We start from the raw sequence: 72,089 nt of genomic DNA, 5'->3' as shown, positions 1-72,089 counted from the left end.
CCTCTCAACTATTCCATCATTAAAATGCATACAACAGCACAGCATCCAAGTTGAACTCTTTTTTCTTTTGTTTGTCTCCTGTTCCAAGCAGTTTTCAAGTAACTTAGATTGACAATTCTTAACACAATATTGTCTCATTTGCTATTCCATCGAATAGTCTATGTTGATGTTCTCCTATTCATTAATTCAACTCCATCGTCCCCCTTTTTCTTAAAATCTTTGAGTAAATCTACCCAACTTTCCAAGCTCACGTCGTTCCCCCTCCCACCACTCTCCCTCTCACTTTCTCTCCTATCTACCTACTTTAATCTGTTTGACTTCCTTGATCATCCCTCCAGCTGTACCCTCCTTCATGCTACTTCTGTTCTCTCTTCTCTTTACTATCAAGTGTTTCTCTTGTCTTTAAATATCTATTTCAGAAACTCTGCCTTCACTCTCCTCACTCTGCAAATGAAAGACTCTTAGAAAGTCTGTGTCTATCTTTGGAAATTATTTTCTCCTTTAGAATTAATATAATCAAATTAAGATGACAAACATTTAGAGGAACTTGAGCTCTGAATGGTTATTCTAGTAGAATCATGGTGTTAGATCTTAAAATCATAGAAAATTAGAAGCTCTTTGATTCAGCCCTCCATATAATGAGGGGACGCCCATTTCTAAGACTATTATTTATCTTTCCTAATTACATATCTCCAGTGATGTGCAACGCACTACTCTGTGCCATATATATTTTTTTTGGGTATCTCTAACTGTTACATAACCCTTCTTATATCAAGCAAAAACATACCTCATTATCAGTAAGGACAAGCTAAGCCATATTACAATAAAAAGCAACCCTCAAATCTTAGTGGCTTAACCCATCAAATTCTTGCTTATTCAAAAGTTGCATATCTGGGTGATTCTTTAGGGACGCTCTCCTCCATGTAGTGACTCAGAAATACCTTCTATCTTCATTCCTCCACAAATACCTTGACAAGAGAAGGAAGAACTGAAGGATCAGATGCTAGTTCTTAATTCTTTAACCCAGAAGTAACACAGCTGGCATTTACTCCCAGAACTATTTATGTAGTTCCACTTAATTGAAAAGCAGCTGGGAAATGGGGAGAGTACATAGATATTCAGGGAGCAGTAAATATCGCCACCACAATTTGACCTTATGATCACCAAATATTCATTTATTCCCTTTAATCACTCAGCACAATCACCCCTTCCTCATGGAGGCAGCCTAAAATCCCATCCAGTTACTGAGCTGAGTTCAGTATCCAGGGTCTCTGGGTGATGAGGCATTGTATTTTCCTTATCATATCCAATCATGGATCCTTTTGTTAACCAAGAACTAAAAATACAAAGAAGCATGCCCTTCTTGCAGACTGCAAATCATATTCATTTTATTTCTTGCCTATATGGAATGGTGGGAGCTTGTGGTTGTTTTAATTCTTGAAAAGTCATAAGTTTAGTTAAGACAATGTACATTTTGTTTGATTAATACAAGTTTCTTAAAATCTTTTAGGTTTTCCATCTATCTCCTTCCAATCACTTGAATGTGATAGTAACCACAGTCACCTTTCTTTTCAAGATTTCCTCAAATTCTTATTTCATTGTGTTTTTATTCCAAAGATTCATTTCTTAATTTAATGGGGGCTCCCTTGAGGATGTCAGATTTTAAGCAAGGAACTGTCCTTCCTATTGGCATCCTTAGTGAATGCCTTTGACTATAGTCAGCACAGAGTTCATTGATAGTCTAGTAAGAATAAATGCAAGATCTAGTTCAAGTTTGATGTAGTCTACTCTACATGAATGATACCCAGGACACTCATACATGCTATCTACCCCAGACAGAGGATGATGCCTTGTTTCACTTATATTTGGGTGAAACTAAATAGTACAAGGTCCAGATCTCTGAGCCTAGGAAGAGGTAAACATTCCCCATGGCCCCATACCTTTGAAGAGGTTTTTATAACTTTCTAGGGGGAAAAAAGTGAACTATGAGGAAAGCAGAGGTGTGAGGAAGAGAGCATAGATTTGAGAGGCATTTAAAAGGTATGATCAACAGTACATAATGACTGATCTGTGTTATAGTAATACGGATTAAAAAGGGAATTTAGGGAGTTTCCATGTTAAGATGGCATATTGAACACGCATATCTAATTTCACTCTCTCCCAAAAATACAATAAAAACTATCAAGAAAATATATAAAAAATAGATGTAATTCTATAATATTTGGAAACTGGAAAGTAGAAAGACTGGAAAGAGGTAATTCACTAAACAGACTTGAGAAAGTAAGATTCTAGGACCATAAAGGAAGAACTGAGAACACTCCGATATGCATAGCAGAGTCTCTAGTGAAAATTACAATATCACTCTATTTGGAGTTTGCGGAAGGAGAAACAAAAGGGTGATGGAAGAGAGCTACATTGTCATTTACCAAACAGGAAGTCAAGAGATGGTGCCTAAAATGCATAAATTTAAAGATAGTGGTTTATCTAGAAATACGAAGATTTGTAAATTTCAGAAGCGCTAATTAAGAGTCATCGCCTCTGGGAAGGGATATTTCTTATGTCTATTAATACTGTTTGACTTTTAAAACTCTGGTCATATAATACTTTGAGAAAATAATTAAGTTACAAAGAAGTTTATGGTAAGTTTTCCTGATTTGCATCTTTTATAGATAATGAGAATTATTGGAAGTAGAAGGCATCCAAGAGAATAACAAAGGCCAAATCTATCCTTTGACAGATGACAAAATTAAGGCATGTTATGATTGTGTCTAATCTTTCAATTCTCCAAACATAGCCACTGTCAGGAATGCAGTCATTTGCATGTCTAAATTAGTTTCTACTCCAAATAAAAGTCCTAACCATCCTAGTAGGAAGGCAAGGATGTGGTCATGGCAATTCACATCAATGCGATGCTGACTTCTTAGCATTGTGTCAAAATGGTAGATTAAACATATTAAAAACAAAGCAGACAGCATTGTCTCAATGATTAGCCATGGTAACTGTCAGAAATTAGACTGAAATCTGGATGCAGGAAAGGAGAAATATTTATGTGTTTCAATGAGAGGCAAAGTGGAACACGCTGTGTATAGGCTGATGTGAAAGCATACTAATGGGAGTGACAGTAATGAGATTATATGTATTATAAGCACTGACAATTATACTCTCATTACTAAAATACACAAAGGGAATGGATACAATTAAGTAGCAGACACTATGGGACAGTGAACTTATTACACCATTTGCACCGTAGTCTATAAAAGTTTTCTGCTAGATTTTATGCTTTATGAGAGCAAAATTAAGCATTTCCTTTCCCATACCCCATAAAATTTTGGAAAACTAATCCTTGAAGAAGTTAGATTGGAAATGGACCTTCAGGAGTCATCTAGTTCTGGGGTTTTTCCACTGTGCTCCTTGGGAATTTTGAGTGCTGGGTAAAGGGGAAGGTGAGGAGTAGTCCAGGCTCCTTCAGCCTTCTTCAACCAGAGCAATGCTACCTTTATGTGTTTTATCAGTTAACCGTCCCTATAGTATTTTATATAACAACATGATTCTACTGAAACAAAAAAGTTTGGCATTCAGAAGTCTTTTTAAACTTGCTTATTTTTGAGATGAGGAGTCTGACCCCTCAAGAGTTTAAGTGTCTTGTTTAGGATCAAACTGAGCTGGAAGGAGAACCAAGTCCCTGACTCCTCAGCTCCTTCCATGACATTCCATTGCCATTTGTTCCATAACAAATGGGTTGTGACAAGAGCACACTTTGTCTGTGATGACCAACACTTGGAAGACTTCATTCAACATGGCATACTTCTCTAGTATTGCAGAAACTGCCAACGCAGATTAATTCCAAGACACCAGACGAGCATGGATGACTTTCCAGAGATGATGCCTGAATGGGCTAGGAAGGGCCATACATGCCAGACTGTGCTAATTCATTTTGTGTGACATGATCTACTCCGAGTGTAATGGCCTGCAGTAAAAATCAAAAGTACAAAAGCACTTATTAAGAACTTACTATATGCTAGTTACCGTACAAGCACTTTATGTACAGTACTTATGATTAATGCACTTAAAACTAGAGTGATGTATCATTCATTTGGAATGGCAACCACCAGTCAATGAAATATTCCTGTTTAGTTCATGAAAGACATGGCTTAATGTATGTGAAGAATTAAAAAAGAAAACAATTAAACTTAGGGGCAATTATTCCCTGAGAACTTGACTGAGTATGGCTTTTAGAAGCAGCAGCAATTTGGGGTGGTAGAAAAGGTGGATAATCAACTCATTTCGATTCAGAAATGACGTATGTCCCAGTTTTTTGCTGTCTATCACTAAAGCCAATATCTCTGCCTTGATGTGGGTTCCTGTGGATGAGATCACTCCTGCTTCCTTGCCTGCTGGTTTCCAATGGGAGGCACTAGCAGAAGATTGGCTGGCAGGAGGAGAGAGAGGTTGGGATACACTGCTTTAACAGTGCATCTCTATGAAGAGATAAGACCTTCCAAGACTATAGTTTCCCTGGGGTGGCAAAGTCTCCATGCTTGTATCTCTCACTTGACTTTATTAACGTGATTTCCTCCTGTGTACTGTCACCCAATGGCTTCCCAGTCTCAGCAGTGGGAACTCCTCTAGTCTATGGGTACCTCATTGTCCTTAACCCTGCCCTCACCTCTTTAAGTTCTCTCTTCTTTAAAATCTTTTCATTTGAACCATCCGGGATGAATTCTTTTTCAGAATGGTACTGACAGATGCAACATATGACTTTGAAGTCATAAGAATGGTTTTATTGTGTCACTCAATACTGACTTCGATGACAGAGTCTAGAGTGAAATTCCCACTGTGTGGTGAACCATAGCAAATCCACTGGCTTTCTAGAATGACCACTTAAAGAACAGGTCTCTTTGGATATATAAAATATAAATTCTGGTACATCTGTTAAAGTTTATTTTTTATTCAGCGTAATTTTTCACACAGAAAAAGTAAGATTGAAGAACATTTAGAGGTTTTGTATGATGTTTTATTTAGAAAATGCCTTTCGGTGTCTGAGCATGGAATGGCTTGCCACATTTTGTAATGGAAACTGTATTAGACTAAGGGCAGAGAATTGGGTTTCATTTCTAGCTGTCTGACTTTAGCACAGCCACATGACCTCTCTGATCCACTTTGTTTTCTTTTTTAAATCAGTGATAGGAGTCATGGGGCTGTCTCTCTCAGCCCCACAGTTTCTGTGTGATTGCACTTGTCTCTAAGTGCAAGAATGTGCATATTCATGTGTTTTCATGTTATTTGGCTTTGCGTTATGTTTGCAAACTGATTTCTAGGTGTAAATAGCAAGTTGCTCAAGCAGGGAGAAAAGGAAAAGCTGACCACCCTAGAATAGTAGCACACACTGTGAATTCTCTTGGAAAATAGTGGCAGGGGGCTCATGGCACATGTGCACATTCCCTTGTTTTGCAAGTCTTTGGGGCAGTGTTTAAATCATGCGGCATTCAGTGCCTCTGGTAGCTGCAGATGAGATACCAAAACAGGTTCCATGGTAGCTCATTTTCATACGTCCTCGGTGTTGAAGACAATCTGTTCCTCTTCCCTGCCCACCCCAGTTTCCCCTCCAGGCTCTGGGCTGTCCTCCCTCCCTTTGCAATTATTTCCCAGGCATGACTAGAGTGAGCTGCAGACTAAATTGCTCTCTTTTCTTACATCTTTGTAAGCGTCAGATGAGATCAGATTGAAACCAGGTTCTAGTCTCTGTGATGCTGATTCAAATCAAAATACCTGTTATGTGGGACCTGATGGGAAGTATATTTACTTTACTCTGTCCCCTAATGGTCTTGTCATCCTGTCCCCAAAGCAGGAATACAATGGGAGCTGGTGACTCAGAATCACTTTCCAGGTGGAATCCTTTCCCTTGGCTCTGCTTCTAGGTTGCTCTCCATGACCACCTCAGTGTTAAGAGGAGGAACGTGGGCCTTTTTTGTTCACCTGTGCTGATCACTTTAACGTCCGTTCATCTGTCTTTATACTGTATTTTGCCACCAGCTTCTTAGGAAATAATATTTTTCCTTTATAGAATATTAAAGTAAACTGAGCTATGTTGGGCCCTCTCTGAAATCCACAGGGTGTCTCTCTTTCTCTGGAAGAAACAAAAAAACACAAAAGGTTTACCTAAACCTTGTTCTTTTCCCTTTATTCTGTTTTCACACAAATACTGTTTTAATTACTTATTCTTTTTTAAAATAAACATACTTTTAGTTACTAGAAAAGCTTGTGAAATTCCCTCTTGTAAAGTCACTCAGAGACAAAGTTTTAACTTTCTCTCCTGATCACTTGAGGTCACGTTCCCGAGGGAGGTATAGACATAGGGTGATGGGACACGTCGGTGAGTGTGTTTGGGGGCTCCTGAGATCTGTAGTTTTAAGGCGATGAGAAAGTTGTCGGCTGTGTTTGACAGCCTTTGTCTCTCCTCTCATCCAGGGATGATCGCTCTTCCAGGAATGAGGGCGAAGGGTGTGTTGGGCATTTTCCCTGGTCTTTACTACAGACCAGCTTGTTTTGCAGAAAACAGGATGAAGCAACAGCTCTGCAGCAGTCTCTCTGCTTTCTTCTGCACGGGGCAGGCTCATTCCTAATAGGACCAAACGTCCACCAGAGTCACATCCCACCATTTGGAGGAGATAAGGAAGAAAGGGAAAGTGACAGCTGACAGCACTTGACAGCCCACCTGATGGCACTTGACAGGAGGACCAGGATGCATTTGACTTGACTATTCATTTGAAAGTAATCTAAGGCATAGGAAGTGGGGATTTAGGAGCACATAAGTTACTTTTCTGCCACCTGTGCTGAGGACAATCCTTACTGTCAGAAAATGCATCAAAACTGATTTTGAGCTAGCCAATAGGAAGCATGCTGGATCTTGGTCTCTACCCTCAGTCATTTCCCATCCCCTTAGGACTAAGACGACAACTGCCTTGCTGGTCCTCAGATGGGCAGCCATTTCATTTGTCTGCCCAGTATCCTTTTTAAATTTAAAAAGGAGCATCCAGTATCCTTTATAAAGTTAAGGGGAAAATATTTAAGTCTTGAAGGGACAGTCAATAGGATGCTCTCCCTCTCCTGTCCAAGCAGTCAACATGCCAACCAAGCTCTCATGGGAGTTTGATCCCTGATTGTGACTCAGAGAAGGAAAATGATTGATCTTGATTCTTCCCACTGGGCTGGCCTGAGGAAGTGCCCTGAAGTCCCACTTACCTGAATTTTCAGGGCTGCTTTGGATGAGGGCCTTCCAAAGCTTGTTCTTTCCACTTTCTCTTGGACGCTATGACCTACCTACCAAATATCCTTTCAATAAGTGATTTCTCTCCTTTTTTTAAGTTGCCCCAAGTCAATTTTTGTTGCTTCTTCTCCGCTTCCCAACCTTAATTGCTTTAATCTTCCTCTTTTTTCTTTTTTTTAGTTCCTTGCATATTGCTTTCAGAATAATCCCCCTACCCCACAGCTGATATATCCCTGCTAAACATCCTCAATGTTTTCAGTTCCTCAGTGATCTATGTCTGAATCCCTCAGCCTGGCTTTTAATGCTTTCCATGTGCTGTCTATACCTTCCTTCAAAGGAGACATGCTTAGAGAGTCGGATGATATGGGAAGTAATCAGAATAGGGACTAGAAAAATAATGCAGGGGAGCTGGTATTTGTGTCTCAGGTTTTTTTCCTCTAAAAACATGAACATAAAAATAATAAGATCTAATATCCTCTCTCTCTCTGACATTCTGTGCTTCAAATCTTGTCCCAACTTGATTATTCTTATTGTCATGCAATAGGAATATAGTACCTTGGGGCAGAGAGGAACACATATCTGCCTGTCAGTCTGTGGGCCTCCCACAATAAACATATTTGTCTATTGAAATCTGAGTAAGCACTATATACGTATGAAAAAGTACATTATGAAAATCAGTATGTGACCAGAGAGAGTACAAATACATTATATTACCCATGGGTACCATTTATTTTGCCATTTTCTAATTCTTTGGTAACTTCAAGCTTTCTGTCCAAATCCTATTTTCATTATCTCTCAGGGATTTTTCTCAGATGTTCCCAGTCTCAAGGTTTATGCCCCTTTCTCTCTTGTTTATCTGTGAGTAGTATGCTCTTACATTCCATTGACCCAAGACACGTTCAAGGAGTTAGTTGGTCCAATGGAGGAGGCCAGGAGAGATCCATTGCTTGCTTAGATGAGAAGCTGGTTTAAATGTCTGTGTCATGTGCTGTCAAACTGGTAACACTATTCTTCAAAAGAAACAGATGCTGATGTTTTGGTGTCCAACTTTGACTTCTTGTTCTAATGGCTGAGTGTCAGGTTTCATGTTAAAGCAATTTCTTTTCAGGTCTTATTTATGTCATTTGATCACTTTTTTTCTTCTTCTTTGTCTATTTAACTACCATCCCTGGATCTAGGAAATCATTTAAAAAGCATCTCTGCATTAAGGGAGTAAAAATGCATCAATTGGCTTTGAACTATTTTCATGAGAAACCTGTCAGTCACAATGATGGACAGAAAGCATGTTTCTCCCAAATAAGTTTCTGCCTCACTTTCACCTTGTCCTTTTCATTTTCTTCAACCCTCTGATGACTGGCCTTGGCTTTGATTTCTATAAAGGAATGACTCTACATTGTTTGCAATGGTCCCTCTTTCCTAGTCTCCACTCCATCTGAAAACATCTAAATATACTTCTTTTCAGGTTGTCAAGTTGTATGATCTATTAACTAAAAATATGAGTACTGGTTTTTCTTCCTTGGGTTGTTTGTGAATGAAGTGTGGTTTACATTTAAAGTTATGTCAACAGAGCTTGCTACTGAATAATCCATGACATCCAATGCCATCTAAGATATGTAAGCTTTCTACTTCCTTTTAGTAGACCTGTGAGGTCGTTGTGGTTCATTCATTTGTTCAGTAAACAAATATCTATTGAGTGTCTACTACATGTCAAATACTGCGATAGGCATTTCTGAGCACAGTAAGGAGCATTTTTTGCCCTCTTTGAACTTGATAGGGGAATGTTAATCATATAATCATGTGCTAGTAATCTATTCCTGTAGAAAAAATTACTTCCAAACCTAGAAGTTTAAAACAACAAAGATTTAATATCTTATTCAGTTTCTAAGGGTCAAGAAACTGGGAGTGGCTTAGCGGGTGGATCTAGTTCAGAGTCTCTTATGAGGTTATAGTCAAATCGTTGGCCAGAGATGCAGTCTCTGAAGAGTTGACTAGGACTGGAATACGAACTTCCAATCTCACTTATGTGATTGTGAACAGGAGGCTTCAGTTCCTCACCATGTGAGTCTCCCCAAAGGGCTGCTCATGATAACTCTTCCCCCAAAGCGAGTGATACGAGAGCGTGAAAGAGGGAGAAAGGCAGAGAGACACAGAGAGAGAGAGAGAAACCAATATAGAAGTGACAGTTTTTTAAAATCAAATCTTGCAAGTGACTTGTGCTGTATCCTGTTTGTCATACAAATCAGCCCTGGAACAATGAGTAGGGGGATACGCAGGGTGCCATTTCAAGGGGGCAGAGATCATTGGGTGCCATTTTGGAAGTGGGCTACCAAAAACCATATAAATAAGAGTAAGTCTAAAATACAATAAATGCTATAAAGGAGACGTATTTTTTTTTAATCAAGAGCAGAATAGGAGGATTTGACCTGTCAGATCAGGAAGGCTTCCCTAAAAAGATGAGAATTAAGCTGAAACTTGAGGGGTGAGCAGGTGTTAACCAGGAGAAGATGATAGGGAAGGATGATACAAACAGCGGACCTTGCATGTGCAAGGGCCCTCTGAAGAAAGAACATGGTGCTTTCAAGTGACTGAGAGGAAGCCAGAATGTAAGGAGTGGAGAGCAGAAAGAGGAGTGGTACTCGATAGGCTGGAGGGATAGGGCCATACTTCACGGAACACTTAGACTATGTTATCAATGTAGTCTTCATTCTAATTACTTCAGTGGAAAGGGCTTAAGCAGAGGAGTCACCTACTAAGACTGGATCCTTTTTTTTTGGTATTTGATTAATTTTTTTATTGTGGCAAAGTGTAACACGAAAGTTGCCATTTTAATCATTTTAAGCGTATAGTTCAGTGGCATTGATTATATTCACAATGTTGTGCAATCGCTATTCATTTCCAAAACTTTTTATTACCCCAAACAGAAAATCTGTACTCATTAAGCAATAGCTCCCCATCTGCTACTCCCTCTAGCCCCTATATTTAGAATAGGCAAATTTGTAAAAGCAGAATCCTATTTTAGATATTTCACATAAGTGGAATCATACAATATTTGTGCTTTGATGAATAGCTTTTTTCACGTAGCATGTTTTCAATACTCATCCATATTGTAACATGTATCAGAATTTCACTTCTCTTTATGGTTGAATAATATTTCACTGTATGGATGTACCACATTTTCTTTATTCAGTCATCTGTTGATGGACACTTGGGTTATATCTATCGTTTGGCTATTGTGAATAATGCTGCAATGAACTTTGGTGTACAAATATCTGTTTCAGACCCTGATTTCAGTTCTTTTTGGTATACACCTCGAAGTGGAATTGCTAGACCACATGGAAGTTCTACAGTGAGCTTTTTGAGAAATTGTCAAATTGTTTTTTTGCAGCAGCAAGGCTGGTTGGTTGCCTTTTGAAAAGCTTACTGTGGCTGCAGGGTGGAGACCTGATCAAAACATTTAATAGAAGGTGCTAGTAGATTCATGGGGAGGGTCAGATGGTTTTTGGTCAGATGGAATGGATCTTCTTGAATTTGGAATATGTATCACGAAACTTGAAATGTTGCGTGACTGAGAAGGCATGTATTGTGGTCAAAAGATCATTGAATATGGAATCTGTTGATATGCACTTGAGTCTTGGTGACTGGGTGATTCTCTGGCAGGCTAAGCTACTATTCTAGACCTTGACCTTCTTGAAGGAAGAAGCTCCTTACACTAATTCACCTTAGTCATTAGGGACCTATAGTAAGCAATGTGAATGGCTTTGGAGAAATTTAACCCTATTAGAAAAATAGCTTAAATACTCAGTACTCTGTAAGACACTAAAGTTCAAAGATTTTATGTGACCACGTGTAGCTCATAAGTTTTAGCTTTGTTACTGCATATTTCAATGTAATAGGGGCACTTGAATTTAAAGAAAAGTTCAAGAAGGTCTTTTGGGGAAAAACACACATACACTTCTACCTTACCTGACAGCTATCTTTTTTTGTGTGTTTTACTAATATGACAGGCAGTTGTAGTCATTTTACAAAATCTCTTTTTAAAAGGTGAGATAATTGTCATATATGTTTTTGAGTGAATACATACGTGAGTGAATGCAATAGTGGTAAAAAAAAAAAAAAAAAAAAAGGCCAGAGGTCATGGCTAATTTGGGAAGCTTCCTTTGTAAATTTGCTACAGGAATAAAGACGATGTTGCAATAAGAATCTTGGATTTTGGGAGAATGTTAGGAGGAACACTGTAGGAATTGCCTAGGATGCAGATAGGCCTTTTGTCTTCTCTCCCACCTGGATCATGTCAATAATAGTGCGCTGATTTAGCTCTCATGTAATTGTCCTACCATAAGGAAGGTGTATTTTTATTTAATGAGGATGAGATCACAGACTGTCTTATATTCTTTGTTTCTTCTTTCCTATTTGGACAAACATGGAAATAAACTTTGCATTTTCTGAATTGATTTATGTTCTTTTTGTACCAGAAGGCTTATACTTGTTCAGAATTCTGAATATACTCATGGTTGGGCTGTCTATAACCAGGACTATGAATTTTCAAAAGTTTTGCTCTGAATTTGGTCATTGACCCAACCCAGATACCAAAATCATGGTCTTACCTTCACTTGCTCTGTTTTCTAATCAGTACCTCGGCACAGGGTTGGGGGAGGGGAGGGCAAGCATGGGAGACACATTGCCAGGTAAGACAAGGAACCCATTCCTGTCTCTGAGAAAGGAGTAGCTACAGGAGTTTTCACTTCCCCAGGCCTAGGTTCATGTATCACAGGGATTTTGGACAATGACCTACAAATTTCCCATTTTAAACCCTGCATCACCCTAGCTCTACCTCCTTTTACTGGCTTTTGTAAGCCAAAGGAAGAAGAAAACCTTCTACCTTAAGGAAGAAATCATGTTGATGAAATGAAGGCACTTTGTCAGATTTGGGCATTTCTGAAGAAGCAGAGCCTCTCACCCAGGGGCACTTTGCAGGGATATTGTTGGCATAAACGCCATGTGGGCCCTCCCGAACTCTTTTTGTCATACAGTTTTACAAGGCAGGCTGGCCTTGGTAGGCTGTATCTGTGTGGTTGCATGCTTAGATCTCATAAAATTCCAGAGCCATTGACAGCATTGCCAGCACTTTTTCAGACTCAATGAAAAATGTAATGAAAGTTTATTAAAGTGTATAATCTAGATGTATATAGAAACTTCATATAGTAACTCTGTACATATATATTTGCAAAAAAGATATTTATTACCTAATGCCTATATGCTTTGTTTATGAATTACTAAAAACCTATCATTTTTATAATTAAAATGTCACTTTACACTAATATATGTCTATGTGGCTATATTTTCTGAAATGAGACTTGGCACGGATGATGTGACTGGTAAGAATATATTAGTAGAATGGGGTCCATAAGAGCAAATATGTGAAATCGTTCTGAAAAATCCAGGGCTTTTGAGCCCTGCCAGCTATGTATGTGAATGTTTTGTCAGTCTCAGTTTAAGTTTCAGGGAGATAAAGGCTGATTTACATCTTTTTTTGTCCATTGGTTAAATTGCCTGCGGAGAAAAACATTGTTACCTATCGCGTCTAGTTGTTGGAGTTAAAGATCCTCAGCTCCCAAGGGGGTCTTTAAAGCCTGCAAATCGCTAAGGGGCGTTGGAAGCTCTGAGCCACTCACAGAGCAGCCCTTTCACACCCTCCTTGCAATAATTCCAGATCCCAGATTTGACCTCAAGGTAAATTGTGTGAGAGCATCAATTACAGGGCCAGGGGACTAACTAACAGGAGGCAAATTGAGGTGAATCCTGGCGGCTCATGACTCATTCTGCAGCACAGGAGCACAATGAGATTCACAAAGAATAAAGTCTTGTAACTGAACAACCAAACTCCCTGTCAAGCACAACACAAAGGAAAGCACCAAAGATATTGCCAAAGGCATCAGCAAGTTTCCAGGGAATTGAGTACAAACTAGTAAATGCTCAGGGCTCTGAGGACTCAGTGCGCTGTGTGAAACAAGTTCAGGAGTCGTGGTTTATGAGCAAACCTCCTTTTCCCTCTAGGATAATGACTCTCAGAAGCCCTGACTAGAATTTTATTTCAGTTTGTCTCATTTTGCAAGTAACAGTCCAGAATGTTTGGGGCACTAATATGATTTCTGTTCCGTTTCACCAATAAATTTGAGTTTACAGTATTAGAAATCTTATTCAGAAAAAGTCTTTTATATGTTAAACCACATCACCTGTGTAGATTACTGATGGTACAAGCAAGCTGATTTTTAACATGTTTGAATATATTTAAATGTAAACATAAAACCATTAAAATTTTTTATACTTTTGTCCTTGTAACGGAAACTGGTATCTTTTTACTCAAAACCAAAAATTATTTTTTATAGAAAATTGTCATCAGCAAATAGAAATCAGCCAACATATACTTGGGAGTAGATGTCCTTCAAGAAGTAGAAAAGAGTTTCGTATGTGCATTAACATGTCATTTGAAATACCAGGTATTTTCTCTTTTGTTACTTTTACCTCCGTTATGACTGGAGATGGGCTTGGTACTCAGTCAGTTTTCATCCTGCTCGGCCTGCTATGGATGTCTCAGTGGGTGACTAGGGATGGGGCAAACAGGCTGAAGAAGACCTTTAGCATTGAGTACTAAGAAGAAAGGGAGGCACCCTGGGAGAGTGGAAAGAGCCTGTACATGAGTGGCTATTCTAGTTATCTATTATTGTATAACAAATCTCTTCAAAACTTAGTGGCTTAATGCAAACAACAATCGATTAGTTTGCTGACAAATCTGTGATTTGGGCAGGGCTCAGGGGAATGACTTGTGTCTGCTCAGACGGGATGACTTGAGTTGCTGGAGGCAACTCTCTCTCTTCGTGTTGTCTCAGGCCTTCTCCCCATCACCTTTCCATGTCGTCCCTCAGTATGGTAGCTTCAAGGCGGTTGGACATGGTAGCACAAATCTCCAAGCGTGAGTGTTCTAGAGAACAAAGTGGATGCTACAAGGCCTTTCATGATCCAGCCTTGGAAGTCACTCTGCATTTCTTCTGCTGAATCCAACAGGTTACTGCCAAAGCTGGAGACTAGTTAAAGGGGTAAGGACAGACTTTAATCACAGTCACTATGGCAATAGGGAAAAGAGTCTGTGTGAATTGAACTTGGATTTGTGGAAGTGAGTGTCTGTTTTGAAGAGAGAATGAGGGAATGGGGGTGGGGGGCCAGTGAGCAGGGTCTCAGTGGAGTCAGGGAAATGAAAAATTACAAAAAGCGGATGCAGGGGTTGGTCCATATGACACTCATCTGGGTTTGCTAACTGGGGCTTATGGAAGTTAGGCTCCTCTCCTCCCACAGAGGCTGGCAGACAAGGGTCGTAGCTTCAGGTAGGACATGACTGGAACAAACAGTAAATTGGTCTGGCAGCTGTGAGTTTTCTCAGGTGAGCACTTTAAGGCGGGTTAGGGTTATCCTAGGCATGTGATCTTGAGCTGTTATAAACCGTGTTAATGTTTTGTTCAATTCCTTATAGGCCAAGGTTGAGGCCTAGTCAAGAAGGGGCTCAGAGGAGCCTAACTAGAGATTGGTCAAGGAGAGAATCTTTGTCATTACACGGGGCCGGCTTTGATTCCTGTAGAAGGGGACTGCAGAAGGGTGTGACTAGCGGAGGTGAAGACTATTGGTGGACCACATTCAAGGCTACCACAGTAGTTAAAACAAGACTTCTGGAGCCAAACTGCCTGGGTTCAAAGCTGGCTCAGGCCTTTTAGAGCATGCTGACCTTAGATGGATTACTTCTTTTGCTGAGGCTTGGTTTCCTTGTCAGCAAAATGGGAGATAATTGTCATAGCTACCTCATGGAATGTAATGAGGATTAAATGGGATAAACAGTGTTTGGTACATAGTAAGTAAAGTGCTCAATAAAAGTTAGTTCTCACTATTATCGTTGTTATGATATTACTGATATGGTAATGTACATGATGATGTGAATTCTTAGGAACTAAAAGTTTTTTGGTTACAGAAGACCACAGAAAAATTGTAAGCGTCCTTGTCTTCCCTGGGTAGAATCCACATTCCTGTAGGTATGTATGTCCACTTCTGCCCTCTCATACATATCATACAGGAGAATATTAAGAGATGTTTCTGCCATAAAGTAAACTAGGGTGAAGTCATCCACCGTGCACAGATCTCAGGCCAGACCACAGCTGACACCCTACTGGCCCTATGCTTGAATGCAGAAAAGCTCATTTCATGTGAATGTGAAATTCACACCTGCGCACTTTGCAAAAACTGTCCAGCGTAAAGGTAAACATATTTTTCTGCTTTTCTTAGAGATTGACATTGTGTTTTGGGCATTTTATCTGTAGAATCCACTATTTAGTACAGGACAAATAATTATTGTGTATCATATCACATATCAAGCATAGTCAATGTTACTTCATAGAACAAGAACTGTGTGGAGTCTGTACTCTTGTCAACACATACTTAATATTGAGAACAATCTGATCTTAAGTGGATTCAGTTAATCAGAACTCAGCAACGCTCTGACCATAAACAAAGGTTCTTTGATTGCACCAGCTTTGACCACCCAGAGACTAAACCAAAATGACTACTGATGGGAAATTTTTAAGCACCATAGATCAATTTAAAATGTGAAATTTCTCACCTATGGTCAATGACATAACATAAACACACTGCAAAATCACCTCCAAGCTGGGGAAGAATGTATCTAGAGCAGAAAACACTGACATGTTTATGTCAAAAGTAGATGACTTTGATAAAACTGACTTGCTTTATGGATGCCTTTTGCCTAGAACCTTGCTGATTCTAGATCACTTCAGAAAATGAGGATTTAGGAAATCCAACTCTCAGTATCAAATAGCCTATGGAGAAATATTGTTGTTCTCTCCCACACACACATCCATGTCCAAAATACCCAATTTGTAAAGCACTTCAAGAGTTCACATTTACCCAAGGACATATGATAAAACTGAACAAACTGAGCTTCTAAAATATTGTCTCATACAATAGTTCATCATAATATTTGCATTTAACTTTATCAAGATACCTCTTCTTATTTAACAGGAATTATAAACTTGGTTTAGCATTAGTACTGATTGTCTTTACTTAAGTACACATTTTTTCCCATAGCCGAGGTGCAGAAGGCCTATCAAAGTTGTTAACGAAGTACATAAGTCCCAGAGGCACCCTGAGTTATAATAGACTTTGAAATAAGAAGTCGATGAATAATTCAGTGTTGTGGGTCCTTTAATGGTGGGATTATTTCCCTTAGCACTACACGATAAAAAATTTAGTGTGCTTTATCTTAGAGGTAGGCAGACTAATGGACTGCAATCCAATGTGGGCCATTGGATTTGTTCTAAGGCTTTTGTCAGTTCAAATGGAGAGAGAGGAAGAGGTTATGCTTCTTATTTTTGATAAATTGCACAAATAAGTTTGGTTGGAATGTACAACAATGTTGCTACTATTAATTTCTTTTAAAAATTAGGAAATATTCAATCTGGCGATTGTAATGAAAGATTAAAGTTTCCTGATACCCAGACTAAATGATTGATAGAACTACTCCAGAGGGGAGTCTGAATAATTGCTGTTCTGTGAACAGAAGGAGATTGCGGTCTTTGTCATGCATAGTGATGCAGTTTTCATAGGCCATCGTTCCTGCTTGGAGTATTCCTTTTCTTGAAGTTGTTTATTTGGACTGATCTCAGGGGTCTGTCAGCTGGGTATCGTGGGAGCAACTATGGGCTTGACTTGCATAACAAATGTCAGAGTCCTTTCTCAAGGCGCAGGTTGGAAGTAGATTCCCATTTGGCAGAATAAGACTTGCTCCAGGACAGATGCTCTTTAACTTGCCAGAAACATAAGCTTTTTTTATTTATTTTGAGCTGGAGAGTTCCCCTGAGATCCCAAGGCCCTTGAGATACACTGAAGCAGAGCTTTGAATGGGGATGAATGTGGTTATCAGTTTTGGACCTAGGAGTGGAGATCAGCTTTTGAATTTTTTTTTTTTTTTGCATTACAAATATAATTTCAATATACTAGCCCATGTCATCAGAAAAGATTACATTTCCTGTGTATACAAAAATAATGTTATCTTGGGTCTCTATTCATATGATAGTTGACAATGAACACTTCTTAGAGTGTCCCCTGCTACAAATACTTCTGGGAGGCCCCAGTGGGGTATCCCATATATGCCTACAGACCAGTTTGTTTTAGAGCACTTAGCTATGTCTGCTTTGTTCTTTCTCTCTTGGTCTAGTTGATCTTTTGCCCAGGATGTAACTGCTTCTAATCAGACCTCTACTATCAAAGTCAAGGATCATGTCTACAGATCTAAAACATTCATTCTTGGGGTGTGTATTAGTCATGACAGCGACACTGTGCTGCAGTAACAAATAACCCCCTAAGTCTCAATGGCTTAAGACAACAAATGTTTACTTATCTTTCACACAACAGTCTGATTTGTGCTAGGTGGCTTTCCTTGGTAGCTTTCTTCTAAATGGTGACTCAGGGATCCAGAGATTTTCCATATTGTGAGGTTGCCATCTGAAACAAGTGGCTTCAGTGGCTACCACAGAAGGACAGGGGAGTTTTATGTCCAGGAGTTAAAGTGGGTGTACATCATTTCTGCCCACATGCCTTTCCCCAGAACCCAGTTACATGGCTCCAACTTAACTGCAAGGGAGGCTGTGGAAATGTAGTCTTCCTGGGTGTCCAGGAAGAGAAAAATGAAACATGATTAGCTAAATATATAACTCAGGGTCTACCACAGGGAACCAGTTATTTCTTAGTTCTAGGCAGAAGTGGGGAGAATGCAGCCTACCGTGTGCCTCCCCGCATGCCATGATTCTGGCGATTCTATGTCCTTACCTGAGTCATGAAACAGACCAACTTGAGCTCAGAGTCTCACTCAACACACAACACACAAATGAGTTGTTTTACTTACTATTTCTGGCTCTTGCATCTTGAACTACAGAAGCACACCCATTCCAGGGGTCCTGCATGGAACAGGATACTGTATTCTTTTTCCAATTCTCTTCCATTCTGTCCCTAGAATTCACATTCCTAAACTAAACTCTTTCTTTCTTCCCTAGTCGTAAAGCCCGAATTCCTGTTCATGTTAACTGATATAAACAAATATGGGGGGAGAGAGTAGTGGGGAGGCTGCTTGCACTAACATCATTTGAGCTCCACCTCTGTCACCAAAAGGGCTCTGAAACATGGATTTTACCTTATTTTCCAGCGTCTTCAGAAGGGTGTGGGAATTGATGCAAAGATGGAGCCACTTAGATATAGAGAGCTTGATCTGTTAAGGTTGCTTTCAGTACCACGTGACTCAGTGCTTCAACCACAGTGGCTTGAAATGGTTATGATTCATCTTCATTCCCTCCCTCGCTCCCTGGCTCCTACTTTTCCTACTTACTTTTTCTTTTTTCCAAATCTGAAGGTAGGTATTTGCTGACATTGGTTTTGGTCCTTAATGATGCTAAGTCCAACATTTCTGGAGTTTCTTTGTCCTTTTCCTCTTCATTGTCAACCACGGTTGCAGAGGCTATGTGATGTGGGATATTACATTGGAATATCTGCAGAAGCAGATATGAATTACAAAGATTAGCAGCATATAAAAGAATCATTCTGGGGTGAGCTGGTGGCGCAGCGGTTAAGTGCACACATTCTGCTTCAGTGGCCCAGGGTTCACCGGTTTGGATCTCGGGTGTGGACATGGCACTTCTTGGCAAAAGCCATGCTGTCGTAGGCGTCCCACATATAAAGTAGAGGAAGATGGGCATGGATGTTAGCTCAGGGCCAGTCTTCCTCAGCAAAAAGAAGGCGATTGGTAGCAGACATTAGCTCAGGGCTAATCTTCCTCAAAAAAAAAAAAACAGGAATCATTCTTTTCACTTTTTTTGCTTTGAAAAAAACATTTTTAATACAAACGTTATTTCTGTAATAATTAATGTTTATGGTTATTTTTAGATAAAAATAAATATTGTTTCAGATTTAACTTCCAAAATAGGAAATATTTAATCCACGCAAGTAAAAGCTTTTTGGGGGGGTCCTCAATGATTATTAAAAGTAGCAGAGAGATTCTGAGAACAAAAAGCTAAGAAAAACTGCTTTAATCAGGCTATCGATTTGTAGTATATCAGGTGTATTGCATCCGTTTTCTCAGTTTATTGTTTGGCTACCGTTTGTTTTGTTTTTCATTATGGGAATTTTATGATTTTTATGGAGTCAATTCTATCAATTTAGTCTCTATATTTCCTCTATGTCTTTCTACTATTCTCATGTTTATATATTTTTTTTGCTTAAACATTATTTCATGTTTATATCTTTAGTGCTTAAAAATCTAGCTTCTTACATACTGTAGTAAATGGATATAACTCTTTTTCCCCAAATATAAAGCCAGCTGTCTCAACATCATTTAGAGAATAAGCCATGATTTCCCACTCTTTTCATTTGATAAATTCGAACGTATATTCTGTATTTTAGGAAACTTCTAATTTTTCTGTTAGTCTTTGGATATTTTTCTTCTAGAATCAGGCAGACTGCTTTCATTACCATAGCTTTAAAATATGATTTTGACACCCAACTGTTATCAAAAGTGCTCCTCGTTTTCCTTTCTCACAATTGTATTGATTATCCTCATCCACTTATTTTTCCAGGTAAAACTTAGAGGAATGCTTAAGTCAAAAAAAATACAGAACAGTATGTTGACGGGAATTGCATTGAAAATATGCGTGCCTTTGGGGGGAATTGTCTTCTTTAAATTTCCGCATTTTTTTGTCTTCCTGTCCATGAGTTTGTCTTCTTACATGTATTCAATAAAAGTTTATATATTCTTTCTTACAGAACTTGAACTTTTTTGCTAGATTTTTAGGATTTTATTGTTCTAAGTTGCTAAGAATATTTTGTTAGATACTTAAAAATTCTTCCTAATCACAATGCCACTAGCCAACCTATTTTGCGTGTCCCCACCTTCATTCCCAGTTTCAGGAACGTTTTGGTCGCTCCTTCCCATAGGCTTCCAATTCCTGTGTCCATACTTAACATAATGTTAATTGTACATTATTATTAATTTTTTACACTCTTCTATCATGTATTAGAAAATTGAGAGTCAGTAATATTCATCTTTCTAACACAGATTTTTAAAAAATACTTCCAAAATGAACTACTATGCCCTGTGTCCCAAGTTATCTCTATTTCTGTTTTTTTCCAGTTTCCCTACAGACTGATGACTCTTTTGAGGGCGTTCTTTTCTTTTTCACTCTTAGAAAATCGAGTATCTTAAGGTTAGATTACTCCAAAGGGAACTGAGCAGCTCTGCTAGATGCTATGGATAACCTGAACTTTATATACTTTCCTGGAGTGAAGGGGAAGTGAATATAACAAAACTTTTGCAGAATTTTGAAAATTATCTTTTAGTTGTTAAGCATCATGCAAAATTGTCTGGCCTATACTATTGGAGTGATCCAGCCCCTTTGGAGAATATATAAATTTAGATACTTTAGCAAAAACTTCAGATATTGTTTGAGCTTTTTATAAGATGCCTTGAAAGAAATAGTTACTTATTTTAATTTGTAAGGTTAGTTCTCTTGGTTATGGAGCAAAAAAAGAAGCACATATTTTTAAAAGTTTGTCAGGATAATAATGTTCACATCAAGCAACATGAAGTCTTTTATTTAACTGTCTATTTAACTCAATTAATATCTAATGTCAAAAAAGAGATGATAGACCTAAAATGGAGTTGCTTATGCTAGGCCCCATGTCACCAAACTGAGACTTGACATAGTTTTAGCTCTCCCAGAAATGGAGGCTTAAACTGGTCAATCAGGAATTGCCTATCTGCATGAGTTAGGTAAGCCGCCTGACAGACTCCTGCCCCACCCCCCGCGCCGAAGAAAGATAACCCTGCAATAAGCAACCTGCTTTTCTTCCTAGCATGACTTCCTTGTTCCCACTCCCTTCTCCTTAGAAAAGTCTCTCACTTTGTACAGCCCCTTGGAGCTCCTTTCTATCTGCTAGATTGGATGCTGCCTGATTTACGAAATGATGCAAAAAGCCAACAAGATCTTTAAAATTTACTCAGTTGAATTTTTTTTTTTAACACTTTGGTGGCAGTGGTGGAGTCTGAAAGAGACTTCTGATGGCTTTGGGGACAACAAGAAACACAGGTGTTAGGATCCACTGAACCCTTTGAGTTCTCTCTTTCTCACCATTTCTGAAGGCAATGGATAAGTTTCTCTCAGATCCAAGCTCCATTCTCTCGCATTGAGCTCTCAATCTAATTGGCTTTCCAGTTGAGGGTTAATGGGTCAATCTAGACTAATGGGAGTCTCTAACAGAGCGCCAGTCCTTAGTCCTTGGTTAGCCTGCAGTCACAGTCCAGAGCTTAGCTGGTCACCTTGAGCTAACAGACAGTTCGACCCGGAACCTGAGTCCCTATCCCCTGGTTAGTTCACAGTCCCCATTTGTTGGAGTCTGCTGGTTCACTCTGTAGCTCCACTTTGGGAACTGCTGGTGGTGCGTGCCTAAGGCCTTCTCTTGGCCAGTCCACAGTACTATCTCTTTGGTTACTGCTGGTATCCACAGTTCCATTTCCTCAGTTACTGTTGATTTCTGCTAATGTGCACACGAGGTAGAGGAATAATAGATCTCTTATTAGTGGGAATCTCAGAAGCCAAAGTTGAAAATTGGTGGGCTTGGATCAAACACTTAAAAGCTGTTGGAGCACTTGCCACCTAATCTAAGACTCTCACGCTAGGATACTTTGGTCACAGAATGGGTTAGACTGAAACTAGGTTACTTTGCCACCTCAAGAAAATTTCCATGCAACAGGGTACATTGTAAAACAGCACACAGCCCCCAACCCAGTGGCACATCCTTCTTAGGTACTAATGTGGCTCTGAGAGACCCAAAGCTTAGCTGAAGAAATGGGATCCTCAAGTTTCAAAGAACTGAGCATGTCCCCTTCCAGCATACTTGTTTATTTTATAGCTAAGAATTGTAGTCCTAGAAGCAGTGAATATCTAAAAAAAATGGCAAAATCTTACTAAGACAACTTAGAATTACAATGGCCATTATGCAGGATGTTCTAATTAGACAAGATCATTTAGGAAGTGCACTTGAAAGCAAGGACTCCCAAATCATACTAACAGATGGGGATACCTATTTTAATTGGCATGCAGAAGCCTCCAAAAGGCTCCAAGATTCCAAAATAGCTTCATTGAAAGATTCATTGTAAAAGAGTAATAAAAAGTTAAAGACACAAGAGGTACCCAAAACAAAAGACTATGAGATGACTTGAATCCTACTGTTCTCCTCTAACCTCCTTTACCTGAGTATTCGCAGTCTGCTAGTCCTCTGTCTGAATTGCCTTTCCACTCTGAAGAAACTACAAGACCATAAACAAAATCTGGCCAAGTTAGCTGCCTTACAGATGACCCCATATCTACCCTCAAATGAGCGCTCCCTTATGGGTCTCTCCCAGGGTTGATGAGACTCTAAGAGATTCTCTGGTAAACGGATACCAGTTTTTCCTTTAAACAGTCAAAGTTAAACTAAAATTAAAATTAATAGGAAACCTTGCCAAATTCTGGTAGATGCCTGGGCTATACTCTATACTTCAAACTCCACTCATTCTGGAGATGGGATCCTGGTAAAAATGAGCAGACGCTTGTGAAGGGTAAGAATTCTTACTAGAGTCAGCTCTTCTGAATCTCTGTAATTCTCAGTCGTTAGAGGAAGGTAAAATTTTCCATTGTTTCTTCCTTTCCAAGTCATATCCATTGGTTACTGATCCTTTCTCTTCCAGGGACATCTACTGCCATGTTATTTGTCTTGTTTTGTGTCCTGAGAACTTAGCTTGGCAATCATCAGGTTGGGGGCTCCAAAAATATGGCCAGACAGAAATGCAGGTTGCATCCCATGTGCAGCTAAGGTAACACCAACTTGTGCCAGCTTTCAGGGAAATTGTCTAAGTTCTTTCTTTGGGCTGTCTTTGGGAGTGGCTCTGGATCTTGAGAGGGTGGTATCTTTTGCACCCTCTTTGGGGACACCTCTTGTGTACAAATTTACTGTTTGTTCCAGCTGAAACCTGATAGGATATTTGAAAGGACTTTTTCTGTGTGTTTTAAGTAGTTCTGTGGTCAGAAGTTGGCCAAATCAGAAGCTGATATTCAGAGCCTGATGGGAACTTCTATTAAGGCCTTCTCCCCTAAGCTAAAGTGAAACTATGTACCAAGAGGGAAAGAAAAACATTCCAAAGACAAACAGCTCTAAATTTAGAACATAAGAATCTCTTGATTTCCATCTCTGTTGAAGATCTTCTCCCTGATATAAAGAAGCAAATTGAAGGTAATGTAATTGGATAGGTGGGTCAGTCCCTTGATGTCATTCAGTTTACAACCCAATTCTTTGAGGAATTAAAAACACTGTCCTTTTCTGATAAATTGAGTCTTTACAAGAACATAAATGCAGCTCTGAGAAGCAATTCAAAGCTCACCTATCCATTTTACCAATTCCAAAACCTCCCTTATTCATCCCAAAAGACTTGTATATACTGTAAAAGATCTGTATTTAGGGAACAAAAAGTCCTTCTTGGAGGAACTTACATTCTTTCTCCGTGCCTTTTGAGATGTAAATATTCTACCTGGTCTTCTCTAGGAACCAAGGAAATGGAAGGAAGGAAGGAAGGAAGGAAGGGAGGGAGGGAGGGAGGGAAGGAGGAAGGAAAGCAGGCTGTTTGAAAACTAGACCTATGAAAAATATCTTAAAAATCTTCACCACAAAAATTAGTGTAAAGTTTAAGCTATCTGAGCAAGTAATCTTAACTTATTCCGTTTGCCAGTAACACAATTTGGATCCAACTGTTCTTTTATAATCTAGTGAGTTTTGCATTATCATACCTATCTCATGACTAAACTTATTTTTTTGTGAGGAAGATTGGCCCTGAACTAACATCTGTTGCTAATCTCCCTCCTTTTGCTGAGGAAGATTGTCCCTGAGCTAACATCTGTGCCTATCTTCTTCTATTTTGTATGTGGGATGCCACCACAGCATAGCTTGATACGTAGGTCCATGCAGAGGATCTGAACCTACAAACCCCAGGCTGCCAAAGTGGGGCACACAAATTCAACCACTATGCCACTGGGCCAGCCCCACATGGCTAAACTTTTCAAATGAAAGCTATAAGATCTCAGTTTTAGTTTGTCTGTATCTTTATGTATGTCTACATATATATGTTACAGATGTGTGCTATTTTTCTACCTCAGACAATATTCCCAAAATTAATTTGTAAAGAGCTCTATTCAATTGACTTAAAGACGAACAAATGCTATATAAACTAAATATAGTCTTAGAAACATAAAAAATAACCAAACTGTTTTTCAAGTTCATGTGATCTAGGATAATGTTCAGTAAATAAAAGCTAGTTTAACTTCGTTCATTTAATTAAAACAGGCATGTCTTTAAAGCTATCAATATTAGATATAGTGTGGATATACAACTTTTATTCTACCTAGGTTTACTAAAGGTCAAATAAGCTCATGTTATCTCTGTTATAGAATTTCTCAGCAAGAAAGATAACTTAAGATGGTAGTAAGCTGTCGGTGTCTCATGAAGTTTTCATGAGTTACATAAGCATAATTGTTAAGAACAATTAAATAGATGTAAGTAAGATAAAAGTTTACAAGTAACTTTTCAACAATAATTATGTTTTATGGTATATCTACTTAAAAATAGTTTCCAAAATGTTTTTGGTAACTTGAAACCTTAATGTTATGCTGAGATAAGTTAAATGATGGACATTCATTGAATATCTAGAACATTTACAAAGAGGATAAAATACTGAAACATTAACTATTGAATATAGTTTTATCCACTTTTGGCTTCCTTTTGTAGAGGAACTAAAGATATTGGGTCTATTAGTAAACATGTTTTGTGCCACATTGAAAAATTTGCTATGACGAGGACTATAATTCTAGAAATTATGAAATGTATTTATACATTTGTCAATTCACAGAATGCTAGTGTGACAGTCCACAATAGCTTACTTCTTAGTTTTTCACTAGCAACTAAGGATTCTAAGGGTTAAGAATTCTAATCAATATAAATATTTAAAACTACTTAGAAATAATAAGGGTGAAAGGAAAACTATGTATGTAAAGTAGTTAGGGAAAATAAAATGACTGGTTGTTTCAGAATGAGAAAAAAAATAGGACAAAAATCTGAATGGATATAAGAAACCTGTAGAGGTTTGCGGAAACAGAATCTTGGGAAAGAAATTTTATGTGTGGTCAAGCTGGCTAAGATTGGAAAGGATTTATTTACATTTAAAAAAATGAGTTTTAATATCAAACGTACACTGGTGCAAAATTAGAATTTGGTTTTCTTTTTGTTAAAATAAAAAGTTTTCTTGGACTTTTGATCGCTTTTGAGAAGAAATTGTAAAAGTTTCTTTACCTTTAATTGATCTTCCGGGGCAGCAAAGATTTTGTGTCTTACCCAAATAATTTACTGTGCTTCACATTGTCTTTACTTAAGAAAACCCACTCTTCTCAATATTAAAAGAACTTAGTTTTGTTCACAACTATGTAACTTCTGTATTTGCCTTTAATGTCTTCTGTTGTCACTTTGGTTAAATAGATAATGAATTATTTCATAATGATCTGTGATCCTGTTTAACCAAATGAAACCTTTTGACATTTCAAAATGGAGTCTTTTTGACCTCAAACTAACTGAGATTTTCCAGAGGGCCCCTAGAGAATCTCAAAGGATTTGTCTCTCACTAGTGAGACGTTAAAATAATTTTGTATATTTGATATGTTAAATTATATGAGAAGCTTTATCAAATAAGAAGTGATGCTAAACCTTCCTATGTTATGTTTGATTGAATGCATGTTATAAACATAATTGTTCTAGAAATTGTATAAAATTCCTAGAAATCTAATTAGTCATGGAATAATGTTGTCAGTTATAATTCAACTATTATCAAAATGTATATCACAGAAATAACCAAATTTCCTTTTCAATTCCATTATAATGAATTTTCATCAGATCTTGAACCAGGAGCATTTTTAAGCCATTTGTTACTTACAGGAAGTTATTGTTTTACTCTGATGCTTTTGAAAATTGAGATTCATGGAAAGGACCCTACCAAGTAGTACTCTTGGCCACTGACACTGATGACAAATTACAAGGTGTCAAATCTTGGGTCCATATTTCACAACTGATGAAGGGTCCACCTGACATCTGATCCTCTGCCAATGCTGGTGATCTCAAAATCAGATTGACTAGGAAGAGAAGTAGTTGACATTGAGGTAGGCTGCTTCCTCTCAAGACATCAAATCAAAAACATTTCTTTCCATTTGTCCCTTTCTGACCATCCTTTTCCTAATTCATACACTATGAAGGTCTTTATGATGCTTTTGTCCAACTTTTGCTTTGCTCTAGCCTGGAAAGATAATGTCACTGTTCACATATCTTGGGCCATTGCAAAGTGGGTAATCCAACTTCCAAATGACTGTTGGATTTGCCACAATACTTGTGATTCTATAGTTCTTCCCATCACAAACTTCTCCCTGATTTCCAATGTTTTAGTTTCTATGGAAAAAACTCATCTCCCCGTCTTTCACGTCAGACTCCTTAACTCTGGGGGCCCATTTCCCTGCCTCTGGTTAACAATCCCAAACCCGGGGAAGCTTGTATCCAGGCTCTGCACAAAGAAAGGGGCACAAGGAAGGGTAACCAAAATACAACCACCTGGTGATGCATAGACCCTTAAATTTTACTGGCCTCCATGGCTGTAATCTTTCCAATGTCAAGCCATGGACTGAAATGGAAAGTACCAGAATGCATTCATGATTCAAAATTATCTTCCTTTGGTGTATTCCTCCTCCCCCAGCTGGGAGTGAGTGCAAATGAGGCTATGATCAGGAATCTCTCCTTAACTCTTGACCATATTTCAGAATCTGCTGCTAAAGCAATAGCTGCCCAATAAAAAATCCCTAGACTCTCTGGCCAAAGTTGTTCATGATAATAGGGTAGCCCTTGATTATGTTTTAGCTGAGTAAGAAAGTGTTTGAGCTATGGCCAACACCACTTGCTGAACTTGGATTGACACTTCTGGGGAAGTTGCGACTCAGCTACAGAAGATCACTGTATAAGCCAATTGGCTTGAAAAAGTGACTCCTTGAATGGGGTCTTTCTTTGACTTCCTTGATTCTGATTGGTTTGGGTCTTGGGGACCGTGGCTTTGAAGTGCACTCCAGACATTGGGAGTTATTCTGCTTGTAATAATCATAGTAGTCTCCCTGGTACACTGTAATCTCTCAAAGCCTTAAATGCATGTTTGTAGCCACTAATCACCAAGCAAATGATCTACCTAAGAAGAGAACATCAGAAAAGGAGTGAAGAGAATGACTTACTTAAAGAATGCGAACCTGACTGACATCATGAACTCTGAATACCACACAGAGATTCAGCAAGGAACTGGGAGTAGTGCTGATGCCTTAAATTTTGATCACATCTCTCAGTTAGTCTGAGAGTCTGATCAAAAGGGAGAATTGTTAAAAACAAGACAACAGGCCCAAAATGGAGTCACTTATGCTAAGCCCCATGTCACCAAACCAAGAATTAATTATAGTTTTGGATCTCCCAGAAAGGGAACCTCAAACCAGTCAATCAGGAATTGCCTGATCAGCATGAGTAGGTGATCTGCCTGACAGACCTCTGCCCTCCCCGAAATGAAAGTAACCCTACAATAAGCAACCTGCTTTTCTCCTAGTATGACTTCCTTGTCCCCACTCCCTTCTGCCTATAAAAGTCTTTCATTTCTTACAGCTCCTCGGAGCTCCTTTCTGTCTGCTAGGTTGGATGCTGCCTGATTCATGATCAAGGAATAAAGCCAATAAGATTTTAAAAGTTTACTCAGTTGAATTTTGGTTTTTAACACTAAGAATTCATGATGGGAAAGTGCTGTTCATTGATAAGGGGTCATGTTAGGAACAAAGAAGTTGAATATTGTAAATTTAATAGAAATTTTTAAAGTAAAATAATGAAAAAAATAGGCATTTGGCTGCAAAAAAAAAAAAAATCTAGTCCCTTCTAAATCATTTGACTTAGAGAAACATCCAAAGGATACTCCAAAAGTAGTGACTGTTCATTACAATGGGTAAAAGTAATAAAGAATATTAAATTTTGTTCAGGATTCTCTACTATCAAAAGTAGGGACAAGTGTATTTTTTTAACTTTCTATCAACCAGGTCACTTTTTAAATTAGAGCTTAAAGTCAAGTATTTTAAAAGTTCATTCATTTTCTGAAAAAAAATGACATTACATATTTTATAAACATATACACACTAGTACAAGGAGGAATTTACCATTCTCAGGAAAGTTAAGGGTTTTAGGTACATTACTTCCTTGGAGACAGACTATTAATCTTGTATAATTAAAAAGAAGCCCGACTCTGAGGTCTATTCATTATAGAAAAATTGATCCATAATTATAAGTGAAATTTGTATTTCATTATACAATTTTTCCAAAGAATTGACTACTTTCTAATGGCCTTGTTTACTTAGACAATTAAATTAGCATTTAATGAAAAAGAAAACTTGTAGCCAATTAAAGACCAAAGTAATACACACATGCATTTTCCAGCAATTAATTGATAACTTGCTTACCATGGGCTATCTAACAATTAACCAGGGAAACATTTCTAGGAAATAGAAAACATTAACACAAATGTCTTCTGGATTTATTCTTTTCAAATCCATTTACCACATTATCTAATCTAGCATAAGCAGAAAACCCCCAAGAAAGATTAATATTCAAAAACACCTCTAAAGCCTTCTGGTGTTAGAAGCCATAATTGTTTTAGAAACATAAATTATTAGAGCAAGGAATTTCTAAGGACAGCTCTCACCCATCACAGGCATCTCAGTAAAAAAGGAGAATAAAGTGTTTTCTAGATATTGCCCTGTATACTGTAGACTGGCAGTTCTCAGTATGTTCTCAACCTGCAAGACTATTGATGTACTCATGCTCATACACCCATGACAGTGGCTGGGGCCATGCGTGGTTGTAGGTGTCATATCTAAACACCAGCTCCACTATCGAGAAAGCATATTGCAAGTGACTGTGAGAGACGTCACTAACTTTGATGCCTATTTCATATTTAAGAAGTCATTTAACATTTTTTAACTTGGGCTTTTAACACTCATTAATTCAAAATTGAATGTGACCCAAAGTGGGTCACTGGGCTGTGTCATTATACTATGATTGAGAATTGCTAAAGTAGAACTTACCTTTACAACTCCTGTAAGTGGGATCCATGATGTTTACCTTTTCAGGTAAAATGTTGAAGACTCAGCCAACTGTCCAGGTGTTCAATAAGTTAATGCAACATTTGTCTATTTCGGGGGGAAAAAGCACTGGTATGGTGTAAATAAAATATCTAGATCAGGCTTTCTCAACCTCAGCACTACTGATGTTTGAGGCAGGATAATTCACCCTGTGGAGGGCTCTCTTGTGTACTGCAGAATGTGCAGGATTGTGCTTGTGTAGGCAAAGCCCTGGGAACCAGTTATTCCAAGTGATTTTCCCTTAGTGACATATCATGTACTTATATACAGTACTGTGCTATGTAACGACGTTTCAGTCAACAACAGACTGCATATATGACAGTAGTCCCATAAGTTTAGCACTGTGTAGCCCAGGTGTCTAGTAGGCTATACCATCCAGGTCTGTGTAAGCACACTGTGTGATGTTCATACAACAACAAGACCACCTAATGATGCATTTCTCAGAACGTATCCTTGTCATTAAGCAATGCGTGACTAATTGATTCTGACCATACTCAAGTTCTTCTTTGAAAGAAAGGGGAAATATTCAGACAGTTTGAAAAGCAAAGGTAATGGGCCATGATAAAGTCATCTACGGGACTCATGTTTTCTCTCTCTTCCGGGGACAGCCCAATGAGGTATTTGACAAAGAAGTTTATAGGTTGCTAAAAATTTTTGGTTCATTTTCTAGAGGCAAATTGAATCTATTTTTCTGAGTGATGTGGCATTGATCACCAGGAAAATGTTCTTACATACAGGAGATATCCTTATCCTTGGCTTTTGAAGTGCAATAATCTCAAGTGTTTCACAGGAAAATGAGTCTTGTGTTGACTCATAGTTCATCTGTTTATGATATCATCTTCATCTGGCAGGCAGTAGAGAGAAATTACATGAGTTCTATTAAGGCTTAAACACCACCCATCTGTCCCAATAGAACAGTCACAAAAAAAGATAATTTTTCTCAATATCACCATTGCCTTCAGTCTGTGTGAAATTATTACCTCCATCTACAGAAAACCAATGGACCATTTTAACTATTTATTCCACTCAAGTTGTCAAACTAAGACAGAGTGAAAATGCCAATAATTTACAGCTAGGCCTTAACACACTTCTAGCACATCATAGATGGAAACCTAAACACATAGGAGGCAGCTTTCATCAATAAAAGAAAAAGAGCTGGCTAGGCTAGGCTGAACCAAAACCCACGTGGACAAGTCCTCACCAAAAGGAACTCACATTTAAGTTTTCATTAAATACATTTTTTCAATCACCTTTCATGCAATTAAGACTTGACAATATTGATCTTCTATTTCTGCACCCTGGAGAGTCTAACCCTGGGCCTGGCACTGAGAAAGCTAAGGCAACAAAATGTTAATTGCATAAATGGATCAATAATAGCTAATTCTGTTTTCAATCAGATGAGATTGTAAGATTATAATTACACAACAATGTGGCTCCTATGTAGTGAAACAAGGAAAAACAAAGTACATCTGCCGTTATTTCAGTCTAAAACTTCAGCAAAATAAATTGACATTTATCAAAATAAGCATCTGTTTTATAGAATTTTACAAGGTATAAAGCTGTTTGTATGTAGAAACCCAGGTGAGACTGAAATTAGAGAATGGTTCAATGATGTAGTAGTGTCTTTTTATATGTCCACTTTAACATATATTTTTACAAAAACAATTTAAATGTAACACAGATGTAGAACACTTAGAAAATACAAAAATAGACATTACAAAATTCTCCTCATAATCCTTATAATTCCATTTCCAAGACGTAATATTGTTAATATATTGGCTTATTTTACATAGAAGTTGTTACAATAAGTTCACATAACCCAATAAATATATCTGATTCTTTAAGTTAATATATTACAAATATTTCTAATGTCTTCAATATTCTAACACATTCTTTTCAATAGTTGTGTAAGATTTCACTACAATGTATGTACTGAGATTGACAATCATATACCTTTTACTGTCTTTTTAGGGTATTTCAGTATTTCTCAGTTTTTAAAAAATATGTTATAATTGCTAACTACCCATGTATTTGTGTGCCTTGTACTTGGAATTAATACCTGAGGTTATGTCTCTTTTCCAGCATCTTGTTATATCTCACCAACTGTTATGGGTTGAACCATGTCCTCTCTGCCCCATTCCTATGTTGAAGCCCTAACCCCAGTACCTCAGAAGGTGACCTTACTTAGAAATAGAGTCACTGCAAATGTAACAAGCTAGGATGAGGTCCCACTGGAGCAGGGTGGGCCCCCATGCCACCATGACGGCTGTCCTTATTAAAAGGAGAAAACTGGACATAGCCATACACAGAGAAGAGATGATATAAAGAGACACAAGAAGATGGCCATCTACAAGCCCAGGAGAGAGACCTGGAACAAATCTTTCCCTCCCAGCCTCAGAAGGAATCAGCCCTTTCAACACCTTGATTTCAACTTGCAGCCCTCCGGAACTGTGGGACAATCAATTTCTGTTGTTTAAGCCCCTCAGTTCATGGTACTTTGCTACAGCAGCCCTGCAAACTAGTATCGCAGCCAACACTGCAGAAAATTTCTCCCAACTCAAAACTCCCTCTCCCTAGCCAGTCCCACCGCACCTTCACCAACACTTCCAACAGTGTGGTCAAGACTTTCTAATCTTTTACCATCTGTCATTTCCAGGTCATGTATATCTATCTAGATTTCTTCTCACCCATAGTTTTTATAGAAGGCATTTTCTTAACTTACTTTTCCAATGGTCTTGAAACAATTAAAAAGCAATAACAATAGGTAATATTGAATGCTTTCTATGTTCAGGCATCATGCCAAATTAAAATCTTTATGTTAATTATCTCCTTTATTGCCATGTTAATGGACTCAGGGAAATGAAGTGCCATCTCCATTCTTTTGGTTTGTCATATAGGTGATATCCTGTGTCTTTAGACATCCATTATATGTTGACAGCTTGACTATTCTTGCATAAGTCTTTAAAAATGATTGCATCCTGATGCAGAGTTCTAACTAACTGGACTCTGACTACAGTGGTCCTCAGAAAAGCAGATTAGAATTGGCGTGGGGGTGGCATTTATTCCAGGATTAAAATTTTCACCGAATTGAATTCAATTAGAATTTCACTCCAATTTTCACACTATTTCAATTCATTGAGTGACTTTTCCCCCCCAGCAGGGAGGAGAACAGCAGTCAAAAAAGACTATTCAGGTGGTCAGAAAGCCAAAGAGGATGCAAATGTTACTAAGTGAATAATAACAAGTGGCACGGATAATTACTCTGAAAACTGAGGGCAGAGCAAGAAACAGCTGTTTGGGGTTGGGGAGCAGACACTGGCAGAGGTCAGGGAGCAAAGAGTGAGGTGTCAGGGAGGTGGCTGGGCAGGGAGTGAGGTAAATGGGGCCAGATTAGGCAGGCCAGGGCAGACCTGAGGGATGGGGCTGGCAGAGCAGGCTCTAGGAACAGGAGGAGTGGAGGAGAGTTTGTCGCAAGGTAAGGTGGGCTCCTGTCACAAGCAGAAAGGGAAGTTAATGAGAGGAGAACTGGATGACAGCAGCTCTGGATTTTTGTCACTGAAATGGTTGCAGCTGCTGGCTAACGCAAGGCTTATTCAGGGGAGACAGCTGTCAAAGACCGATATTAGCAAACCTCCCGCAAGAGCGCTAGGCAAACACAGCCAGGGGGCAGTTTGACGGGGAGAACAAAGTATTCTTTTTCTTTTTTGCTCATAATAATCTATTTCTTACGATCAGTGAAGTAACCTGGATTTTACTCTCTGAAATCTGTAATGGACCACCTAGGAAATGTGTGCTCTCATGTTCATACGGTGGGAAAGCTGGAAGGGGCCTAAAGAACTCTGGTATTTTAAATAGTGTGAATCTCTGAAGAGGGTAGGAGCATGCATTTATTAATTCATGCCAACACCTTCTCCAACAAGAGTGTCTGGCTAGTTCAGTTAATGCTCTTGAAGATTCTGCACCCAGGGCCTGCCCAGTGGTGTAGTGGTTAAGTTTGCATGCTCTGCTTTAGCAGCCTGGGGTTTTCAGCTTCAGATCCCAGCTGTAGACCTACATACTGCTCAACAAGCCATGCTGTGGTGGCATCCCATATACAAATAGAGCAAGATTGGCATAGGTGTTAGCTCAGTGACAATCTTCCTCAAGCAAAAACAGGGAGATTGGCAACAGATGTTAGCTCAGGGACATGCTTCCAAAAAAACAAAAAGAAAAGATTCTGCACCCAATTCTGATGTATGGGGATTTTTCCCACACCGTCAAGCAATTCTTGGACACCAATTGGGTGTCCTACAATTTAACTTGATTCGGACAGAGTTAGCATCAGATTCCACAGGTTAAGGGCTCAGTCCCACAAGACTGCCCCCATTTCCAATGCCAGTTGCAAGCCTAGGTTATCACCTGTGCTTCTGACCAACTGGCTAAAAATCTGAGGCTCCCGCGGCGCCCTCCTTGGATTCTGTTAATTTGCTGGAGCTGCTCATTAGAACCAGGGGAACCAGTTTACTCATTAGATTATCAGTTTATTACAAAGGATATTAAAGGATACAAATCAAAAGTCAGATAAGAGATAGATAAGAAGAGGTCTTCAAGAAATGAGCTCCTGTCCTTGTGGAGTTTGGGGCCCAGCACGTGGCATGTGGCAGCATTCTGGTTCCCCAACCTGAAAGCTCTCTGAGCCCCCTCCTTTTTTTTTTTTAAAGAGGCTTCATTCCATAGGCATGATTGATTAACTCATTGACCGTTGGTGATTGATTCAGCCTCTGGGCCCTCTCCCCTCCCTTGAAATCAGGGAGTGGCACTGCAAGTTCCCACCCTCTAATCTCATGGGGGCCCTTCTGGCAACCAGTCCCCATCCTTAGGTGCTTTCCAAAAGTCACCTCAATAACATGGCAAAAGACGCATTTATGGCTCTCATTACAGGAAATTCCAAAGATTTTAGGAGCTCTGTGCCAGAACCAGGGACGAAGACCAAATATACATATTTCTCGTTATAAATCTCAGTATCACACTCTTTCGGCCTGAAAGAGTTAATGCTGCTTCCTGACTTCATTTCTCCTGCTAGCAAAGCTACTAATGTATTTTTCCAAAGGTGTGACAAGCATGCATGATGCCTTCACAGAAAACTTGCCTGTCTACTGCAGAAGGCCCAGTGTCCTGTTATGTGCGATAAAATGTCTGCTTATGCGTGAGGCTAAATATCGAATTTGGCTAAAATGCAGCTGACAGCTACAGCCATAATCCTGAGTGTCTTTCTTCTGGGATTTCATTAATTATATTCAGAACTGGCTAGTAGTAAAAGATTATGTGCTTGGATTTCTCTGGTTTGAAGTTCATTCGTCTTGTATTCTGGTACGTTCCTTACGCTTGCCCCAGCCCCCATACACTACTCATTGCTTCTCCAATCACACCTAATCAAAAACCAAACATTTGCAAAACATTAGCCAGATTTATCTATTAGATGTTTCTTTTATATCCCTGTACTTCAGTCAGGAAGATTTTTCTGCTAAGCCAAGTATGTAGAGAAAATGATATTATGAACAATTGTTTCTGGCTGATCATTCATCTATTTATTCTATCTTTCAATCAAAATGCACTGAGTGCTTTTTTGGTCTAGGTGCAATGGCAGGTGCGGGGAATATGGCGGTGAACAGAAACAGTCTTGAGATGGCCCTTGCTGAGATGGCACTGCAGTCTAGTGTTTATAGCTGTAGACTTCAGTGTTCTCCAGGATGCCTGTCAGGTCTAACTACTGCACCGTCACCCCAAAGCAGGACTTCCAAAGTCAGTTCAGCTTTATAAAGAGGGCTCTGGGGAAACTCGCAATTGCCTGTAGAAATGGTGGGGTCTGAGTTTTCCCAGTCAGCAGCTTGTGTTTGCGCTGCAATCTGCTGGTATTTTGCATGCAATCAAATCCATTCCATTGCATTTCCTCTGATCCTGCAGCCGGAGAATTGGTCCACAGCAAGTAAATCCCTTTCAAATCAGAAAGGGAATGTGTTCACAAAGGCTTATTTTTGCCAAGAGCATGTTCAAGATCAAGGTCACAGTTCATAAATTCTACTTTGCTTTAACACTTGATAATGCTGTTGTCTCCACAGGAAAGCTTTTGTGGTCTTAAAACACAGCAGGCATGACATTTGACTATAACGTCTTGTAATCTTGGATGAATTTGCTGGGAGGCCATGTTCATTTGACCATTTAAGTTCTATGTAACTGTACTGCTGGCTCTTCTCTAGAGATTGATGGGGTCCTCCTTCCCACCAGTCCCGCTGGGATGCCAGAGGCCGGGATCAAGTCCAAGGGAAGAGCAGTCTTACCTTCCCTAGTCCTCTCTGCCTCTCACACTTGCCAAGTCCATTCTGTACTCAAGGCACTGGGGATACAAAGATGGATGAGACATAGCTCTGCCCCGTCTATGGGAGGACCCAGGAAAGGTATCTCATTTTAATATAACATAAAATTCAAAAAAGTTACAAATAATAGCAAAGTCCAGAGTTTGGATTAGGGCTTCAAGATGGGCTGAGAGTCACCTCTAGGAGACCGAGGATGGGTAAACTTCTGTAGCATTATTTGATAATAAAAGCAGGTTTTTACACTTACTGTAAATATAAAGCCAGATCCTGAAACAGATATTAGAACAAATAAATATAGTAAAGTGATAGAGGGCCCATGAAGGAAATCTATCAAGATGCGGGGTTCTGGTGAACACAGAGGAGGGAGTGATCAGTTTTCCAAGGGAAACTGCTTGGAGAGGTGATACTTGAGCTGAGTCTTGTGGGATCAACTGTGGTTAGGGGAGTAATTTCAAGTAAAGGGAATAGCATGAATATAGACCAAGACAGGGCACTTAGGAATGGGACAGGATTGTGTATTGGCACATCTCCAGGTTGTTGTTTGATATGCTGTTGCCTAGAGGACACCTAGCGGTCATGGGAGAGATGATGGAGGCAGGACCCAGATAATGGAGGATTTTGTAGGTAAGATTGCGAGAAGGGACAGTGTCAGGCATACTCACACAGATCAGAGATCTTACTTAGTAACAAGCTTTACTAATCATTTAAGGAGTATAATTAATCATGAGTCACATGCAAAAGAGAGAGAAATCCAAGATCATCAATGTAGCACCGCAGTCCTTTCTTGCTGAGTCAGGATGCACTGGCCCAGATCAACATATGGGATCTTTAAATAAGGTACATGGCTACATTATTTACACAAAAGGGAGCTGTTTTGTACTGACAATTTTAATCTCAGTTTTCTACTCACATAGTTGCATAGCTTACATGATGTTTTCTAAGGAGCCACCTTCCATAAATCCAGTGTTCTGGGTTTGCTTACTATAAACTGTCCTAAACAGTTTGGGTACATCTTGCTAAAAGCATCCCATAGATAAGGCTTCTTCCACTAGAAAATACCATTATGCTTGCTAGGAGGCCTATTATTATGTTATTAGCATGTTTACAAGGAGATTTGGCCTCATTACTCTCTTTCCTTCCTGCGTAATTCCTTCTCTGACCTCCCCACCCAGGAACTAGAGAGAATGCATTGTAGGTTGGCTACGAACCATTTATTTCTCAGCATGCATTTAGACTACAATAAAAGCTGGTGTTGTTTATAACACAGTCCAGAGACCATCTGTATCGCCTGGTTTTCTCGGTAAAATGCATATACCTGGCCCTGGCCTAAGGCCTATGGAATCAGATCTCTAAAGCTGGGGGCCAAGATTTTCATTTTCAAGAAACTCTCAAGGGGTACAAGATGGTAATGTAGGAAGATCCTAAACTCACCTCCTCCCGTGGACACCCTGAAACTACAGCTACATATGGAAAAATTTCCTCTGGAAAAAAACCTAAAAACTAGCTGACTACATATCAAGGAAATGAGGAAAAAAACACATTGAAGCATGTAGCAGAGGCTGGGAACAATCTCGCCATAAATCCCGCTTCTGGTGTGCAACACACTATCAGAAGGGAAATCAGAAGCCAGAGTTTCTCCTTGTGGAGCAAAGGGTTTGAAGCCCAGATTGGGTACCTCAACTTTTAATACTTGCACATGAGAGACAAGCCCCCAAAACATGTAGTTTTGAAAAACAACAGAGCTCACATCCAGGAGACCCACAACAGAGAAACGGCTCTTAAAGGGCTTACACACTTGGACTCACTCACCCCAGGGCTCAGCACAGATGCAATCAATTGCATCCAGACTTTATGTGAAAGAGGCTGTTTACTAACCTTAGAGCAACAGGCTGAGGGGCAGGATCTAACAACACACATCTAGGGGACTGCTGGGATATGCTACAGGGAACAGGAGCTGGCATATACCGTCTTTGGACGTCACCTTTTTATTTCTTTACTTTTTTCAAAACTCTAGGCTTTTTTCTTTTCTTTCCCCTCAACGGGGGCTTTTTCTTTTTCTTTCAACCAGCTGCTATTTTTTATGCCCTCCCCCAACCTTGCTTAAGCCAGTTGGTGCCAACTGCACTGTCTCCCTCTGCTGCAATCCAGAGTGCTGGTACTCTGGTTTTTACATCTGGTGCCCCAGTTTTTGCGGATGCTTCCCAGGGGATATGCCTTAATTACTTCACTCTGGAGGCCAGGAGGGCTTGCATTCATGGGTCCCATGGGATGTTGACATTTGGAGACAGAGTTCTGGGCAGGCTATCGCCATCAGGACATTGCACTGACAGCAGACTGAAATACACCCTCAGTCTCTCTGTGAAAGCGGCCTATTTGCTTGTTCTAGATCTTCGGCCTGAGGGGAAGGCTTCAGATTTGGCAAACATCTAGGTCCCTATGGTGTGTTCTCAGAGCACATAGGCCAGTGGATACCAACTTTGCACTCTCCTTCTGTCTCACTAAGATCTCTGGTACCTCCCAGATAAGAGCTTAGCCACTTGTCTGGAGCCCTGATTTTCATGAATGCTACCCCAGGTACAACTCCAGATAGCCTGGCTCTAGTGGCCAGTGGGGTATATGATTGTGATCCTAGAGGACTATATGTATTTGCCTACTTTTAAAGCTGCTATCTGAGGGATTGGCTTCCAATCAGCCTATATCCAGGTGCTGACTGAGATCTTTCCCTTTGGGACACTGACAGGTGTTGACACACCCTCAACTACTGGGAGCTATGAAAAATAAAATAGACTACTTAGGCAATCCCAAAGCTTTGAGAGACAACCAAGAGCTAGAGCAGGGTTGAACAATAAAATGCATCTCCTACATAAGGCCACTCTTTCAAGACTGAGACAGGTGGCTATTTTAGCTCATGTATAGAAACCAACACAGAGAGTCAAGCAAAATGAAGAAAGAGAGGAATGTGGTCCAAACAAAAGAACAAGATAAAATCTCAGAAAAAAATTTAGTGAAATGGAGATAAGTAACTTACCTACTAAATAGTTTAAAATAATGTTCATAAAGATGATCACAGAACTCTAGAGAAGGAAGGATGAACACAGTGAGAACTTCAACAAAGAGATAGAAAATATAACAATGTGCCAAACAGAAGCCATAGAGCTGAAGAATACAGTAACTGAACTGAAAAAATGCACTGGAGGGGCTCAACATCAGACTAGATGAAATAGAAGAAAGGATCAGTGAACATAAAGACAGGGCAGAGGAACTCAGCAATCAGAGCAGCAAAAAGAAAAAGAATGAAAAAAGTGAAGATAATAAGGGACATATGGGACAAAATCAAGTAGACCAACACTTACATTATAGTGGTCTCAGAAGGAAAAGAGAAAGCGAAAGGGGCAGAAAAATTATTTAAAGAAATAGTAGCTGAAAACTTCCCTAACCTGGAGAAGAAAAGACACATCTAGACCCAGGAAGTTCAGAAAATTCCAAATAAGATGAATCCAGAGACTCACACCAAAACACATTGTAATTAAAATGTCAAAAGTTAAATACAAGGAGAGAATCTTAAAAGCAGCAAGAAAAAACAACTTGTTACGTACAAGGGAATCCATATAAGATCAGGAGCAGGTTTTTCAGCAGAAACTTTGCAGGCGGAAGGGAGTGCACAATATATTCAAAGTGCTGAAAGAAAAAAATTTCCGACCAAGAACACTTTACCCAGCAACATTAACATTCAGAATTGAAGGAGAAATAAAGAGCAAGTAAAAGCTAAAGGAGTTTATCACCATTAAAACAACCTTACAAGAAATATTAAAGGGACTTCTTTAAGCTGAGAGGAAGGGGTACTAATTAGTAACAAGAAAACACGTGAAAGTATAAATCTCACTGGTAAAATCAAATATATAGTAAAGGTAGTGGGTTAATCACTTATAAAGCTGGTACAAAGGTTAAAAGGCAAAAGTAGTAAAAATAACTCTAAAAATAATAATTAGTTAAGGGATACATAAGAAAAAGGATGAGAAAAGTGACATGCAAAATATAAAACATGGGGCAGAGAGTAAAATACAGAGCTTTAAATGTTCTCAAACTTGTATTGATGTAAACTTAAAATAGACTGTTATAAGGTGTTATATGTAAGCCTTAAGGTAACTGCAAAGCAAAAAACTATAGTAGAAACAAAAAAGAGGAAGAGAAAGGACTCTAGTATACCATCAAAGAAAGTCATCAAACCACAAGGGAAGAGAGTACAAGAAGAAGAAAGGCATAGAGAGGATCTACAAAACAGCCAGAAAACAATTAACAAAATGGCAATAAGTACATGTCTATCAATAATTACTTTAAATGTAAACAGGCTAAATTCAATCGAAAGACATAGAATAGCTGAATGGATCAAAAAAACAAGATCCATTTATATGCTGCATACAAGAGACTCATATCAGATGTAAGGACATACACAGACTGAAAGTGAAGGATGGAAAAAGATATTCCATGCAAATAGAAACGAAAAGAAAGCTTGGATAGCTATACTTATATCAGACAAAACATACTTTAAAACAAAGACTGTAATCAGCGGGAAAGAAGAGCATTACATAATGATAAAAGGATCAATCCAAAAACAGAATATAATATTTGTAAATATTTATGCATCCAACATATGATAACTTAAATATATAAAGCAAATATTAACAGACCTAAAGGAAAAATAGACAATAATACAATAATAATGGGGGACTTTAATACCTCACTTACATCAATGGATAGATCATCCAGTCAATAAGGAAACATCACCCTTAAATGACATGTTAAACCAGATGGACTTAACAGATGTATGCAGAACATTCCACCCAAAAGCAATAGCAAACACATTCTTTCAAGTGTACATGGAATATTCACCAGGAAAGGTCATATGTTAGGCCACAAAACAACTGTTAATGAATTTAATAATATTGAAATCATTTCAAAGAACTTTCCCAACCTCAGTGGTATAAAAGTAGAAATCAATTACAAGAAGAAAAATGGAAAATTCACAAATATGTGGAGATTAAACAACATGTTACTGAGCAACCACTGAGTCAAAGAAGAAATCAAATAATACCTTGAGACAAGTGAAAATGGAAATACAAAATACTGAAACTTGTGGGAGCAGAAAAAGCAGTTCTAAGAAGGAAGTTCACCCCAATAAATGCCTACAACAAGGAATAAGAAAAAGCTCAAATAAACAATCTAACTTTACATCTCAAGGAAATAAAAAAGAACAAATGAAGCCTAAAGTTAGTAGAGAAAGGAAGTATCAAAGATCAGAACAAAAATAAATGAAATGGAGACTAAAAAGACAATAGATAAGATCAATGAAGTTAAGAGCCGATTCTTTGAAAAGATAAGCAAATTGTTAAAGCTTTAGCAAATTGAATTCAACAAAACATTAAAACAATTACACATCATGATCAAGTGGGATTTATTGCAGGGATGCAAGTATGATTCAATATCTACAAATCAATCAAGGTGACATGCCACGTTAACAAAATGAAGGATAAAGGTCATATGATCATCTCAATACATGTGGGAAAAGCATCTGACAAAATTCAACATTCATTTATAATAATTCTCAATAAAGTGGGTATAGAGAGAATGTACTTCAACATAATAAAGGTCCTAAAAGACAAGCTCACAGCTAACATCATACACAATGGTGAAAGGCTGAAACCTTTTCCTCTAAGCTCAAGAACAAGACAAGGATGCTCACTCTTGCCACTTTTATTCAACATAGTATTGAAAGTCCTAGTCAGAGCAATTAGGCAAGAAAAGGAAATAAAAGGGATCCAAATTGGAAAGAAGTAAAATTGTCACTATTTGCAGATAACATGATATTATATATAGAACATTTTAAAGACTTCACCAAAAATATGTTAGAACAAATAAATAAATTCAGTAAAGTTGCAGGATACAAAATCAATATACAAAAATTTGTTGCATTTCTATACACTAATAACAAACTAGCAGACAGAGAAATTAAGGAAACAATACCAGTTCCAGTTGTGAATCAAAAATGATAAAATACCTAGGAATAAATTTAACCAAGGAGGTAAAAGACCTGTACACTGAAAAGTATGAGACATTAATGAAAGAAATTGAAGATGACACAAATAAATGGAAACTATTCCATAATTATGGATTGGAAGAATTAATATTGTTAAAATGTCCATACTACCCAAAACAATCTACAGATTCAATATCATCTCTATCAAAATTTCAATGGCATTTTTCACAGAAACAGATCAAACAATCCTAAAATTTGTATGGAACCACAAAAGACCCTGAATAGCCAAAACAATCTTGAGGAAAAAGAACAAAGCTGGAGGCATCACACTCCGTGATTTTAAACTAAATTACAAAGCTACAGTAATCAAAACAGTACGGTATTGGCATAAAAACAGACGTATAGATCAATGGAACAGAATAGAACACCCAGAAATAGACCCATTGCATATATGATCAATTAATTATGACAGAGGAGCCAAGAATACACAATTGAGAAAGGACAGTCTCTATAATAAATGGTGTGGAGAAAACTGGGCAGATACATGCAGAAGAATGAAACTAAATCACTATCTTATACCATACACAAAAATTAACTGAAAATGGATTAAAGACTTGAATGTGAAACCTGAAACCATAAAACCCCTAGAAGAAAACATAGATGTAAGTTCTTTGATATCAGTCTTAGTGATAACTTTTTGGATCTGACACTAAAAGCAAAGGCAACAAAAGAAAAAATAAATAAGTTCAACTACATCAAACCAAAAAGCTTCTGTGCAGCAAAGGAAACAATCAACAAATTGAAAAGTTAATCTACTGAATTGGAGAAAATACTTTAAAATCATATATATGATCAGAGTCTAATAACGCGAAATATATCAAGAACTCATACAACTCAATAGCAAAAAACCCTGACAATCCAATTTAAAAATGTGCCGAGGATCTGAATAGACATTTTCCCAAAGCAGACATACAGACAGCCAATAGGTACGTGAAAAAATGCTCACTATCACTAATCATCAGGGAAGTGCCAATCAAACCCACAATCAAATATCACCTCACACCTTTTAGAATGGCTGTTATCAAAAAGACAAGAAATAACAGTGTTTTTGGGAACGTGGATAAAAAAGAACACTTCTGCAGTGTTGGTAGGAATGTAAATCAAAAAAAGATGCACCATCATATTTATTGCAGCATTATTTACAATAGCCAAAATATGAAAACAACCTAAGTGTCCATTGATGGATGAATGGAGAAAGAATATGTGATATATATATATATATACACACACACACACACACACACACCCCAGAATATTATTTAGCCATAAAAAAGAAAAAACATGTCATTTGTGACAACATGGATGACATCATGGCCATTATGCTAAGTGAAATAAGTCAGAGAAAGGGAAATCCTATGTGATCTCACTTAATGTGGAACTGAAAAAAAAACCTCACAGATATAGAGAAGAGATTGGTGGTTATGAGAGGTGGGTGGTGGGGGATGGGCAAAATGGGTGAAGTGAGTCAAAAGGTACAAACTTCCAATTGTAAAATAAATAAGTCACAGGGATGTAATGTAGAGCATGGTGACTGTAGTTAATAATACTGTATTGCATATTTGAAAGTTGGTAAGATCTTACCAACTTTCAAAGTTGGAGAAGATCTTAAAAGTTCTTATCAAAAGAAAGAGAAATTTTGTTTACTATGTATGGTGATTGATGTCAACTAGACCTGTCATGATGAACATTTTGCAATATATACAAATATTGAACCATTATGTTGTACACCTGAAACTAATATAATGTTCTTTGTCAATTATACCTCAAGGAAAAATAAAGAAGCTCGCAAGATAATTCTTATGCCAGCTAATATTTGAGATTTCAGTAATAAATGTTGGAGACATTTAAAGTGAGTTTCAATGTTTGAATTGGGGGGAATTCTGAGACATCCAGCAGCTTAAACTAAATGAAACAAAGTTAGTACTGAAAACCTAGAAACCAATCTGGGAGATAAGGAATAAGAAGTCCAGGGCATCGTGTCTGCCTAAAACTATTGGAGTGAAAAAGGTGCATTATTTCTTATTCTAGTCAGAGCTCTGACAATGCCGTTGGCTTTGAGGATATTAACTTTTCAGGGGAACTGGAACACTCATTCATCATTAGCATTTTACGGTTATTCTTCAGGACAAATTGGAATGAGCTATGATATATAACACCATCTTTTAATTCCAATAAAACAATTGAAATTTGCTTCAAACATGGTTTTAAAGATAAATTCAAATATTCTAGAGTGGATATTTCTAAAATCCCCTTGTTGGATTATTTCTAAGTATATTTAGAGATAAACCCAGTTTTCTTGAGTGAGGGACTACTGCAGAAATGTTAAGTAGAACAGGCATTAGGCCCTAATACTTAGTCCATCATTTGTTTTAGTCTAGTGGCACTGGGAGAAATTAAGGCAGCAGTGAGGATAAAAATATATCAACATCTACAATATATTCTGTCAGCCAAACTCATGGGCTTTCTAGCTGGTCAGCCATAGATCAAATTCCAAGATCTACCATATTCTCATTTCATGACATTAGTTAATTTAACCTTTCTGAGCATTGGTTTCCACCTATGTAAACTGAAGTTAGTTAATAAAACCTACCTTTAAATGTTGAGAGCTTCAGACGAGAGCATCCATGTAAAGCAGAGAAACCAGAGCAGCACTGAGCATACAGTAAGTGTTCAACAAATGGTAGCTACTGTTAGGGTCATCAGACATGTATATGCAGGACATGTGGTTATAACCTGCGTAATAAATTTTTCTCTTCTGTAGTAGACAACATGCTTCTTTTCTTAATCCACTACCCCTTCCCTCATTCCATGTTTTCTTGGTAGGGCTATCAATCAAGTTGCCTCCTTTTCTCTGGCTGAGAAGTGGGTGCTTGACCAACAGAAATTCACTCACAATCCTCCTATAAGGAATTGAATTTTAAGAGCAGAATATGTTTGGAAAAGAACCGTTTTAAGACAGTCTTTGAAAAACTTGTCCATAATTCCTTCTACCATATTCCTTGATAATGGCTGCATTTCTATTCTTTCTTAGATTTGATGAGCTACCCAATTTTCTTTAACACATTCAATTATGTTTTCAAGAGAATTGGTTTCTGATGCTTATAACCAAAGGACTCCCAATAATATATCAGTATTAATGTTTAGATGGTTACCAATTGACTCTGTATATCCTCATATGGTTTTTATAAATTTTAGATTTTCATTTGTGCAGTTTTTATTCCTACTCTTTCTTTTAATGTTATATAAATTTATTCTAATATTATTAAAATATTTTGCAAGCATCGTTTTTAATGGCTATCTGTTATTCCACTATACATTTCTACTGCAGTTTACTTAATTATTTCCCTATGTCAGATATTTCAGATGTTACCAGTTTATGCTATTGTAAATAAAGTATAGGAATGTTTGATGACCAATTTAAGCACAGCTAGCCAAGGATGAATCTTCTCTTTTAAACATAGACCAAATCAGAGAAGAGTGAGTAAAATTGGAAATCCCTCAACCTTGCACTAAACAGTGGGACATGCTCTAACCATCACTGACTTTCTCATGTCCCATTCATCCGGCCTTAGTAAGGTACCAACCACATGTTCCATTTATCTTGAGTCTGACTATAACAAGAATATAGACAAATATTTGAAAGTACTTTTATAATTTACAATAATAAACATATTTCAATAGACAAGTGTTGAATGCTGAAATGTCCTGATACCTACCAAAAATAATCTCTAATTTTGAATTTTTTTTATCCTAAGATAGACCATCACAGAAAGTAGTGCAGGTGGTGCTATTTGGTTGTACCAACTCTGCCTGTACTTTTAAAGCTGGCTTTGTACCAAGGAATCCAAGTACAGAATACAGAAGCCGAGAGAGTCAGTCTTGTGAAGAGGTTGCACTAAGTTGCATATCCTGAAACCAAGATATGTTTCAGGAAATAATGATCCCAAATAAAATTAATCTTGTAATCATCCTACATAGATTTATGGGCATGTCTTCTTTGTGCTTCTAAATTATAATAGTTTTATGCTTTGGAATTCTCAGTTCTTTCTGAAACCTGAACCCAGAAAGATGGTTATTTTTTTCCTTGTAGATATAGACACTCAGTGTTCTAGGTGGCTTATTACACATATGAAATCACAGAAACCTGTCAGAGTTCATATAGTATGCCATTTTTGAAAAATTACAGTGTAAGTTTTTATGTCAGTGGGAGAAAGTGATTTGAGTTTGCTATTGTTTGAGGTTTCTTTAAAGTTCTAGAAATCTTAATAGTACATTTTATTAAAACAATGAAAACAGCCTCTTGCAACATAGTCCTTGTAATTAGTATATTTACTGGGCATCATAAATTCATTTCAGTATTAACTCAAATTCAAATTAACTTCATTATCATCCATTTGAAAAACAATAACACTTTTATGTCCTGGGATAGTATAATGAGATTAAGTGAATGCAATTTGATTTGGTGATTAGATTTCCCAAAGCCAGGTCTATTTTTCTTGGCATGTGTTACCCCCTTGCCTCTTTCTTTTGATAGCTTGATATTTTTCTTTTTGTCCATGAACCTAACACTCATGAACACGTTTGCTTAGTGTCACCAATTTTAACATAATGTCATTACCTGATTTGTCAGTTTGTTACTTTCAAACATCTCTTTAATCACTAGAAAGTGTTGAACCCCTGATACACTTAAATTAGCTGTTTCCAAGTGTTTTGTTCACAAGACCCCTTTAAACTCCTATAAATTATTGAGGACCCCGAAAAAGATTTAGTTCATATATCTGTTGATATTTACCAAATTAAAAATTAAACCTGATAAGAAATTGAGTAATTTATTTAATTCATGTAAACCCATTACATGTTAACATTAATAGTTAAATGAAAGATAAAACTATATTCTAAAGCAAACAATTAGTGAGAAGAGTGGCATTGTTTTATATCTTTGTGAATCTCAGCTGGACTCACTCCCATCTACTTCTGCCTTCAGTTTGTTTCAGTATGTTGAAGTAAATGAAGAAAATCTGCCCTCACACACACAGGTGGTTGGACAAGGGAAAAGATAATTTAATATCCCATTCAGAGTTAATTGTGGATAATCATCTTTGATACTACAACAGAACTTGACAAATGGTAGTTTCTTAAATGTTAGTTGCAGTGTAGAATTTGAAATCCTATCAATGTATTCATTAATATCTTTTGATCTCTCTTGCATTTTAAATGGATCTTTTATCCATACACAATTTTGTAGCATCATACATTGGTTTTTTGGAGGATATTTGGTTCACTCTGCTATGTGCATTGTTAAAGAAAAGATTATTCTGAGACTTGTTAAAATGGTAAGGAAGACTTTATTCAGGACCATTGCAGTAAGTGTCAAGACTATTGCAATAGGGGAGAGAGATCAGGCTCAATTTCAAATACAGTAAAGACAGCTGGGGATTTATAGTCGATGAGCAGAGTAAGGGAGATCAGTGGATGAAACATTGCTATGAGAAGTAATCAAGGGTATGGGGATTCTTGCTTATCTGACTTAGGAATTTTGCTGAAGGCAGGTCAGAGACTTAGGCACCAAAGGCAGGGGATGTGGAACTTAATCAGATAGAAAGAATTTGGGGATTCTTGCTAAACTGACTTAGTAATATTCTTGCCAAAACTGAGCTACACAGGCCCAGCAACGATGGGGGCCAAGGTCAAGGTCTAGTTAAGAAGAAGGCTCAGAAGTGCCTGACTGATGCTTGTTAAGGAGAGATTCTTTGTCAATGCCTCTCAAATATTGCCACATTTTAATATATAATTTCAGAAAAATCACAATTGTTAATATCACAACTAAACTCATAGGAAAAATGTTCAAGTATTTGGAAGCTGTCAAACTGACAGTAGTTGAGTTTTCCAATATTCTGATTTCTACTTTGAAGATCAAATTTTCTAACTGGCAAAAAATAGTGTTAATTTTTTCCTTGAGGTGACAGGTTCACTTTATTATTTTTTTAGAAAATGTCAAATGTCCAATGCTGAATAATCATACTTTGTCTATTGCTGTTCTTTCAAGTAAAAATGGCATTCCTGAGAAAAGTGGCTAGTTCAACTGACAACCAAAACAATTGTGCAGGAGCTCCCTCTCTCGAGACAACCATCACACTTCAATATGCAGAGTGTTTATGCGTACTCCCAGGGGTGTCACATAAATGTGAAAAAGATATGTGTGCAAGGATTAAGGTTTAACAATTTTTACTGCATCAAGGCGAGTCTTATGTGAAACTGGCATGTGCAATTTGATGAAGATATATTGAATAGCAGCACAGTTGGGTGTAGCTGTTTTGAGTCACGCCAAGGTGCCAGCAGTTTTACCCACCTTTGCTTTTGCGCCAGTTAGTACCAATGTCAACCAGTGAAAAAGTAACCACAACAGAATATTATTAGCAAAATAGTTTTGACCTCATGGACCCTCTCAAAGCGTCTTGAGGACCCCCAGGGTCTTCAAAACACAATTTGAGAACTGCTGATTTAGATTAGCAAAATTTGGGAAATGATTTATATTATACCATCATGTGCTAATCTTTAATTTTAATAATTTATGGGGGGGGGGGGTCCCTAGGCTCAAGTTTTGCTACTCTAACCCCATTAAAATTTTTCTTAATGCACGTTTGTGTGTGTGTAGAAAGAGAAAATAAAAGACACAGAGAGAGAAAGTGAAAGAGAAAGATACAGAGTGAGAATGTACAAAAGGCTGTCTTAAAGGAAAAGGGACCAACTAAGAGGTGTCAGTTTCTTTATTTTGAGACTCATTCAGACCTGCTGTTTGCCTTAGCCTGGCTCTTGATAAAAGTAGAGCCTGAGACAAAGGCTTGCATGTAGGCAATTTATTTGGGAGTATGATGCTCAGGAAAGGAAGGAAAGCTAATAAGATGCAGTTTTGATTTTTGAGATGGCTCCCCATCCTCGTTTCTAAGAGACCATTGCTCTATCTTACCAGGACCTTCTGAAGATCCTTTGAATCATTTGCCTAAGAGAAGAAAGGAGAAGCATTTATCCCATGAATCCATGCTCCATTGCTCAAGGGTGGCCCCATAGGCATTTACCCCTGCATCTTTATATTACTTCTGTGTTGATCATGGGTGACTGAATTGTAGTTCTTACCTGAGTCCCATGTTATGGCACTACAGAAATCTAAGGGCTGGAGGGGAGAGGTATGAGGAGGAGGCTGGAAGCCACTCAGTGGCCAGAGTAAGACATGAAGCTGAGTGTGTGCAAAAGGTGTTCAATATTGTGCTTTTGGCCTACTTACATGACTATGGGCCTATAGCCCTCATTAGGACCACCCAGTGAAGCCTCTATCCCCATGCTAAGTCTTAGCCTAGCTGTCAGAAGTATAAAGCTGAGCTGAAGTCTCTGAAGTAATATACGCATGTAAAACTGCCTGGCCCAGAGTAGGCACTCAGTCAATGTGAGTCATGTGAGAAGTTGCACACCCCCTAAGCTAGAGACATCTGAGTATATAGAACAAGCCACTCTGATATAAATAGTGTAAACTTGTAGGAGAGTTTAAATTTGGTTGGCTATAGTGATACTGTGATTTATAATAAGAAATATATATATTTGGTCTTCGTCCTTGTTCCTGGCACAGAGCTCTTGAAACCCTTAGAATTTCCTATGATGAGAGTTATGTAAAGAGATCCTGTGCTATGTAAATGAAGTAACTTTTGGAAAGTACCTAAGGACAGGGTTGGGGGCGGGGGTGCTGGTTGCTAGGAGAACAAACTATGTGATTAGAGGGTAGGAACTTTCAGTCCCCCCACCTCCTCACCCCCACCTCCTGGGAGGAGATATGGGCTAGAGATTGAATTCAATCACCTATGGTCATTGATTTAATCAATCATGCATATGTAATAGGCCTTTATAAGGACTCACAAGGATGGGGTCTAGAGAGCTTCCAGGTTTGTGAACACATGGAGATTTGGAGAGAGTGCAGTGCTTGGTGAGAGCACGGAAGCTCCACATTCCCTTTCCCCATACCTTGCCCTGTGCATATCTTCCATCTGGCTGTTCCTGAGTTATATCCTTTTATAATAAACTGGTAATTTAGTAATTAAAGTGTTTCTCTGAGTTCTATGAGCCACTTTATCAAATTAATTGAACTCAAGGAGGGGATTATGGAGACATCTGATTTATAGCTGGTCAGACAGAAGCATGGGTGACAACACAGACTTGCAATTGGTGATTGGCTTCTGAAGTGGTGTGGGGAGGGGCTTGCAGTCTTGTGGGACTTAACCTGTGCCATCTGACGCTGAGTTGTATTGTAGGACACTCAGCTAACGTTGGAGAAATGCTTGGTGTGGGGAAAAAATTCACACGTTGGAATTGGTGTCAGAATTGTACTACGTGAAAGGAACAAAAAAACCCAGACTACTCTACCAAAACAACCTGCAAAAATATTCATACCTGCTACCTTTTGGATGGATTCATACAATTTTTATTTTCTAAACATACATAGAAGTAGTAGCTAAAACTTGTGGTGTTTTGAGCTTGATCTCCCACCATTGATAACAGGATGCCTGGATACTGCTGAGTTGTCTCTAATTTACACTAAAATATTACTCTTTGGCTTCAGTGGTCCAATCTCCTAATTTAAGGAGGCTTAAAAATGACCATTTTTACTACTCTTTGAAACAGTAGCCCTTGTTTAGGAATTTACTTTAAGAAATTATTCAGAGACGAGTTCATAAATTTATGTATGAGGAAGAATTATTTCAATGTAACTCAGAATCACAACAATTTGGAAACAACCTAAGTGTTCCCACAAAATAGGAAAATTTTTAGATAATTTATGGTAAATGGTATCATGAGATATTTCGCAGACATTAAAATATTGTTTTGAAAGATGTAGAAATCCTCATAATCTAAGTGACCTAATATAAATGTAGGGTATAAAATTACATATTCAAGATAATTGATGTGATGAAAAAATTATGTGCAAAGAAGCTAAGAAGAAAAAATGCATAAACTTTAACACTGCTTGCCTCAAAGTAATAGGATCCTGGATGATTTGTATTTTATATTATGTTTGCCAGTATTTTCCCTATACCTTATTGTGAGTATGTGATACATTATCACCGGGAAAAAAAGAGAGATGTTAATAAAATACTGGATGGAAAAGCTAAAAACAGGGTGGCAAACACTGAATAACCACTGTGATTGAGAGATCAAAAGCAATTCAAGAGATATTAAATATTTAACACTCCAGCCTACTTTTCATTGACTTCTTTCTGTCACTCATGTCAAGCTTAGGCTTTGTTAGGAATTTTTCTTCCAGCAGAGTGCATTGTAGTAGAGCTAATCAAAGCATTTGTACCCTGACTCTCCTAGAAGGCTGCCTGTCTCTGTTTCTGCCAGTTTGGGGCAGGCTGCATCATCATTTCTGAACTTTCAGGCTCCAACAGCTATTTCTGCCTGTGTAATGGTCAGGAGGAAATTCTGGACAGAGTTGTTAGACTCCACTGTAAAGGCTTTTCCTCAGACCCATCTGATGCTACTGCTGTACCACAAGGTCCTGGTGGGACACAAGTGTATCACACAAGGCCGGAAAAAGCCTGTATGGTCAGTCATCACTGCTGAATGAATTTAGTCTATTTCTTCTTCTGTATTCACACTCTGCCCTATGAAGGGATGCTCTGCCATCATGTCCCCATATCAGCTGGAAAGGCACTAGCTCAATCCATTACTGAAAAGAATGCTATATTTCACCTATGTGAGTATTGTTTGGAATACTCAAAATCCAGAAGACAGTTTAAACATTTCTTTACTCTTCTTTTCAAGGCTGCCCTTCTGCCCATGACCTGCCTGTCCATCTGGGGGCACCCTCATGTCCTTCTTGCTTGACTCCCTTTCCTCCTTCTTTTATAATCCATTTCCCCCTTAGATCTGGCTTCTTAATTTTGTTGCCATCTCTTATAGATGAGCTGGAAAGTTTCTTACATGAAGTTGCCCCAATAAAATCAATTTGCAACATTCTTCAGAGTGGACCTATAACATAAATATTTCCCTTGCTAAAATTGATCACTTCTTCTAGAGTATTTCTCTGACATATAGAGAGGAAAAATTAGTACCATAGTGGACAGCACAGCTGTTTTAGAGACTCAAAAATATCATTCCACTGAACAATCTTAAAATTGTATGGAACCACAAAAGACCCTGAAGAGCCAAAACAATCTTGAGAAAGAAGAACAAAACTGGAGGGATCACGTTCCCTAATTTCAAACTATAGTACAAAGCTATAGCAATCAAAACTGTATGGTATTTGCATAAAAACAGACAAATAGATCAATGGAACAGAATTGAGAGCCCAGAAATAAACCCATGCCTATATGGCCAATTAATTTACAACAAAGGAGCTAAGGATATACAATGGGGAAAGTACAATATCTTCAACAAATGGAAAAGTAGACAGCCATATGAAAAAGAATGAAATTAGACCACTATCTAACAACATACACAAAATTGAATTCAAAATGGCTTAAAGACTTTACTGTGAGACCTGAAAGAACAAAACTCCTAGATGGTACGCTCCTTGACATCAGTCTTGGTGATGATTTTTTGGATCTTACATCAAAAGCAAAGACAAGAAAAGCAAAAATAAACAAGTGGGACTCAGATAAAAAGCTTCTGCACAGCAAAGGAAACCATCAACAAAATGAAAAGGCAATGTACTGAATGGGAGAAAATATTTGCAAATCATGTATGTAATAAACAGCTAATGTCCAAAATATGTAAAGAACTCATGTAACTCAATAGCAAAAGAAAAAATTTCAATTTAAAAATGGGCAGAAGATTTGAATTGACATTTTTCCAAAGAAGACATACAGGTGGCCACAGGTATGTGGAAAGTTGCTCCATAGCATTGATCGTCAAGGAAATGCAAATTGAAATCACAGTGAGATATAACTTCATGCCCATTAGAAGGGCTATTATCAAAAAGACAAGAAATAACAAGTGTTGGCGAGGATGTGGAGAAAAGGGAACACTTGTGCACTGTTGGTGGGAATGTAAATTGGTGCAGCTACTGTGGAAAACAGTATGGAGGTTACTCAAAAAATTAAAAGTAGAACTACCATATGATCCAGCATTTTTACTTCTAGGTGTTTAGCCAAAGAAAACAAAAACTCTAACTCAAATAGATATATGCACTCCCATGTTCATAGCAGCATTATTTACAATAGCCTAGACATGGAAACAGCTTAAGTGTCAAACAATGGATGAATGGATAAAGAAAAGGATACAGATATACACACAAGAGAATAATATTCAACCATAAAAAAGAATGAAATCTTGCCATTGGCAAAAACATGAAGGTCATTCTGCTAAGTGAAATAAATCAGAGAGAGAAAGACAAATGCCATATGATCTCAGTTACATGCGGAATCTTAACAACAATAACAAAAAACCCCAACAACCAAAACACCAGGCTTATAGATACAGAAAACAGATTGGTGGTTGCCAGAAGCCAGGGCTGGAGGGTGGGCAAAATGAGGGGATGAGGTCAAAAGGTATGAACTTCCATTTATATGATAACTCATGGGGATGTAATATGCAGCATGGCGACTGTAGTTAATGATACTGTATTTCATATTTAAAATTTGGTAAGAAAGTACATCATAAAAGTTCTCAAAAACAAAACCAAGCATTTCACTTAAAACAGGACCTTAGTTTCCATAGTCCCTCGCTTCTTGATCAAATCATGATTAATGTTGCTTAAAGGAGCATAGGCAGAATTTCTTAATAATTTGCAAGAATGGATATTTCTCCACAAATGTATACTGATTTTCTGAAAGTAACCCTTGTATGAAAATTTGGGGTTGAAGAACTAAAAAATATATAGGCTTTTATTTTTTATGATTTTTCTTTTTCTTTTCTTTTTTTGAGGAAGATTAACCCTGAGCTAACTGCTGCCAATCCTCCTCTTTTTGCTGAGGAAGACTGGCGCTGAGCTAACATCCATGCCCATCTTCTTCTACTTTATATGTGGGACGCCTGCCAAAGCATGGTTTGCCAAGTGGTGCCATGTCCGCACCCAGGAGCTGAACTGGTGAACCCCAGGCTGCTGAAGGGGACGTGTGCACTTAACCGCTGCGCCACCCGGCTGACCCCTAGGCTTTTCTGTATAAGTTGAGAAACCATACTTGGAGACAAACTCATGATTGAAATTTCTTATATATACATATATTTTTTACATTCATCAAATAATAAAGATACAACATAAATAAAGAGAAGGCAATATTACCTGAAATTAGCAATGGCTACTTAGGATTTCTGCAATGTTAAAAACAAAAACCTTTGAGGATTTTCCTCCTCCAAATGTTCAGAATCTTTGTGTAACAAGTGTTTCCTCTTACGGGGAGATAAAAACCAGAGACTGTTTTGTTTTATCCATTGTCTCCTGATTGGGCTATACTGAACATATGTGGGTGGAGGCAGTATGAGGAAGGGCGTCAACAGCGTCTGCCAGCTAAAGGAGGCTGAAGTGGAAAGACATGGGGGTTCTTTGGAATACTAATTCACAATTACGAGACCCTTTTGGTTGAGGCCTGCATTTGCACATCATGCATAGATAACCTCCTCAGAATGGTCAGTAGCATTTATCTGTGCTCCTTTTACGACTTTCGCTATGTTCTGCTTTCTGGTATAGGTGTTGGTCTACTTTGTCACAGTCACTAGATAGTCAAGGGAACAGCTTACCCAACCATATGGGTGCCCCTCATCTTTGTTTACTAATTCATAGAGTAAAGGTTACATCAAGGAGCCAGACCCATGATATTTATTCCTCAGGCATTAAACTAGTTTTAATGGCAGTAGCCAAGATACATCTTCAAGCTCTTCAAATCCAACTACAATTTGAGGTACACTTTAAGGCAGGTGGCATGTCTAAGGAATGCTGTGTAGTGTGATTTTCAAACCACACTGGAAATATGCTCATCAGTCTTGTTGCATAATTTCATAGCTACCCAATGGTTCTTCTCACTCCCTAGCACCTCCATTGCTCAAGTAAGTCTGTTTCTGGGGCACTTCCTAGTCCTCCAAAGATCAAAGGGAGCCTGGGCCTTGCCATAGGCATGAATCATTATTAGAGAGACACTTCCTTAACCCTTCAAGTTTATATTCCCAGTTGTATACTGTACACACCGAAGATTCTAGACACCCCAGGTAAGAAGTTTTTATACAGAGCATAAAGAAACGTAATAACCAAAATGGGCTAAGCTCTGTCCATGGATGATCTTCTTTATTCCTCACAACAGTCTTGTGAGGGACTATGGTACTAATTTTATTTGATGAAGAAACTGAAGCTCAGAGAAATTAAATAACTTACCTGAATTCACTTATCCAGAAACTATAAACCAGAATCTTCTGATGAGAAAAGCTAGATTTTTAACTACTTTGTTATACTTCCAACTACTTTAGAGGTTAATATAATTTTATAAATTCAGAAGTCAGAAGCATCTTATCTATAGCATGTTCAGCAAATGACTTCTCATGCTCTCATTGATTATATCATGTGATGGGGTAAAATATCCAAGAGGCAGGCTTCCAGGATGGAAAAGTTATAACTACAGAGGGATGTTATACTGACTTGCGACCACCCTGAAATTTCTATGTAGAGCTCCATGTTTTGCCTTTTGTATATAAACAGACTAAATTAAATGTTTCTTTTCTGTGTGACCAAGCATTACGATGAAAGACAATTCTCATACTTTCATAACCTTCCTCTAATCTGACCCCAGCTAAAGTTCTCTTCTCTGAGATTTAAACATTCCCAGGTTATTCGGGTGTGCTCCAGAGGCCATCACTGAGTTTGAGCACCTTTCTATCAGTCTGGGGACCTTTATCTGGTTATGTTATAGATTAACAAAAATATTCTCTATTATGATGCTCCAACCTGGACATAATACCTAAAAGTGTTATTGGATCAGTGTAAAACAGAAGTGATAGGATGATTTGGTGAATTATGATCCCTGTTTGTCATTTAGAGCTAGTTATGCTTCCTGCCCAATTTTATCAAATAGTTATGCCAGGGAGGGTTGACTTCAGTGACTTACATTCCCAGTTATGGACGAGATGTTTCCTTCTGGAGGGTATTGTCTTCTTACCTTCTTTAGTCAATATCTGCTCTCTGGATTAAATGTAAAAATCAATCCCCACTCAAAAGGAGGCAGAATTTAATAACAATAATTTTTTTTGTAAAACAGACATGAAATTTAATCCTCACTTGGCTACTTACTACATCTATGACCTTGGAAAATTATGTAACCTCCTTAGGCTCCAGCTTCCTCATCTGTAAAATGGAGATTCTGATCCTTTCCTTTTGGTGGCGTTGTGCAGGTTAAATTAGAAATTAAATTAAATTAAAAGGCTTATCTCAGTGTCTGACACATAGTAAGAAGTAATAAAAAAGGGGGCTGTTAATTTTTAATTCAAAATAGTTGAAACAATTATTCCCCAGCATCTAGGTAAATATGTAGTCAAACACAATTTATACAGGAATGAACACAATCACAGAGCACTAATCAAGCCTGCATTGCCACCATTGCTAATAATACATTCCTTCAATTCTCAAGGCTTTATTAAAGAGATACAAAACAAGGTCCCTGGTGCATCTACGTATTTATACACATATTTATATATAGCCTAGTTACTGAGTTTTAAATTTTTCAAACTATTCTTTCTTAATTACTCTGTACAATGACTACATATAATCAGTTATTGGGAATATACTGGGGCCTTATTGCCAATCTCTAAATTCAGACCACCGTCGTCTCTCTACCGGGCTACAGCAATGACACTGCAACTTATATCACACTCTCTGAGGCTCAGTTGCTCCAGTTTGAAATGAAAAAGATAATAGCTGACTTACTTGGATGCTTATGAGGGTTAATTCAAATGTTTGTATAGATGCAGATATCTGGCTCATAAATTTTAAAAACCTTAATTTTGCTCCCCTGCTGGTTAGGAAGAACTTGATAACAGGAATATATCTCACCCGTTTGAATGCCTCTGCTACCTATTATAAGTACTGACACATAAAACAGCATCCTAATAAATATACACTCCATGAGTGATCCCGGATCTGTGTATAAGACTTCATCTTTTAGCTTTCAAAAGTCTCTTTTCCAAGGGAGCTATGAGGCTTAGGGCAGAAAAACAATCTTTTTTCACACTAAGTTCCAGGTGCTATTATATTCTCATTATTTAAGTTGTATCTTGGAACAATTGCCTGAGGTTAATGGTAGGAGATGACTGAAATTTATGTATCTCAATCCAGTTGGAATTCTGCATCTCAATTCCTGTGGGAGGAGGATTGGGGAAGAGCTGCTTGATAAGCAATTGAAAGTTCTATTTCCCCTCCCTGTGTGTTACAATTACAACTGCTATCAGTGAGTGTCAAATATGTGAGATACACCTCTCAAGAGAACAGACCCCACAGTTCCTTCAAACATCAATGGCAGTGACACAATAGATCAGAAACAGTCAGTTGCCTTCACTCTTTTTAAGTACATATGACAGTCACATTCATACCAAATGATTTCAACAAGATTAATATTATTCAAGTCAGTACCTGGAAATTAATCATTTCACTATTATTTTTGTGTTAACAAGACACTTTAAAGGAATCATTTGACAAAGCCTATTGACATTAAATTGAGAGGAAAGGCACAGATGTCAAAAGCTAATTATCAGTGGCCAAATTCTACAGAAGATTATGAGCTAAGTCTTAGAAATAGACTACTTGCTTTTGGAAATCTCTCTTTAGGTTACTTTATCTGTTCCTGGCCTCTCTTCTCTCATCTAGCTCCCCAAATCCAGCCAGAATATGTCATCTACCTTGATACTCCTGTTTTAGAGAAGGCACTATCAGAACCCAATTAAAAATCATTGGCATCATCATTACAAAGTTTATTGAACAATTACTATGTTATAGGAATTGTGCTTAGAACAGCATATTATGCAGAAATTATCATCCCCGTTTGTAGCCAAATAAAATAAGGTACAGAGAGGTAAAGTAATTTGTTCAAGCTTAATTTATTTAGGCAACAACTGATTGCTTTCTAATAAATCAAAAACTTCAAGCTCAGTGCTATTTCAGGACTGTTTCTTTCAGTATGACATGTTCCTTCATCAGAGAAGAACAAACTTAAGTTTCTCAAATCAAATAAACAGTGAGCCGGTGGGCAGTGTAGTTTACTCTTGAGGAGAAGGACACATTTTCCTTGGAAATATTGTATTTCTCAGTTCTAGAATTTCTATTTGGTTCTTTTTTTTATCATTTGTCTTTCTCTGCTGAGACTTTCAACTTTTCATTCGTTGTGAGCATATTTTCCTTTGCTTCTCTAGGCATAGTTGTAATAGCTACTTTAAAGTTATTGTCTGCTAATTCCAATATTTAGATAATTTTGGGGTTGTTTTCTGCTGATTGTCTTATTTTGATTATTGGTCACATGTTCTTGTTTCTTTGTATGTTGAATAATTTTGAATTATACCCTGAACATTTTGGATGTTATGTGTTGAATTCTCTGGATTCTGTTGTATTTCTCAGATGATCAGTAACTTTTTGCTTTAGTGAGTAATTAACTTTGTTAAACTTAAAGTACAAACTCAATTTCTTAGACAACAGCTGAAAACTCTTTTCAGTTCTTTTACCCTAATCTGGGTTATTGATATCTACCCCACATATCTGTGGTTCAGGGGTCAGTCAGACATTTGGGGAAAGAATTTTGGGATTCCTCTCTCCGTCTCCCTTCTTTCCATAACCCCCACCCCTACTTTCCAGAGATTGTGGATGCCTCAAACTCTGTCCTTTGGATCTTTAGAACAGGAAGATGTTGGGTTTTCAATTAGTTTTATGCATCCTCCATGGCTGTAACTGTGGATGGCCCTCAGTTTAAGGGAGAGAGAAAAAACTTACTGAGTGCTGCTGTTTCTAACTTTTGACTCTTCTAGAATTTGCCTTCTTTTGTTCACTGTTAGAACCTTTAGGAAGTTGTTTTTCATCTTGTGTCCAGAGTTTACAGTTGTTGTCTATGAAAGGATTGTTCTGATAGGCATTTACTTGGCCATACCAGAAGGATTCTCTTTTGAGAATATGAACAAATTAGGAATCTTTTCCTAGTAAACACAGATGTGCATGGGAAAATGGATACACACATTCACACATATACAATGTAGCAGACAATTCTTGGGAGCTAATGAAACTTCTGCCTATTGTAGATCTCAGGTCAGGAATCCCTGATCCCTGTGCCTGGTGCTGAAATCACAAAGTTGACCAAGATGTAGTCCTCATCCTCAGAGAGCTCTTTTCTAAAGCAAGGGTAAGGAAATTTTTTCTTAAAGGGCAAGATAGTGAAAATGTTAGGCATGTGGTCCAGCCATACGACCTCTGTCACAATGTCTCAACTCTGCCATCATAGTACAAAAGCAGTCACAGACAACACACAAATGATAGGTGTAGTTATATTCCAATAGAATTTTCCAGTAGAAAAATAGGCCACAGGCCCATTGGCTATAGTTTGCTCACCCCTGTTCTGGAAGAGAGAGAGAGAATAAAGAGAAAAATAGTTTAGTCAGGGCTTAGTGTTGAAGAGAAATCTAAAATAATGAAGCAAGAGAGATTGTGATTACCGAGGGAGGATGCTGACATTGCGACTTCCTTAAAAAAGCAAAAGAAAATAGCACAAACCTCATAAAATCTGTTTCATCTTTTTACAGCCAAGATCCAAACATCAAACAACAAACAACCCACCCTACTCCTGGTTTATGCATACGAGTCATCTTTTCATCAGTTCTGCAAAAAAAACCCTCCAAATCTAGTTTTGAATTAGCTGTGACATCCAGCTTCTCACTGTTCTATAGCTGTTCATTTGCAGTCTTTATTCCTCACTGAAATGTGACTTTGTGGTAGGGGTGGGGTTGGGGGATATGCCATTTACTTATTTGCTTATGTGGTCCTATATTTAGTGTGGCAATTATTGCATAGAACTTGCTAAATTTACATATCTGAACAGGTGATGGGGAATAAATTCATTTAAATCAATATCTATAACACAGAGTAGGAAGAACCTCTTAAGAGATGTATACACAGTGTATTAATGTTTCACAGGAGTGAAAAACCACAAGATCATGCCTAAATGAAAGGATCAGTAAGAATTCCATAGGGGAAAGAATATTTAAGCTGTCTTGCAGGATGAATAGATTTTTAAAAACCAACAATAAAATCATTCTTTTTATTGGTTTTTCTAACATTTAAAATGATACATGTTTAAATGGGAAAGAAGATTCCTCTTCCTAATCCAAGAATGCTTCCATCCCTTTGTTGACTCCTTTTCTTCCTTCACTTTTCTTTAGGAGGAGGGAATACTAATTTGGTATACCCCCAGGTATTGGTAGACAGGGTCCCTGTGGAAGGCAAAATCAAGTAGTCATATTTCCCTCCAGATGGTAGATCAGCAGCCTGCTTAGCCAAACATACTTGCCTGTCGGACATTGCTTTTGACTTCTATATTTGTGGCCATTCGGGAAGTCGTAATATTTCCAGATACTAAGACAGGCATATGATGAAGCAACAGGGCCTATTTACCACTCATACTAAATCGGGCAGTCCCAATCCAGCTTTATCTGATGCCTGCATTTGGTGGCTTGAGGATAACTAACAATAAAGTAGAATCTTGTTTCCTATTTAGTTACCGTTTTTTCAGGTGGGAGTCTTCCTCAGTCTGCCATAATACAGTCCTGCAGGGAGCCAACACCAAGTCATTGGAATTAGCTTGGAGGTAAAGCCCATTTTCCACAGTTGCTCTGTGGCCATTCTGCCTGGAAGCATATATGGTCATTAACTATATTTGGGCTTATTGGTTATGTGTTTATATCACTCAACTGTGGGTTTTCTACTAGGGCCACATTGAAGCTGTTAGGGGTCACCATGGAGCATCAGTAAACAACTGTGTGGGAAGTCTTAGTAGGAAAATTCAAGTAGTAAGAAAATGGTCAGGGATCATGCAAGCAAAACTCCAAGTGAAACATATTCTAAATTTACTAGAAGTTCTTCGAAAAATCATTGGGTGTATGTATGAGAATATCTCTGGAATAGATTGATGATCATTTCTTCCCTAGCAGCAGATAAGGTTGTACAAAGCACAGAGTCTTCTTAGAAAGCAGTCAAAGAAGTTTAGGAATTTTAGGTTCATTTTCTTGATTGCCTGGTGACTAAAAAAGTAAGTATGTCAGCAAAGATGTAAGGAGTACTGAGAAAAGAATCCCTTGCTTTTGGATGAGACAACTGTAATTTTCATGGAAATTTAAGAAAACATCAGCTCATTACAACCTAAAATCCAAATATTCTTGAACTTCTAACAGTCTTAGTATTCAGCTGCTAGGGGTCTTGTGGTATTATATCAGAGTTATCGATGATCAATGTTACTTATCACCTGACTCTGGTCCATAAATGGCTTCTACGTACTTTAATCAGTTGCTCATACTATGATCTATGCATTCCCTGCACCAGGATAATCACTTGGGATGCTTGTTAAAGATGCAGGTGCCTACTCACCATCCTAGACCTCCTGAATAAAAATCTCAAGCTGGGGGTGCAATGCACGAGAATCCAAAATTTTTAGCAAGTGTAATAGATGGTTTTAAAACCTAGTAATGCTGGCAACAACTGTTTAGGCCTGTGCTTAAACTTGAAGGCAGTTTTGTCACACCACATGTTCTTGACAATTCATTGGAATACAGGATAACATAATAAGCTTGAGCTAAGGCTGTTGGTATTGTAACTAATTGGAATCGAAAAAATGTTAGTACAAGTTTTTTCTTCCTCCTATTGTATCCTTTTTAAGTATAGTTTCATTGGGTTCAATTTTTGAAGATCTTCAAAAGCAACAAGATTGAAGAGGGATAAAATAAACATGTATTCAAAATCCAGAAGGTTGAGAAAATTAAAGCTTTTTTTTTCTTTATCTGCCCAAGGTCAGTCATCTATAGTTAAAAAAATCAAAGTTTACATTTTTTCTACACGTAAAATGGGTCTCTTGCACAGCATGCTTATTTTAATGTCAAATAATAGCCAAATTGAAGCCTCAAGCAAGCACGGCAGGAATGTGCAGCACAATCTGCAGGGGAATGACAATTTAAAAAATGTCTCACACGAAGGCATCCATTAATAACACCGGAGTCATCTCCCTGCTCATTGCAATGTCCGCATAAATATGTTTTAGTGAACACTCCTGCAGATCTTAAAATTCTCATTTGACTCTGCCTTAGCAGAAAAAAATAGGATTTTATAACATCTGATAAAAACACATTTAGATTCTGATGACACATTTCTGAATACTACTGTCAAAGAATCAAATAAGGATGTAGAAAGTGACTTTATGGCAGTATCTATAAAGGCAAATTAAAGTTGGGGGAAATGACAATTTTCTGGATAATTCAGGAAACTGAAGGAAAAATACAGTTTGGGTTCTGAATTATTTATTCAGGCTTTCTTTGTTGATTCAATCCATCATGGTCATTACTCAATTCGACTTTTCTGTGTAGCTGTGGGCTGTGGTGTGTTCCTTCTAGTGTGATTCTCGTAGATTAACAGTTATTGGTATGAATGGGTTTCCCCATCTTCTCATTTGTATGCAATGATAATTATGGTCATAGTAAATATTTGTTGAACATTTATGTACTAGTCACAGCTCTAATTACTTTACTCTTCATTCATCCTTTTTAACAGCTCTTTGAGGTAGATAGCAACATTTCTATTTTATAGATGAAGGTACTCAGATCCAGACAGCTTAAATAACTTGCATAGCTAGTGAGTGGCAGATCCAGGACTCAAAATTGCATGTCTAATTCTAAAGACTTGCTTTTTATCAACTGTACTGTTCTGAGAACTTTGAAAAAGAGATTTGATTCAAAGGCAACCTTGGTTTTGCTTTTGGTTCCCATTGTATAGCTTGGTTAATGGCAACTAGAATGTAAGAGAAAAAGACTGGGGGGCTGGCCCGGTGGTGCAGCCGTTAAGTGCACACGTTCTGCTTTGGCAGCCTGGGGTTCACCGGTTCGGATCCCGGGTGCAGACATGGCACCGCTTGGCAAGCCATGCTGTGGTAGGCGTCCCACATATAAAGTAGAGGAAGATAGGCACGGATGTTAGCTCAGGGCCAATCTTCCTCAGCAAAAAGAGGAGGATTGGCAGCAGATGTTAGCTCAGGGTTGATCTTCCTAAAAAACAAACAAACAAACAAAGATTGGGATGAAACACATATCCCTGGGTGTGGGATCTGGCTTTCTGGGAGGCCTCAGAGGAGTCAGATATGGCAGCCTGCAACTACGTGAGGGATGACACTTGCTAAATGGAAAATGGGAGGTGGAAAGGATTGAGCAGATTCATTTCCCCTCCTTTCTCTCTCTTAGTGACTAAGATATAATCTTCTTTTCAGTCGTTCTGGAGAAGTGTATGTGGCAAACAGACATGTGTGCTGACTGTCTTGTTGGTCTCTTGGCAGCTTTTTGTGAAGTGGTCCCTGACATGGAAACACATCATGTCGCATCACTTTCCTCCTTCCTTGCCTAGCTTCTTTTTTAAATCTCACCTTTGCTGTCCTGGGCTTATGCCTACCAATAAGCTGTAAGTACCATAATGGGCTGCCTAATGGGGTGACTCAGGGAATACTTCTTAGAGAGAACGTGGGCTAAAGCAATAGTCAATATATATAGAGACCTTACATGTGCCAGACACCATTCTCAATGCTTCAGATACATAACTCATTTAATCCTGGCAATAATCCAGTGAGATATTATTATTATCATTCCCATTTTACAGTTAAGGAAATTAAGATATGGAATGTTAAGTTCCTCTATGAGACGTAGTATAAAAAAGAATGTTCTTGGGGCTAGCCCCAGTGGCCTAGTGGTTAAGTTCAGTGCAGTCCACCTCAGCGGCCTGGGTTCAGTTCCTAGGCATGGACCTACAGCACTCATTCATCAGTGGCCATACTGCAGTGGCTGCTTACATACAAAAAAAAGAAAAACCATAAAAGAGGAAGATTGGCAGCAGATGTTAGCTCAGGATGAATCTTCCTCAGCCAAAAAAAAACAATATTCTGGACATGCTTGTTATACATGAATACATAAATGAATGAAGTTAAACTTGCTCAAAAGACTAAAATAATTGGGAAAATTTCCGCTTTTAAAATTCACTGGGGGCCAGCCTGGTGATGTAGTGGTTAAGTGTGTGCAGTCTGCTTTGGTGGCCCAGGGTTCGTGGGTTCGGATCCTGGGTGTGTAACAACACACTGCTCATCAAGTCATGCTGTGGTGGCATCCCACATGCAAAATAGAGGGGCATTGGTAGCTCAGGGCTAATCTTCCTCAAACAAAAAATGAGGACTATTGGCAATAGATGTTAGCTCAGGGCCAATCTTCCTCACCAAAAGCTGATAATAATAAAATAAAATAATAATAAAATTCACTGGGTGCTGCCACTTACATTACTATACTATTTGCTGAAAAAAAAATTCAGCACTGCATCCAGGAAAATGCATTGCACAGAATAGATACTCAACATTTACTTGTTAAAATAATGTATACAATATTTCTTTCTTTTTTTTTTCTGAGGAAGATTAGCCCTGAGCTAACTACTGCCAGTCTTCCTCTTTTTTGCTGAGGAAGCCTGGCCCTGAGCTAACATCCGTGCCCATCTTCCTCTACTTTATATGTGGGACGCCTGCCACGGCATGGCTTTTGCCAAGTGGTGCCATGTCCGCACCTGGGATCCGAACCAGCGAACCCAAGGCTGCTGAGAAGTGGAACGTGTGCACTTAACGGCTGCACCACCGGGCCATGCCCCTGTATACAATATTTCTTAAGTGCAGTTTTTTTGACAACATGTATAAAATATTTCTTCAGCTATGCACACACATAAAAGAAATTGAATAACATTGCTGTTGCATGGTTCAAGAAGTTCAGATTATGAGGAAAGAAAATGGTGGGGGAATTAACTTGGGAAATATCTTGCTACACCTTTGCTTTATCTGAAATAGAGCTAGCTGGGTTGCTGAAATTCAGAGTTCCTTAGGGTTGTCAGACAAACAAAATAAATGATAAATAGAAAACACTGCAGTGAAAATCAGTGTGGTGTCCAGAAAAATAAACAGCCAAGAAGTGAGCATCTTTTTTTTGTGTTCTATGAATTTTCCTCGGCATGAGTTAAGCTCTTGTTAATGGTCTTTGTCTCCTACTTGATGTGACTTCTTGTGGCACAGTGGCCCCTGTTCTAGTATTGATGAGAGCTTCAAGAAACTTAAACAAGCTTACAGATTTGATGAGGACAGGAAACAAATGACCGGCAAATGAAAATGACATGACATTGTCAAATATCAACCCAAAGCCTGAGTCTTCTAATATAGTTGGTCTCTCAGGTAGATTTCCTTAGGTATTTCTGCATGTTTTCCTTCTTTTTCCAGTTAGTGCATATTTTTAAAGGAGCAAACTGGAATTCATTTTGTGTTAAGAATGGAATACCAGAGGGGCTGGCCCCGTGGCCGAGTGGTTAAGTTCGCGCGCTCCGCTGCAGGCGGCCCAGTGTTTCATTGGTTCGAATCCTGGGCGCGGACATGGCACTACTCATCAGACCACGCTGAGGCAGCGTCCCACATGCCACAACTAGAAGGACCCACAACGAAGAATATACAACTATGTACTGGGGGGCTTTGGGGAGAAAAAGGAGAAAATAAAATCTTAAAAAAAAAAAAAAGAATGGAATACCAGAGTTTGAAGTGAAATTTCAATTAAAACTAGTTTATTTTACCATATTATAGATAGTTTCTTCAAAATTCTTTACAGCCTTACAGTCAAATTTTTAAAGCACATTATTTTCCGTATCACTATAATCAAACATCTAACTGACAAACTGCTTCTGTGCTTTATGTGTAAGGGAATCTATGGGTGTTTTCATTGCAACTTTGGGGAACTCTTGCGTGCATTGTCAGGTGCCAGTTGAATCTTACAGTTGCAGAGCTAGAATATGGATATTGATGGGGAGGATCCATAAATCTTTGGGTCAATAAATCTTCTCATCCCTTTTTGGTGCCTTTGAGAACTTTCTTTCCTACTGATAATGTTGATAGTAGTCATAGCTCCCTCAACTGGCTCCTGCAATCTGGCCCCAGGGGCTGAATAGGCTTATCCGGGCGATTGTATTATCTCATCACTATGGTGACTTATTTGGGAATTGACATACATCCAAAGCCAAAAGCAATCATAGTCCTCTTTGGCATTTTTCTGCTCAAGCTAAGAGGAAGGGAAGAAGACTATTCTTATAACTATTCATTCGTCCTTAGAGTCTGTAATCTGTTATTTAAAAAAGTTCAGATTTCCCATTTGTTCGGGCAATTTACCTCAGTTATATTTTTCTATGTATTTATCCATTTTATCCCCTTCAAATTTATTTTTTCTATGTATTTGCCCATTTTATCCGAGTTTCAAATTTATTAGCATCAGGGATTAAAAATATTTTATTATTTTGTAATGTCTGCAATATCTGTCCCCTTTTTCAGTCCTAATGTCATTTAATTGGAGCTTACTCTTCTCTTTTTTTCTCTTCATCAATTTTGTCACATAGATCTGTAAATTTTATTAGTCTTTGTAAAGAACCAAATTTTGGTTTTGTTGAGAATGCTATATCATTGCTTTATATATCATTAATTTCTGCTCTTATCTTTATTTCCTATTTCTACTTTCTTTGGGTTTATCCAGTAATTTGTTTCATAATGTTTGAAATGGATGCTTAATATATTTGTATTTAAGCTTTTTTATTCTCTACAGGACTAGAAGTTAGATTTCTCTCTAAGTGCGGATTTAGCTTCATAACATCAGTTTTTATATGCCGTTATCATTAAGTGAATTTTTTTCTAATTTCCATTATGATTTCTTATTTGACTCATTAATTATTTAGAAGCATGCTTCTTAATTTCCAAATGTATGTAGTTTTCCAATTTTCTTTTTATCACATATCATATGATGGTTAGAGAATGTAGTTTATACTTGATCAGATTTTTTTGAAATTTGTGGCTATTTGCTTTGTGCTGCTATATGATGCCAGGGAGGTGTGTGTGAATCATTTAAGTGTGCTTTAAAGGAATATTCATATTGTATCAGTTGAGTTCAGTGTCTTATATGTGTATATCTATAAAACAAGTGTTTTAATTGAGTTGTTCAAATCTTCTATGACAAGTTTTATTCCATTTTTCTTTCCTCCTGTTTTATTTATTTATTTTTCCCTTTTGGTTTGCTTGTGATATCCATTATTAATAGAACTGTGAAAAATCTGTCACTATGATAGTGGATTTATCTAGTTCATTTTTTAACTTTTTATTTTAAAATAATTATAGATTCCAAGGAAATTGCAAAAATAGTACAGAGAGATCCTGCCTATACTTTACCCAGTTTCCCTCAATGTTTATATTATACATAACTATAGTACACAATCAAAACCAGGAAATTGGCTTTGGCGCAATGTGCGCACATAGACCTGTGTCATTTAACCACGGGTAGATTCCTGTAACATTGATTCCATGACAATCAAAATACGAAACCAGTTTATTACAACTAGGATCTCTCTCCTGCTACCACCTTTATAGTCACATCTATCCCTAACCCCTGACAACCACTAAGTTATTTTCCATCTATATAATTTTGCCATTTTGAGAATGTTATATAACTTGAATGTTAAAGTATGCAACTTTTTAAGACTGGCTTTTTAAACTGAGGATAATGCCCTTGAGATTCACCCAAATTGATCGTATTAGCCGTTTGTTGCTTTTTTTGCTGAGCTGCATTCTATGGCATGGATGTGCCACATTTTGTTTAACCCTACACCTGTTCAGGAGCATGCTTCCAGTTTTCAGCTATTACAAATAGAGTTGTTATAAATCTTTGTATACAGGTTTTTGCATGGACACACATTTCATGTTTTCTGAATAAATGTGCAGAAGTACGATTACTAGGTCATGTGGTAAGTGCATGTTTAGTTTTTCAAGAAACTGTCAAACTGTTTTCCAGAGTGGCTGCACCATTTTATATTCCACCAACAATGGATGAGAGATTCAGTTTCTCAGCATCCTTGTCAGCATTTGGGGTTGTTGATAATTTTTATTTTAAGTTGTTCTAATAGAATTCTGTTCTAACAGAATAGACCATGATGTCTCATTGTGGTCTTCATGTATATTTCCTTAACATATAGCGTTGTTGAATATCTTTTTAGTGCTTATTTGCCCTTTGTATACCCTCAATAGTGAAATGTCTCTTCATGCCCAATTGCTCATATTCTAATTGGATTGTTTGATTTTTGCTGTTGGGATTTGAGAATTCTTTGTATATTATAGATGAGTCCTTTGTTAGATACGTAGATTACAAATATTTTCTCCCAGCCTGTAGCTTATCTTTTCATCCTCTTAATAAGGTCTTTTACAGAACAATTTTTTTTTAATTTTGATGAAATCCATTTTATCGATTTTTTTCTTGTATGGAACATGCTTTTGTTGTTATGTGTAAGAACTCTTCACCAAACTCGAGATTCCCAAAATTTTCTCCATTATTTTCTTCTATAAGTGTTATAGTTTTAAGTTTTACATTTAGATCTACAATCTATCTTGAATTAATTTTTGTATAATGTATGAGGTTTAGATTGAGGTTCATTTTTCACCTGCAGATATTCAACTTCTCCAGTACCAATCGTTGAAAAGATTATGCTTCCTCTTCTGAATTGCTTTTGACCTTTGTGAAAAATCACCTGGGTGTACTTGTGAGAGTCTGTTTCTGGGTTTTCTTTCAATGATACTGTTAGTTTTTTCTTTAATATATTTTCAAGTTATATTTATAGGTACATACACGTTTGGAATTGTTGTGTTTTCCTCTGTATTGAGCTTTTCTTTTTCAAATTGTGTTACTCTCTTAATTTCTGAAAAATTTTTCCCTTAATATCTGTTTTGTTTTATATTAATATAGGTATTTCAACTTTTTAAAATTGCTGTTTGGTCAATAAGTCTTTTCCATTCTCTTACTTACTTTCAAACTTCCTATTTCATATTTTAGATTTCCCTCTTACAAACAGCTTATGGCTAGAATTTTTAATAATTCACTTTGACAATCTGTGTCTTTTAACTAATGCATTTAATCCATTTAAAATTACTAGTATTTTGGGATTTTTTTCTGTAATCTTATTTTGTGTTTTCTAATGTCTCACTTTTTCTGTTTTCTATTCTTTCTTTCCTTCTTTTATGTTATCTTTTCTTTTCTCATGCAATATTCCCTCTGCTTGTTTGGAGGGTAACTCTATTTTTATTCTGTTATAATTACTCTAGAATCTTAACATCTACACTTAATTATTAAACATGAAGCTAATCAATACCTTCACCTCTCCCCCAAACACAAAGCCCCTGGAACAATTTAACTACAATTACTCTCTCTCTCAATTTGTACACTGCTGTTGTCTATTTGTTCTTGTTATTTTTTTAATCTTATAAAACTTTATTATATAACGTTCAGATTTGCCTGCGTATTTACAACATTTACTGTTCACGATCCTTTCTTTTATTTTATACTTTTCCTCGGGAATCACTTTCCTTCTGCCTATAGTATATTTTTATGAATTTCTTTGAATACAGCTTGGGTGGTGGCAAACTTTCTGTTTTTATTCATTTCAAAAGGTCGTTATTTCACCTATAGTTTAAAATATATCTTTTTGATAGGAGGTCCTACCCAGGACTCCATCAAAAAACTGTTAGAATGACAAATTTAGTAAAGTTGCAGGTACAAAATCAATATACGAAAATTTGTTGTGATTTTATACACTTATAAACTATCAGAAAGAGAAATTAAGGAAACAATCCCATTTACGATTGCAACAAAAAGATGAAAATACCTAGCAACAAATCTAACTAGGGTGGTAAAAGTGTTATACACTGAAAACTATGAAATTGACAAAAGCAATTGAAGAAGACACAAATAAATAGAAAGATTTTCCTTGCTCATGGACTGAAAGAATTAATATTGTTAAAATGTCCATATTACCCAAAGCAATCTACAAGTACAATGAAATCCCTATCAAAATTTCAAGGGCATTTTTCAAGTGCCATTGAAACAATAATCTTAAAATTTGTATGGAATCACAAAAGGCCTGCAATAGCCAAAGCAATTTTGAGAAAGAAGAACAAAGCTGAAGGCATCATGCTCTCTAATTTCAAACAATCTTACAAAGCTGTAGCAATCAAAACAGTATAGTAGTGTCATAAAAACAGATACATAGATCAATGGAACAGAATAGAGAGCCCAGAAATAAACCCACACACATATGATCAATTAATTTACAACAAAGCAGCCAAGAATATACACTTGAAAAAGGACAGTGGCTTCAATAAATGGTGTTGGCAAAACTGGACAGCCACATGCAAAAGAATGAAACTGGACAACTATCTTACACTATACAGAATAGTTAGCACAAAATGGGTCAAAGATTTGAACGTAAAACCTGAAACCATAGAAGAAAACATAGGTAGTAACATCCTTGACATCAGTCTTGGGAATGATATTTTGGATCTGACACCAAAACAAAGGCAAAAAACCCCAAAATAAGCAAGTGGACTATATCAGACTAAAAGTTTTCTGCACAGCAAAAGAAACCATCAACCATCAAAGTAAAAAGGCAACCCACTGAATGAGAGAAAGTAATAGCAAATTGTATACCCAATAAGGAGTTAATGTCGAAAATATATAAAGAACTCATAGAAATCAATAGCAAAAATTAAATAAATAAACAATTCAACTAAAAAATGGGCAGAAGATCTGAATAGACATTTTTCCGAGGAAGAGATGGCCAATAGGTATATCAAAAGGCACTCAATGTCCATACTTCCTAAAGGAATCTATAGATTCAACACAATCCCTATCAAAGTTCCAACAACATTTTTCACAGAAATAGAACAAAGAATCCTAAAATTTATATAGAACAACAAAAGATCCCGAATAACCAAAGGATTCCTGAGAAAAAAAGAACAAAGCTGGAAGTATCACACTCCCTGATTTCAAAATATACTACAAAGCCATAGTAACCAAAACAGCATGGTACTGGCACAAAAATAGATACACAGATCAATGGAACAGAATCAAGAACCCAGAAATAAACCCACACTTTTATGGACAGCTAATATTCAAAAAAGGAGCCAAGAGCACACAATGGAGAAAGGAGAGTCTCTTCAATAAATGGTGTTGGGAAAACTGGACAGCCACATGCAAAAGAATGAAAGCAGACCATTCCCTTACACCATGCACAAAAATCAACTCAACATGGATTAAAGACTTGAATGTAAGACCCGAAATCATGAAAATTCTAGAAGAAAACATAGGCAGTATGCTCTTTGACAAGGGTCTTAGCAGTGTATTTTCAAGTACCATGTCTGATCAGGCAAGGGAAACAAAAGAAAAAATGAATAAATGAGACTACATCAAACTAAAAAGCTTCTGCACAGCAAAGGAAACCATCAACAAAACGAAAAGACAATCTAACAATTGGGAGAAGATATTTGCAAACCATATATCAGATAAGGGGTTAATATCCAAAATATACAAAGAATTCATACAAGTCAACAACAAAAAAAACCCCAACAACCCAATTAAAAAATGGGCAAAAGATCTGAACAGAGATTTCTCCAAAGAAGATATATAGATGGCCAACAGGAATATGAAAAGATGCTCAACATCATTAGCTATCAGGGAAATGCAAATCAAAACTACAATGAGGTATCACCTCACTCCAGTCAGAATGGCTATAATTAACAAGACAGGAAACAAGTGTTGGAGAGGATGTGGAGAGAAGGGAACTCTTGTTCACTGCTAGTGGGAGCGCAAACTTGTGCAGCCACTATGGAAAGTGGTATGGAGTATCCTCAGAAAATTAAGAATAGATCTACCATATGATC

The sequence above is a fragment of the Equus asinus genome, chromosome 21, assembly GCF_041296235.1.
Source record: "Equus asinus isolate D_3611 breed Donkey chromosome 21, EquAss-T2T_v2, whole genome shotgun sequence".
NCBI lineage: Eukaryota > Metazoa > Chordata > Mammalia > Perissodactyla > Equidae > Equus > Equus asinus.
The sequence above is the reverse complement of the archived record's forward strand: the minus strand, read 5'-3'. Positions refer to the sequence as shown.